Genomic DNA, 63,657 nt, shown 5'->3' with positions numbered 1-63,657 from the left:
TGACCAATCTATAACAATATTCCTTAGTCTTTGGGATGAAGTAAGAGGTACTTGAAGGGAATAGAAAGGAACCATGAACTCTCCCCAATTAAACCTCAGAGCACAACATAGATCCTGAGCCCATCCAACACTAAAAATTTAGGGATTCATGGGGAAGCTCAGTCAGGCACCTGCACTGCCACTTGGCAGTCTCTCTCTCTTCATAGTGCTTTACTTTGTAAGCATTTCTATCCCTGTATTTATATAAAAATCCCTTAACTCTAAATATAAAATGAGACATGCCATTGCTGACGTGTTTGCCTTTGATTGTGGAGAAGTATCTCATGCAGGCAAGTTTTGTAGTTGTCAAGGACACAGACTCTAGTTTCAAATTCTGCAACTGCAACTTATTAGTTGTGTGAACTTTGGTCCAGTTAATTAAATTCTCTAAGCCCCATTTCTCATCTGTAGAATGAGGATAATGCTAATACTGTGACTACCTATTAGCATTATTGTAAGAATTAAATCAGATAATGTGTGTTAAACACCTAGCACGGGATATAGCACATCGTGAACACAAAATGAATTGCAAATCACTCCCCTCCCTCTCCCCCATCATTGTCATAATCATGAACATCATCTCTGGAGGATGCAAGATGGTGGGAGGCAAAGAGGGTTTAAAGGAGCACAGTATGCGGACAAAGAGCGAGCCTACAAAAGATAGCAAATTATGTTGCTGCTGATAATAAATAATAGTAGTTACCATTTATTGAGTACTTTTAGTTACATATAATAGAGATTATATATATATATATATATATATATATATATATACATTATTCCCATTTAATTCTCATAACATGTTATTTCTTCATAGTGGAAATACAGCTCAGAGAAGTTAAACACGTTGCCAAGGACACACAGCAAGAAATGATTTAATGTGTATGTGCTTTCCACTTTTCAACCTTTATTTCCTTTCACCTGACTTCCATGTTTATGCTCTTTTTATTTGTCTATATCAATTTTTTTTGTGGGGGGGAAAAGTAAGCAGAGGAGCAAATGAAGAAGAGAAGAGAGAGATGACACAGGAGGAGAGGAGAAGAAAGGATGTAAAAAGGAAGCGAGCAGGTGAAATTAAAGGATGACAAAATGAACGGCTAGAAGAAGGCTGGTAGAAAGAAGGTTCATTTATGGGATTTCTTCAGTTTTCGTGTTTCTTGGCTGTGAATTCCTGGTTAGTGTGTTCTGGGTCACTGGCTAAATTTTACTGACACAATGAAGCCTGTGGAGTGCTAGAGCTAAACTGGCATCATGGTCCCTTCCTCTTCTTTGCCCTGTGGACTCTGTGGCTGCTGAGTTGGGCCCTGCAGAATGATTAGAAGTGTCGTAATGAAATCAGGCTGACCGCTCACAAGCTTCTATTGACAGTGGAGCGGGATTGCCAAAGGAAGGAATTCAATGCTAGTGTGTATCATAGGGGATGAGGCGAGGGGATGCAGATCAACGCAAGACGGTTAACATCTAGTGAAAATGAATGACCCTGTAAATGGATTTTCAGGGAGAAGGGACAAGGCCAAGATATTACTTTTGAAGGATTTTATTTAAACAAACCAGAAGAGTCGACTATGTTCCTAGTACTGTGCTGAGTGTTTCCCATATCAATTGTTTCACATTTTCAAAGACCTCCCTACACCCCCGCCCCCAAAGCAGGAAGTCTTATGCTGAAGGCAACAGAAATAAGTGGAGATGCCCAGGATGAAAGTTTCCCCTACCTTTCCTTCGTATCCCTCTGAGTTATCTCCTTGGATCCTTGAGGATATTGAGGATTCCCTTAGCATGGTGGGAAGCTCCTGCCCTTAGATAAATCCCAGAAGCTAGGGATGGTAAACTCTATTTTAGTTCATACATGTGAACCTAAAGTAAGTGCTTTACTAGAACGTGGTGCCACAGTTGGGGGACCTTGAACACTTTTACATTTTATTGCCTGTATTTATTAATCAGTTATTGATCAGCCTTAGTATTTCCATGCAGGAATCCTTCCTTGTAGCTCTTGGGACTTGTATGTTCTTTAAAATTCCAGATCCTAAAGGAATTAAAGCTGAGCAATCAATATAGTTATTACTGGTTTGAAGGAATTTACTGAAGTCAAGTTAAAAGCAAGAACAGGAAACCTGACATGTGAAGTCGAAAGTTAAGTTTGACATTTCTGGGAGCTGGAACAGGAGCACATAGGAGGGAAGTGGTCATGATATAATCATTCAGTCTTAGAGCTGATGACATAACTGGGTGTTTGTGGCCTTGTCTGCTTTTCATAGTGAGTCATTTTTATAAATAAAAGAGATATTAATATTAATAAGTTTACATGCATTATATACTATGTGCAAATTATATGAGTGGTGTTCCAAGAAATAAGTTTTGTAGGTAAAATAGTTCTTAAATTGGCAGTTTTGACACATGATTTCTGGTAGTGCTGCTAATTTTTCTAGAAGATCTGAATTTCAGGCTATTAGAATATACCCAAAAATGTTTGCTGGTATTTTCTGGTATCTAAAATTATAAACACCTTAACAGAAAAGATGTGTATATTTATGTGGAATACTCTGACATACAATCACAAATGATCTAAGATCTGTATTAGCAAAAGCAATATCAATTTCAATGTCAAACCCAAAATCAAAGCATGAATGAAAATGAGCTTATCAGAAGCAACGTGTATGCTAACACTCAATAGAAAGCTGTTTTGGGATGCACTCTTCCACAATATCGATGTGCAATGAACAAAAACTTTTCTTTGAAATATTTGTTACAAAACAAAGATCAAGACGGTTGATAGGGCAATTAATGCCTTTTCTGCTTTGAAGTTTCCCTTTAAGAATAATATGTCTAAGATATCAAATGTTTGTGTACAGGGTTCAGAGAGTTTCCAGGTTGAACATATCCACGTACCAGGAGGGTGAGACACCCCAGCTCTGTGGAGGCGGAAGCTCCCGCGGTTGGGACCTTTTCACACCTCGCCCTGTGTACCTGATCTTCATCTGGCTGTTCATCTGTATTCTTCCTCATATCCTTTATTGTACAATAAACCGGTAAGTGTAAGTAAGTGTTTCCTTGAGTTCTGTAGCCAGTTCTGGCAAATAATTGAATCCAAGGTAGAGGAGGTCATGGGAACCTTGGATTTGTAGCCAAGTGGAACAGAAACTGTGGGTAACCTGGGGGCTCACTACTTGTGATTGGCATCTGAAGTGGGTGGTAGTCCTGACTGAGCCTGTAACTGTGGGATCTTACGTTGTCTCCAGGTAGGTAGCGTCAGAATTGAGTTAAACCATAGGACACTCAGTTGGTGTCACAGAGAATTGCTTGGTGTGGGAAAACCCCCACACCCCTGGTGTCAGAAGTGTTGTGTGGTAGTGATGGGAAGAGTAAAGGAGAAACACAGGAGAACTGAGTTTTTCCATCACACAGCTCCTCCCCAGGATCAGCCCTCTTTAATCCCACAACCCACGCTCCAGAGATGAAGAACATATAATCTCATTGAGGTCTTGTTCAGAGGCGCAGATATTTTGAGCTTCCTCCAATGTTCCCTGTGTCTTTTCATGACCCCTGGCTTCTCAAGGCTCTCCACTTTTGCACCCATTCCAGAGGTTGGTACTCTGCTTATTCCCTGCCTATCTGTCCCCTCCTGGTAAAATGGGTTCTCTTCTCTTCGGCCTCTTATTTAAAGGGACAAACTAATTTATACTAAAGCATTAGCACAGTGGTTCCTAGCCCTGGCTGCAACATGAGAAACACCTGGGTAGCTTTTCAAATGTATCCATGCTGAGCTCTGTCCCAACCAATTAAATCATAATCTGTGACACCAAAAAAAAAAAAAAAAAAATTCTATAAGCCTTTCAGGTGATTCTCATACGCAGTCAGGTAATGGCTCAGGTGGACCTGTATAGCACGTTTGAATATGAACTGGGGCTCTCAATGTCTAACTCCAAAGGAGGACGTTGGGCGGGACTTTCAGTCTTCAGGATAAGAATTTATAGGATGAGGGAATGGGCTGGGCGGAGAATGGAGGCTTCCTTAACACACACCAATCAGGGCTTGATCAGGGAGGAGTGTGGTGGGGAAGCTGGAGCTCGACGTCAACTGCTTTTTTCTCTGTAATGAGATGAAGAGAACAGGAGAGCGCAACTGGCCAAGTAAGGAATAAAAATTGCTGTGTTAGGGACACATTTTCTAGAGCCATTTCTGTCTTGTAGCACAATGCAGAGTTAGGTTGCATATATTGCACTTCCTTGTGTTCTCTGAATGTGTCTACATATATGTGTTTTTGTAAAAATAGATTGGATCTCACCCTTTGTCATAGCTAGGGAGGCTTCCAGAACAGCTCAGCTTCCTGAGTGCTTGACACACACGATTATTGTCTCATTTTAATTTGCAACCATAACCAGCATCATTAATGAAATGAGTCTGTGGGGGTCTGGCTGACTCTTGTGAAAAACTGCCCCCCAGTAAGTGAAGACACATGCATAATAATTAGTGACCAGAGAGTCACCGCTTATGTCTCCTCTGGCATGTTCTTGTTTCTGCTAAAACTGCTATAATTATTTGTTTTATGTGCTTCTGTCCAACTTACTATTTTAAAAAAGTATCTACTTATTTATCATCTCTTCTACCAGGATGCAAGCTTCATGAAGATGGGAACATGTTTTTTTCCCCATTGTATCCCTAGCATCTAGCCTACTGCCAGAGCATGGTAGACACTCACATTTTCCATGAATGAATGGTTAAAGCATTGGCTCTGGAGCTGGTTTTCTTGTTCCTTCTACAAATCAAGAAAATCAGTTGCAGAAGTAAAATTGCTCAGCCATCCATTTTCGCTTATTCCTATTTAGTTAAGATAATTACATTTGCGTCATCTTTGTTTACTCCTCTGTAAAACTGCTTCCTTTGTCTCTCAGAAGGATTTTCTATCATGTCTTATTTTAACTGTACCTCTAAGAAGCCAAACTTTAACAACCTTCCCTTGTTTTATTTAGAGTTTTGTGAACCTTCCATGTTTAATTCATGCTGATGTTTTGTAGGCTGCTATCAGCCAAGAGCTGAAATCTAAAGTCCTGGAATAAGACATCCCTTAAAGAATATTATGACAGTCTAGCAGTGACCATGATGTTCACATACTGTGAAAGTAATTTCATACCTTATTCCCCATGCAGGTTTTCCAGTGTTATCTACATATTTGGATGAGACATAAAAATAGGATTACTTCTTCCCCTTTCCTCACTTCTTCAATTCTATGAAATTTTTCCATCAGAAATGAATCTCATTATAATGGAGACCCATGCCTCAGAGTACTTAGTGGCCTCTCCATCACTGACTGGATCTCTCACATTTTCTAAGACGGTGAGTTGTGATGCCTTAAACCAAATCTCGTGTGGCATATCCCATGCAATGTTCAGGATGTCTGCTTTCTTATCCCTTGGATTTTCCTGGATGAATACTTAGTTAAAAATACATATATTACATTTTATTTCAATGTCTTGCCAGTAGAATAGAGGAGCAAATTGTATCACTGAGGTTCTCTTCAATTTACCAATTGTTTTAATCAGGTTACACTTTTGCTAATTGCTTTAATCCCAATACATTTTCAAAGAAGCTTGCCAACAGCTTGCTAGTTATTCTCCTAAGAATTGTTTGTACCTCTTCTAATTAATTGGAGGGAAAGTGGCTCAGTGAGGTTGTGACTGTTGATGGGGTGCAAACATTTCAAAGAGTAAACCAGAGCTTATAAATTGAGATGCCGTTCATTAGTGAGTTAGACTTTAGAAACAGTTTTATAATTCTATGAACCCTGGGTTGAAATCAGCAATTTCATTTACTATGTGATGCTGTTTGATGGGGTGTTGAATATAAAAGATCAATACCTAGTAGGTGGGACCCTGACAGTTTATTTGGAAGAGGATTTAATACAGTTACATATCCTTCCTATAAATGACATTTATTGAATGCAAGTTAAAGCTACCTAACTGTGATCTAGGTCAGAGCTTTAAAAATTGGCATGAAATTGGAAACTGCTGATGAAATATTTGTAAATATCTCTTCTGAACTCTGCATTTAACCTATTCTTCAGGATAGAAGTTGTCATGAAGAGCTAAAGTCACTCTCTTGGGTCTCCTTGTAAAATTGCTCATTTCTAAGTTCTGGAAATTGATAGTGGTAATGGTTGCACAACACTGTGAATGGACTTAATATCGTGGAATTGTACACTTAAAATGGTTAAGATAGTAGATTTTAGCACAGTTAAAAAAAGGACTACAGCCACAAAAAATAATAGTGAAGATTAACAAAACCAAAGCTGGTAGACCTTTGGCAAGCCCAATCCAAAAAAATAGGAAGAAATAACAGAATTATAAAGGAAAAATAACTGTAGATACAATAAAGATTTTAAAAACAATAATAACCTTATTTGGATTCTGGTTTGAAAAAGCCACCTGTTAAAATGTATTTGTGAAACAAGGGGTGGTAACTGAAGACTGAGTGGTATTGAAAACTATCAATAAATTATTGTGAATTCTGCTGAATGTGTTATTGATGTAGTGGTTATGTATATATATATATATATATATATATATATACACTTTTTTTTTTTTTTTTTGCGGTATGCGGGCGGGCCTCTCACTGTTGTGGCCTCTCCCGTTGCGGAGCACAGGCTCTGGACGCGCAGGCTCAGCGGCCATGGCTCACGGGCCCAGCCGCTCCGCGGCATGTGGGATCCTCCCAGACCGGGGCACGAACCCGTGTCCCCTGCATCGGCAGGCGGACTCTCAACCACTGCGCCACCAGGGAAGCCCGGTTATATGTATTTTTAAAAAGGTCTAATTTTTAGTGATAAAAGCTAACATTTAAGGAGAAATTTTTATGATGTCTGGGATATGCTTGAAAATAATCCAGAAAAAAAAATTGGTGGGAAGTATATGGAATGGTAATGTCAGAGTGTTGGAAACTGTGGAAGCTGGTGATGGATACATGGAGTTATATTATTTTTTCTGCTTTTGTATTAATTTGAAACTTTCTAAAATAAAATATAAATAAAATAAAACAATAATAAAAATTAGGAACAACTAAAAACATTGCATATTTCTGTGCTTTTGTGGTACCTTCCCCCACCTCCCTGAAGACAAAGACCAAGGGAGACAGAGAGAGTTCATTCATATTCAGAATGCTTAAAATATTGTTTCTTTGGGTGAAACTTCATGGGCAAATATTTCAAACTGCATTTTAAGGGAAAATATGTTTAGTTTTCACCAACCATTTTCATTTCTATGAGATTTCCCTGGCTCTGTGCATCAACTGGAGATGGAAAAGCTACTTGAGTGAAAGAGGCTGTTGAAAATTAGATGGTAAATTTCAACAAACAATTCTTTTGTGGAAAACAGAAAGAACAGGATGATATTCTCTAAAATGTTTGAAATGCCTTAGCTGGTAGCATTATCTTAACCATGACTAGAAAAATAAATCAACTTTATTCTAACCCTCCCCACACCATTTCTGAATAGGAATGTACTTAGTGCTTGCCTCTGAAGGAGGTAAGTCTCCACTGGTCCCTGTGGTTGGCTGGATAATGGTCCCCAAGCATATCCAGGTTTTAATCTCTGGAACATGGAGCAAAAGGGATTTTGTAGATGTGTTTAAGGATTTTGAGATGGAAGATTATGGGCCTAAAAGTCCACAGGTGTCTTTATAAGAGGAAGGCAGAGGGAGATTTTATGATAGAGGAGGAAGTGATGTGAAAACAGAGCAGAGATTTGACACTGAGGCAGAAGATGATGTGGCGATGGAAGCAGAGAAAGATGTGAAGATACTACTCTGCTGCCTTCGAAGATGGAGAAAGGGGTCATGAACCAAGAAATGCAGCTCTAGAAGCTGGAAAAGGAAAGAATGGATTCTTACATAGAGCCTCTGGAGGGAGCGAGGCCCTGCTTAAAAACACATTGAAACCGATTTTGGACTTCTGTTCTTTTAAGCCACCAAATTTGTGGTAATTTGTTAGGGCAGGCGTAGGAATCTAATCTAACTCTTCCTCTTATGAGAGTGACTGGGGAAGTGAACCGGAGGGCCTGGCACGTCGGGTATGCATCAGAAGCACATGAAGGTAAGTATCCTGGTTTGGCTGATTATTTTGCAAGAACAGATTGTACAACTGAATGAGAGGTGTGTTATGGTAGTTCTCACCTTAACCACAGAGGCTGTTGGCAGGTTGCATTTTGTTATTCTGCCTGCTTCTCTGTTCTCCAAATCCCCTGGTTCTGAAAGCAAGATTTAGGGATTAGAGGTACGGATGAGGACTTCACTCTAAGGCTGGTAGAAGCAACATTAGAGTAGGGGTCTGGTATCCTGGACTGTGCCCACCTACCAATAAGGAACTTGAGAGAAGATTTAAAACTTTTTGTACCCTGTAAAATGGGTTAAAATGACATACCTTGCCTACATCATAGTGTCTTTGAAGGCTCAAATGAAATGGAAGGGTCTTTTCCAATGTAAAAGAACAGCCCTTCCCCCTAAAGTCCCTAGATGGTGCTGAATGAGGTAGGCACGTGTTGGTGAGCCGCGGTGGCCCAGAGCAGCGTGTTGGAGGCAGAGTGGGCTGAGAAGGTTGTCCACGTTGAGGGGAGGTGGGGGTGGCTCAGCCTGGGGTGTTTGAATGGGTAGAGGCGTGTGATTGCACCAGTGTAGGAGTGGTGAAGTTGGTACTGAGAGATTGGTGACATGTAAGGGGATTGATCCGTATATTAAAGTTACTGTCACTCAAATCTGTTAAGGTATAAATATTTTCATTGTCCCAGAAAGTTGCCTTCTGCTCCTTCCTAGTCAATTCCTGTCACCACCCACCAGAGGCAACCAGTGTTCTGATGTTTTCTACCATAAATTAATTTTGCTCATTTTATTAAAAAAATTCATATAAGTTTATAAAATATAAATTATGAGGTCTTTTAGGTCTTCTTTCATTCAGCATACTCCTTTTGGTATTCATCTATTTGTTGCATGTATCACTGTTTTGTTCTTTTTTATTCCATTCCATTGTGTATTATAGTATTCCATTCTGTGATTACACCATAATTTGTTCATCCATTTTTCTGTTGATGGACATTTAGTTTCCTTTTTAATCTCATTTGAATGAAGTTGCTAAGGATAAAATTTGAATAACATTCTTGTTTATTTGGGTAGATACTAAAGACTAGAATTGCTGGGTCATAAATAAGAGGTATAGTTTTATAGGAAGCTGCCAGACCATTTTTCTTTTCTTTCTTTTCTTTTCTTTTCTTTTTTTTTGGCCATGCCAGGCAGCTTGTGGGATCTTAGTTCCCCAACCAAGGATCGAATCTGTGCCCCCTGCAGTGGAAGTGCAGAGTCCTAACCACTGGACTGCCAGGGAACTCCCCCCAGACCATTTTTCAAAGTTTGATTTTTCTGGTGACTAATGATGTTGAACATGTTTTCATTGGGTTGTCTTTTATTTTTGTTTGTAAGAAATTTTTTATATACCCAAGATAACAGTTATCTGATATATGCTCTTGAATCTTTTCTCGTATTCTGTGGTTTGCCTATTCATTTTCTTTAACTGTATCTTTAGATGAGTAGAATTTTTAAATTTTGATAAATTCCAAATTTTCAATTATTTTTCTCTTACACTTATTTCTTCCTGTGTCCTGTCTAAGAAATACTGAGCTATCTTCAAGTCACAATGATATTCCATGATTTCTGTTTCTTATGTTTCTTATCCTTGCCAGTCTGCATGCCATTCTCCCTTCCTTCCTTTCTTTTTCTTTTGCCTTATTATCCCTTATTAGGGCCTCCAGCACAATGTTGAATAACAGTGAGTGAGAACATCCTTGCTTGTTCCTGGATTTAGGAAGAAAAGTTTTGCCTATTTCACTATCAAATATTATGTTAACTGTTGGTTTGTCATAGATTTCCTTATGAGGTTGTGGTAGGTCCCTTTATTCCTAGTTTTCTGAGAATTTTTATTATGAATGAGTACTGACTTTATCAAGTGCTTTTTCTGTGTCTAATAAGATCATATAGCTTTTCGTCTTTATTCTATAAATATTAATTACGTTGCTTTTCAAAAGTAGCTGGAAATATATACTGCACAATTCAGTTTACAATTCAATGGTTTTTATTATATTCACAATGTTGTGCAAACATTACCACTGTCTAATTCTGGAACATTTTCATCATCCCAAGTAGAAACTCTGTACACATTAGGCAGTCATTCCCCAGTTCTCCTTCCCTCCAAGCCCCTGGCAGCTACTAGTCTACTTTCTGTCTCTATAGATTTGCCTATTCTGAACAGTTCATGTAAATGGAATCATGTAATATGTGATCTTTTGTGTCTGGTTTCTTTAACTTAGCATATTTTAAAGGTTCACTCATGCTGTAGCATACTAGTTAATTCCTTTTCATAGTCAAATAATATTCCATTGCATATACCACATTTTCTTTTTAAATCCATTCACTGTTGTTGTCTATTTTGAATTGTTTCCACATTTTGGCTATTATAAATGCTTCTCTTATGAGCATTCATATACAAGCTTTTGTGTGAACTTATGTTTTTATTTCTCTTGGATACCTAGGACTGGAATTGCTGGGTTATATAGTAACTATATGATCAAGTTTTTGAGGAACTGGCGAACTTTTTCATACTGGCTACACCATTTTACATTCCCACCAGCAATGTTCTTTTGGTGATTGCTCTAGAGTTTGCAGTATAATCTAAGTCCACTTTTTTTTTTTTTGGCTTTTGTTTCTGTTTTTTTGGCCACACTATGTGGCTTATGGGATTTTAACTCCCTGACCAGGGATTGAACCTGGGCCCTTGGCAGTGAGAGCATGGAGTCCTAACCACTGGACCACCAGGAGATCCCCTAAGTCAACTTTCAAATAACATTACTTTTAACATTTCTTGCGAGGCAGTTCTGTTGGCAACAACTTCCCTCGGGTTTTGTTTGTCTGAGAAAGTCCTAATTTCTCTTTTCACTTTTGAAGGATAATTTCACCAGATACAGAATTCTGTGGATCTTTTTCTTTCAACACTTTAAATGTTCAATTCCACTCTCTTCTTGCTCGGATAGTTCCTGGAGAGAAGTCTGATGTAATTCATATTCTTGATTCTCTATAGGTAAGGTGATTTTTTTTCCCCATTTGGTTTCTTCCAAGATTTTCTCCTTGTCTTTCATTTTCCATGGTTTGAATATGATATACTTAAATGTAGATTTTGGGGGTATTAATCCTGCTTGGTGTTCTGTGATTCCTGGATCTGTAGTTTGGTATCTGTCATTAATTTTGGAAAATTCTCAGCCATAGTTAATTCAAATATTTCTTCTACTCCGTCTCTCTTTCTTTTCCTTCTTCCCAGTATGTATATGCCACACCTTTTGTAATTGACCCATAGTTCTTGGACATTCTGTTCCACATTAAAATATTTTTTCTCTTTTCATTTAAGTTTGGGAATTTCTACTGGTATTTCTTTAAGTTCACCGACTCTTTCCTCAGCTGTGTCTAGTCTACTGTTGATACCATGGAAGGCATTCTTAATTTCTGTTACAGTGGTTTTGGTTTCTAGCCTTTTGTTTTAATTCTTTCTTATTCATCTTTCTAATTACATTACCCATCTGTTCATGCATGTTGTCCACTTTTTCCATTAGAGCCCTTAGCTTATTAATCATAGTTATTTAAAATTTCTGGTCCAATAATTCCAGAATCTCTACTATATCTGAGTCAGGTTCTGACACCTGCTTTGTCTCTTCAGACTGAGTTTTTTTCTTGCCTTTTAACATGCTTTGTACTTTTTTTTTGAAAGCTTGACATGATGTATTGGGTAATAGGAACTGAGGTAAACATAAGTTTAGTGTGAGATTTTATGTTCTATCTGGCTAGGAGTTAGGCTATGTTTAATGTTTCCTATAGCTGTGCATGGCAGAGGTTCAGTTTCCTCTAGTATCCTTGGTTTTGTCTTCCCTACGGTCTTTGGGTTTCCCTAGAAACCCTTTCTTAAATTGAGTCTCTGCCTTGTACCTCCCTCAGTGGTAATCCACTGTTATTATACTGGAGTCTTGTTAATGTGGTAGTAAGGTACAGGGGAGGGAAACCATTCTATAATCCTATGATTAAATCTTAGTATTTTAGTGGGCCTGAGTCCCTCAAGTATGACCATCAGGAAGGTTTCTTAGCTCTTTTTTTTCTGCTCTTAGGTGAGACAGGAAGGCTAGAGGGGACCGGAGCTGTCTAACTGCCCTTCTGATAGGTCAGATCAGGTTCTGGTAAAATAGCTTTCCTTGAGGGCCACCCTTTGTTATGGAGAACAGAATGCTCCAGGCTTATTTCAAAATGGTTACTTCTTCCCCCTCCCTTCACTCCCTGCCCCACCCACCTGGGAGCAGAGGCTATTTTTCTCAAGTCTTCACTGGGAAATCCTGGTGGGGTGCCTACATGTAAAACTCACAGCAGTGTAGGAGTCCCCCCTAAGACTGTATCTTTAGGGTTTTTTTTTTTAACTCTCAAGCGAGTTCATACTCAGTCTCCAGCAATTTCAATTACTGTTTAAGTGTTCCTTTCACTTTATAACTTTATAGCTCCAGTGGATTTTGATTGTGGTGAACTGTGATCCTCTGTTTTCACATGTCTTGCCAGTTTTCAGGGCAGTGATCTGCCCTGTGACCTCAATTCTCTGATGGATCCAAGAAGAGATGTTGATTTTTAATTCATTCAGCTTTTTTTCTTTTAGAAGAACTGGAGAGATGACTTTCAAGCTCTTTATATATTGGAGCTAAAATCAGAAATTCAGTCCATTGATTTTTGAAAGTCAAATCAACTTTGTATTCCTGGGAAAAAATATCACTTGGTCATGGTTTACTATTATTATTTTTTAGTATTTCTGGATTCAATTTACTAGTATTTTGCTCAGCAGTTTTGTGGTCATGATGCGTATTAGTCTGTAGCTTTCTTGTAAATGTTCTTTACAGGTTTTTGTAATCAAAACTTGGGGTACATTTCTTCCTGCCCTATTTCCTAAAAGGGTTTATGTAAGATTGGTATTATTATTTTTTAATGTCTGGTACAACTCACCAATGGAGTTCTTCATTCCTCTATTACCTCTTTCTGGCCTTCTTTGGGTGAATTCATATTTTATTATTATATTTTATTTCATGTATTGACTTTTAGCTATACATTTTTGAATATTTTATGGGGTGCTCTATCCCAGAGTTTACAATGTGATCTAAGTTATTGCAGTCTACCTTTAAATAATATTATCCTACCTTATGAAGAGTATAAGAACCTTAAAAGCCTCCCCCCACCCATTTGTTTTTGTTGTCTTATATTTAACTTCCAGATATGTGATAATTTTCGCAATACTTTGTTGATATTTTTTAAAGCAATTTATTTAAAAAAATTAAAAATACACACATATACACACACACTTGGCTGTGGCCTTTACATTTTCCTTCAGATTTAAGGTTATATCTGATTATAATTTCTTTTTAACCTGAAAGAACTTTTAGCACTTCTTGTAGTACAGAAGACTAATTCTTGCTGCTGTAGTCACTCCGAAAATGTCTTTATTTCACCTTCTTTTTTTTTTGGTACGCGGGCCTCTCTCACTGTCGTGGCCTCTCCCGTTGCAGAGCACAGGCTCCGGACGCACAGGCTCAGCGACCATGGCTCACAGGCCTAGCCGCTCCGCGGCATGTGGGATCCTCCTGGACTGGGGCACAAACCCGTGTCCCCTGCATTGGCAGGCAGACTCTCAACGACTGTGCCACCAGGGAAGCCCCACCTTCTTTTTAAAGGATATTTTCTCCTGATATAGAATTCTAGGCTGAGTGTTTTTGTTGATTTGTCACTTTAAAGATGTTGTTGTGTTGCCCTATGTTCTTCCTTGTTTCAGGTAACATGTTGGTTGTTATTTATATGGATTTTACTCTGTATATAATGTCGTCTTCTCCTCCTCTTCCTCCTCTTACCCCCCTTATCATCCTTCCTCCCCTTCCTCTTCTTCTTCTTCTTCCTCCCTTCTGCTTAAAAGCAGAAAATCTAATTTTAAAATTTACTACTTATCTTTGTCTTTTATTGTGTTTGAAAAGGTGTGATGTTTGTGTTTATCCTGCCTTGGGGATCCTGGAGCTTAAAAGTTCTGTAGATTGATACTTTTCATCAATTTTGGAAAGTTTTCAATTATGATCTTTTCAAATATATCTTTAAATGTTATTTTGTCATATATATGAAGCTAGTATATTTTTAGGTCATTTGATATTACAACCAAAGGGAATTGAAACAAAAATTGGTATACAGAAATGGGATGTTGTTTTAATAAACACCTGAAATACATAGCATTATTTTTAGGGCTAGTTGATGGTGGGAGTTTGAAAAAATGGTGAAGAAACTATTATAGGAGACTGAAAAAATGGTAACCCATTTGGTGAAATGGTCACTTGTGGTTTCTTGGAAGACAGAAAATGTACTTAAACAAATTTTGGATTTGGGCAAGGAGATCTCCCAGTGAAAATTTGAAAACATCAGCTGCTTCTCTTTAGCTGCATCTAAGGTAGTACAAGAAAGGAAGAACTCAAAAGAACTGGCCATTTGCAAGCAGAATTTATCGGAAAAATCAAGAGCCCAGGACTTAATGAATTGGAACATAAAATTGTTTCTCTTCTCCAGCTTCTATAGTCAGTTACAGATTCTCAGAGTAAGGTAAAGTCTGGGCTGGGGTAAAGCTCAAACTTGGGGTGCTGCTAGTAAGTGATGGTCTCAGAGTAAAGTCCAAGTCAAAGAAGGGGCTATATGATTTTTTGTTGACTTCTGAAAGAATCAGGATGAAATCTAATATGTGCTCTCTGTTGCACACAAGTGTTTATAGGAATCTTAAGGTCAAGGTCCACAACAGTCTGATACAGCAGTTCTTTCAAAGTCTAGGGATAGTGAGACAAATAGAACAATTGTTCTCAAAGAATGGCTTTGGGCACAGGGAGTAAAATGAATGAAATACACTGGAAACCAACAAAATTTTTGAGAAGACTGTACAAGCAGAAGTGCCATCTGCCTGGTCTAGTAGGGAATGAGCAGTACAAAATGTTAAAAGTCTTCTGAGCCCTTAATGTTTTGTATCCAGAAAGCAGGCTAAATTTTTTTCTCAAAGAACATATTTTCTATTGAGCTCTTTAGAAGTGGCCAAAGAGGATGATGGAAAGGAAGGACATCCTAGAAAGTGAAGCCAAGATCCATGAATAAAGTGAACTGGGGAGTTACTTTTGGAAAATATAACCAGGGTCAAATCAAGGACAATTTACGACTCCTAAAGTGGAGGGACCTGGAAACATTTTCCCAGCAGACTTTCAGACTTGCTACATACCAGTAACTGTTATTTGCCTTTCATTTTCCTCCTCCTTGAATTGGAATGTTTATTGTGATTATCCTGTCCTTGTTCCACCATTGTATGCTGTGTGTTTTTGAGGCAGCTATATTGCCTTCTTCATTCATAGGTTTCTGGATCAGGAGGACTTGCATGAACATCTATTATAAGTTATTCAAACCTGATGTTGTGTTAGATAAAACTTTTGGGGGTCTTGGGATGGTGGACCCCCACCATCCCAGGTGGGGGATAGGAGGAGCATGAATAATTCTTGCCTAATGGTGGATTTGTGGTAGATTAAATAGTGACTCCAATCCTTCACTCCTCTTTGTCATGTAAATTTGCAGTACCCTTCTGCTCTGACTCTGGGCTTTGTCATGTGACTTTCTTTGACAATAAATGTGGTTGAAATGCCAGAGTGCCACTTCTGAGCTTAGCCCTTTAAAGATTTTGCTTAATGCGCTTTCACTCTTATTTCTGCCATCACCATGAGGTCATGCCCAGGTTAGTTCAGTGGTCCCATGAGAAGGATGAAGTCACATGGTGCAGAGCCAACCTAAAAACACATGTATGAGTGAGTGGTCCAGCCAAAATCAGCTACGTTTAGCCTAGATCAGCAGAACCCCTCAGAAGCGTGAAAAATATTTGCTGTATGTCATTAAGACTTTGTAGTTGATTGACATACAGCAATTTTGTAGCAATAGCCAGCCAATAAAAGAAGTTTCCCGAAAGATTATAGCAGTCTTTTTGTAAATTCTGAGAAACTAACCAATTGTAATTCTCCAGGCATATAATATAATATAATTACATATATACATACATATGTGTGTGTGTGTGTGTGTGTGTGTGTGTATATAAAATATATCATCTAGTGTAACTCACTTTATAGACAATAAAACAGTACAGTGACCTGTAAAGACTGGTAAGGGACAACCAAACTACTTATGCACTTGGAAGTATGTTTAGGCAGTGGTTTGGATCTGAACATAGCAGCTTTCCCCCTGGTTATCCAGGCTATGGATGCAACATAGATTTGTAGTAGTTTTTTTTTTTTTTCTTTACTGAATTTAACTCTTTTATTATTTTCATGGACACTGGATAGTGCTTTCTTTCTAAACTGTTCAACGACCCATTATCTGGGGTGTTGTCTGCTTACTAGGTCAGATCAGAAATGTTGTTGTACTCAGTTTGCTCATGGTATGGAACATGAGGTGCTCTGACTGGTCCCACCTCACCTGTTTAGTCAGATAAGATGTCCTGAGAACTGTTGACCTTCTGGCGTGGGTCCACTGTCCTGGTCTCCTTCTGCCATCTTTGTCAAAGATCAGGTTAAGGGTATGCATTGTAGTTTTCTAGGTCCTTTATAAGGGTGGCTTCCAAACTCTCTGAGCAGAGGCAAATGACTAAGCTGTGTATAAAACAAGAATCACAAATATTGACAAAATAGGTAGTTTTTCTTTTCCCAACAAATTCTGTTTTATTTTCTATCTAGAATATAATATTAAGGAATCACTGGGTCTTACCCACACTGGGTTTTCACCCACTAGCTGATGACTTCTCTTTCCTTGAATAATTTATACATCAGAATATTGGGGACCACATTCATGGTTCACTCATGGTTAAGCTTCATAGGCATGACCTCAAGATTATTACCTTGGTGGCCAATTGACCTGCCCCCTCTTTTTAAACCAAGATGATGTGAAATGCCAACACTACATGAAAACATTTACTTTCTTATTTGGGCAGAGAGACAGGCTTAAATTTTTTCATGAATAGAATAATTACAGGGCAGCAAACATGCAAAAATTCATGTGATATTAGATAGAATAAGATGTAAGACTGAAGAATTCCTCATGTTTTTGTTTCCTCCATTTCCCATAACTTGTGAGAATAGACCATCCTAAGCCAGTGGCATCATCTCCTACTGAGTGTTTTTCATGTCTATGTGTTCCCAGATGAAGGAAGCCTCATCATACAGCAATGGCCGTGGCCTCAGTAGGTTGAAACAGATTGTCCAAAGGCTCCCAGAAACATTGCTGCTCCGTGGTACCATTATAATCCAATTTAGTTTAACAAGCATTTCTTATTCACTGTTTGAGTCCAATACTTGGCTAGTGTAGGATGAACAATAGTAGCCATGACATAATTTAATAGTCAGGAATAATGTTTAATGGTGTTATAAAGGAAGTATCTTTTTTTTGCACACTTAGGGAATTTGTTTTCAGTTGGAATCCAATTGGAATGTGACTGCCTGCTAAAGTACAGACATGCCAGAGAACACGAGAGAGTGGTGTTGAGTTTAAAGAACTGCAGCCTCAGAGAGACAAACATATGCCGTTCCTATACTAGTAAATAAAGTGAGCAGGTCGCATTTAAAGGTAATGATAAAGGAAGAAAAACTATGTGTAAAGATTCTAAAGAGAACTTTATGTATTTGTAGTTTCAAAGACTCAGAAGAACTACTGGGAACCTGAAATAAGAAAATGGCCTCCCCACATCTAAAATCATTGGAAAAGACTAGGGAAACACAGAGAATGATAAGTAGGATAATGAGAACATGGGGACAAAAAATGCTTGGACTGGACCTGAGCAGACACACAGGTCACATAGATCATTATTGGATCCATAATGAGGAGGCACTTGAAACTGATGTTGTCATTGTCATAGTCATCATCACATTGACTTATTCAGTACTTACTGTGACTCAGGCTCTGTGTTAAGTGATTTATGTGTTTGTTTACGAAATTTTCCAAAGAACTCTATGAGATAGGTCTTCTTATGTTGATGTTATAGATGAGGACCTGGAGAGGTTAACTACTTTGCCCAAGATTACATAACTGGTATGTAGTGGAGCTATTACTCAACTAAATTGTTCTGCTTTGAGATCTTAATCATCATAGTACATGGACTTACCCATTAAATACTGTATACATGATTTCCATTTCACCATTTGGACTTATCCTTCCCCCAAAATCTTTTGTCATCTTCTGTTTCAGAGTTAAATATGCCATCCAGATATATTTATGTATAGATACCTATAACGAATGGACACTTTCTACCCATTGCCCTAAGAATTCTGGTAACCAGAGTTGATACAAACAGCATTTTTTATAGACTGGTCTGTTTGTAAGTCTTAGTTCTCTCTGGACATGCTGCTATTATAGTCTTTACTGCAATAATTTGAAGCCTTTTTCCATTCACAAAAGAAACTATTAAGGCAAGCATGTAAAATCAACCACAAAGGCATCTCTTCTGTTGAAGTAGTAGAAAATGTCTTTTAAGATGAGAATACATTGAAAACCTTCAGCACTTTCTTTTTACTGTTTCTTTTTTACCTGGTTTGAATCATCATTACAGTGTTCTGGGCTCTCTGGAAAGAACTGCCTTGTGTTAAACCATCTTGAGAGCAGGGTTCTTCAGAAAGGACAGCCTGCCAGACTGTTCTGTTCCGTGTAGAATGATGTGGCTAGCTTTTCTATCATCATTTTCTTTTAGAGATTTCTTTCCTCCTCTGAATAAAAAACAGTGAATTCTTTCTATTGGTTTTGCTGGCATGATTGTATTTTGAGTATGGGTTTGAATGTGTCATTTAAATACCATTTTATTAGAGTGACTATGTTTGGGTCTTCATGTTGGAACTAGCGGTGCCTGTCTGATAATCTAGGTCTTCTTGTTATTCCCCTCCCCCTTCTTTTTATGTAATCCTGCATATTTTGGGCAAAAAGCATCAAAAATATTCTTTTTACAGCATATTTTCCCTTTTGAATTTTGCCTTCCACTGAAGGCAAAATTTGTAAAAATGATGAAATTGGCTTTTTCTTTCTTTTTAAACTTTGTTCAACTTTTTCCACCTAGAATTCATCTTGTAGAAACATCTAGGTATCACTGCTTTTCCCTCAGGTAACATTCAGAGTAGTCTTCATTATCTTGAGGGATAAGGAAGAGAAATAAAAAGGGATATGTATATCTATCAGTGGAATTTGAGATCATTATGAACAGTTGTTACCTCTGGGTGAAGCTTATTGTAGCTTTCCCAAAAACAGGAGTTAAGTTTGTCCCATTTAACACCAATGAATCTATAATATTCTATACTGCTTTACATGCAGAGCTATATATGTACATGAATTTTATTTTTTTATTTTATTAAAAAATATTTACTTATTTGGCTGGACTGGGTCTTAGTTGTGGCACACGGGATCTTTAGTTGTGGCACACGGGATCTTTAGTTGTGGCATGTGGGCTCTTAGTTGCTGCATGCAGGATCTATTTCCCTGACCAGGTATCGAACCTGGGCCCCCTGCACTGGGAGTACAGAGTCTTAACCACTGGACCACCAGGGAAGTCCCAAATTTTTTTTTTGGAGTACACTTTTGATAATTTGTTCATAGCATCTGCTCTTTTCCCAGAGTTGTCTTTCTCTCTAGAAGACAGTTCTGCCCACCCAAGGGCCATCTGGTAACAGTAGGAGTATTATTTGAGGAAAAACTTATTGTGCTGCTCTAGCCAAAATCACGTAACTTTGAGAATTTGACAAAATTCGAGACATTTGTCAAAAGAATACAGAAACTTCACTGAGACAAAGTCCTTATAGATATTTCATACAAATTGTGACTTAGGACTGCTATGCCATCAGTTACCAAGGCAGCTACTTTCCCCATCTCTCCCTCTCACTCTTTCTTGGACCACACGCTCTCAGGTGCCTCTTTCTTTATGTTGCTCCAATCTCTTTTTCTGCGGATTGTTATCATCTATTTGCACATCTGTCTCCACCAAAATGGTGAGCTAAGTCAGAGTCACATGTCCCTTCAGTTCAATTATATTCTACCCACTGAGTACAGTTGTATACCTCTTAGTTTAGATTCTTGAGAAAGTATTTTAATTGGGTGCTGGCTAGACAATGAATTGCCTGGTCTTGAATCCTGTGTCTAGTATTGATCCAATCAATCATAGTGATCCTACGATGGGTAACATGTATACTTCAGACTGCTTCAGGGTTGAGAACAGGGCAGGCACATTTACAGACTATAAGAGGTAATAGGAGCTGTGACTGGCTCAGGAGTTAAGTGGTTTTGAGAAAACCTATTTTTTTTAATAGACCAAGTCACCCTTCTTGTTTTTTTGGTTTTTTTGTTTTAATATTTTATTTTATTTATTTGGCTGTGCCGTGTCTTAGTTGCGGCAGTTGGGGTCTTGGTTGCAGCATGTGGACTCTCAGTTGCGGCATGCATGTGGGATCTAGTTCCCTGACCAGGGATGGAGCCTGGGCCCCCTGCATTGGGGGCACGGAGTCTTAACCACTAGACCACCAGGGAAGTCCCTCCCTTCTTGTTTAATTTATAAATAAAGTCAGCAGTGGGTATTAAGAAAAATACCTCATCATGTCTTTAATCTACTTTGACTCACTGGCATTTTAGGCCCTTTCAGTTTTATTAAAAGCCATTGTCAAGGACCCCAATTGCTTTCTCCCAATTGTATTCTTGGCTTTCTTTCTGCCTGGCTCCTGGCCCTAACCTTTTCTCTCATATAGATACCACTGCAATCCCTTTGGCTAGAAGGCAGATCTGCTGGCTTTTCTGGACCCTTGGCATTTCCCAGCATTGCCCTTGACTCTTTCCTCTTCTAGTGCCTTAGGGAGGTTTTCCTGCTTTAACTCAGGGTTTTAGACCCAAACTCTAGTATTAGATTATTTGGTGAGTATTTGGATCTCCTTGGAGGTTGTTGTTTGAATGTTTAGATTACTTATGTGATTCTTCAATTTCTTTCTAAGAAGACTAGATTTACTGGCAGAGAAATTAGTTTCTTATAACTTTTTTGGTTATGTCTCAAAAATAGGAGATATATTATTTTCCAAAACATGGATGACAACTAAATTAACATTTAGGCAGGATGCAAATAGGACTATTATGGTGAGAAATCTAGGTCAGCAAGAGTCATCTTGTTGGAAGGGCATCCTAACCAAGAGGACAATTTTCAGGTTGAAGATATTAGTTAATTGCACTCATAAATTTCTTACGTTCAAATTTCTGACATTTTGTCTTGGCTATACTTGAGGCCTGTATTAGACTTTTATTTGAGGTGCAGAGAACTCACTCTCTTCAAAATTATACTGCAGGCTTCTTGATAAATTCACCATTGGTCTTTCTACCCAATGAGGATTTAATAATAAATCTGAGTCTCTTGATGGCAATATCAAAGCACAGACGCTCTTCCTCTCCTGCATGAGATCTATGCCCTGACACAGGATGTTGTGTCACATCCTAATCCCAGGACGCTGAGCCATTTCTTGGTTTGTACAGCAGCCTGAATACATCACTTTATCAGCCTTCAAAGTCAGAGTTATGATCCTAATTGCTTATGGAAGTTTCAGCATTCAGCCATCGTGCACAAAATGACTTAAACTGGAGTCAGAGGGCAAAGTTTGGGGACTGATGTGAGCAATGATGAGGTATCCTCTACATTCCTCAAGTTGTCTTTTTCTACCTGTGCTCAAGGAACTTGCTAGAACATGGTGGGTATGAGAATAAATACATAGTTAAGCTGGTGAGCTATTTGGCCTCTTGGGAGCTCCATTTCCTCAGTAAAATTAAACTGTTGGGTGGGATTGGCAGTTCCTAGTACAGGCAGTGGATTGGTTGCTTGGGTGTGCTGTGATTGGTTGCAAAATGTGTCATAGGTTGTTTGTTACAGATTACATTGAAAATAATGAGGTTTGGGAAATACTTTTTTTAAAAAAAGAGTGAATTCAAGGCTGTTTCTGTAAGATTGTCCCTCTCATTTGCTTGCATTAAGGTACACTTTCACGAGTAAAAGACTACAGAGGTGTATTGGTTTCCCAGGGCTGCTGTAACAAAATATCACAAACTGGGTGGCTTTAAACAACAGAAATTTATTCTCTCACAGTTCTGGAGGCCAGAAGTCCAAAATCAAGGTGTTGGCAGGGTCAGTGTCCCTCCAGAGCCTCTAAGCTACTGTCTGGTGAATCATGAATCCTAAATAACTGTCAGTAACAGCAACAGCCAGTGGGGAACTCTCCAGGTACTTGAGAAAAAGTAGCCAATGTGAGTATTTGCTTTTATGGAGACACAGATGTGTCTTGGAAAATCAGTAAAATACTCTAGGTAGTTGAGGACATTATTTTCTCACGCTTCTGGATTGTTTTTTGAGAGTCTTTCATTTGGCTTTTGGGGCCCAGCTCTCAGAGCTGTTTAGATGACCTTACTGAAATGACCCAGGTAACGGGTGTCTGTCCCATCCTAGTTTTCCAGAGAGGGCTTTTTTCTTAAAGATCCATTCCAATGCTAAGCACTCCCATTCTCAATAGTTTTTGTTCTGGATTTAATATCTAATACAGGAGACTAAATGGGGTTTCTTCTCTTTGTGCTTAGAAGAGATAGTAAACTGCATTCCAAACTCCTTAAGAAATTTGGAGGAATCACCTAATTATTTATAATGCTCAACAAAATTCAATGCAGACTTCTCGACAGGGGTAGCCGTGAGGCCTGTCGCGATCGTGGATGGGTAACCAGGTGGGCCGGGGCCCAAACAGTGCCGGGTCAGGGAGGCAGAGGCCGGGCTCTCTCCGAAGACCAGGCAGGGCCCATTCAGGCCTGCCATGGAAACCAGAGCAACGCCGGACCAGCGGGAATTGTGGCTCCCACGTCGCGACCTGTCTTTTCTCTCCTGGACCCTTTCCCCGAGATTTCTTGGTGTGGCTGCTCCCTAAAGGAGCCCACCTGCCGACGGTTGAGAGTTTTCAGTGAACTCAGCCCAGGAGAAAGATGCAGCCCTTGCTCCTTGCTGGCCACCGCCCCTCCGCCTTGGTGACCGCACCCGGGGTGCCCTCCTGGTTCAGTTCCGGCAGCCTTCGGCCAGCGGCCTCTCACAGAACACCAGCAGCCTGTACACCAGCAACGGTGTGGCCGCCAGCAACAAGCTCAGGCTGTCCTGCAACCAGATCACCACGGTCATCAACGTCTCGGTGGAGGTAGAGAACACCTTATACCAGGACACCCAGTAGCTGCAGGTGCTTGTGGCCGATGCACCCATCTCGTGCCTCTACGACTTCCTGGGCCCCGTTGCTGAGGGCACCCACGATCCAGAAATGAAGCACGGCCGCCCTCTGCTGCGCAGAGTCGCCGTTTCTGCTCCAGCGCTCGGCCGCCCTCAGCTCTGCTGCCTCGCGAAGGACCAGGCCCGGCCCTGCCAGACACCCATGGCGGGACTAGGCCGCGCCTGCACTTATCCCGCCCAACAACGGTTTTTGGGAGCAGTTTGTCCACTAGGAGTTCCAGCTGTTTGGCAAGAACACTGCACACACCATCAACTCCCTGATGGACGTGATCCCTAACATCTATGAGAAAGAGGTTGGTTTGATGGCAGCCAAACGGTGAGCCATCCTGGCGAGCCCCTGCCCCAGGGGTCAGAGGTGCGGGTCTGCAGTTGATCCTACACCAAGATCTGAACTTGAACATTCTACTTTAGTTGATACAGAAAATCTGATGATGGCTCTTATAAGGCCAAGAAAAAAGGGAGGGTGACTGCAGTTTTTAACCTTATAATCCGTAACTTTGAAGAATAAAACTCCCTAAATATAAGATGGTGAAAATAAGTTTCCTACCCTGTGAGTGCCAGAGCACGACTACTGGGACCAGGCCAGGGAGGAGGTGAGGCAGGTGGTGCCCATTCAGATGGACCTGCCAGCAGTGCTCAGTGCAAGTGGCAGGCCTGGAGTCCTACAGCCCTCCCCCCCGTCCCACTTCTCAGGAGCAAGTCAGCCAGAATCCCACTTCATTCTTTGGAGCGCAGAGCCAGGGCCTTAGGCATCATGGCTCCTGTACCTCTCACAGTAAGTGCCAATTTGCTAGATAAGTGATCAAGTGGTGCTCTGGGAGCCCTGGGAGCCTCAGGCCACCCTTCCCCCGACCTTCAACCATAGCAGTCTAACTCTGGGTTTATAGATTGGACTGAAGCATAAGATAGTTTTTGAAGAAAGCATTTCATTACATAAAATTTAAAAATAATTTTTGAGTGCTGTTCCAGATGGCAAGGTGTCAAGGTGCCTGTGGTGACTTCCCAGCAGCCTTTGATGAAAGGTGGCATTAGTCCCTTTCTCTGGGGGTGAGTGCTGAGAGAGCAGGCTTGATGTCAGGCCTCAAGGTTTTCCCTTGGCTTGGAAGGTTGGAGGTGTGGGCTGGGACCTGGTGCTGTCATCATGTGACCTGTAGCTTCTCAGAGGTTCGGTTTCCTTATCAGTCTCCACAGTGACAGCCCTTCTCTCCCAGAGTTGTGAGGATTAAAGGACTGCTAGCAGTGTGACTGGCACAGGGTACTTGCTTACAGTAAAGGGTGGCTCTTAGTATTAATGCTACTCTCAGGCCCTGCTGGTCCCTGGTCTGTGCCTTCATCCTCATAACAGCATTCCCCCCATCTATGCACAGCCCTTTATTGTTTGCAAAGTGATGTTCCCCAAAATCATCCATCCTGTGGGGGGAGGGGGAAGTTTAAGTTCCTTTCAGATGGTATGTCAGGGGAAGCCTAGATTTAGCAGCCTTTTCAGAATCCCATTGTATGTCCAAAGGTTGTGAAGCAAGGAGCATGATTCCAGCTATTCCTCAAACATCTTGTTTAGAATCATTGACCATTTAAACCAGTGCTTCAGTCTGGCTAACCACCAAGCTCTACGGGGGCACTTGCCCAAGGGACAATGGAGTTGGCCCTACCACTAGGCCCTGGAATGTGGGATTGTTTAAACTCCTCAGGTACCTAACCATGTGGCTTGGGACCAACTATTCTAAATGAAAGTTCTGGAGACAATATATGAAATAAAGCAAAGCACAACTGCTCTGACTGATGCAGAGCTGTGGGTCTGGAGCCCAGTGGAGCTGGGCTGAACATTCTTTCTCTTCAAATGTTCCCCTACCTCACAAAGAAGTGCCCAGGGATGAAACTGGGGAGAGAGATGAATGAAAAATCACTGCTCTGGACTGATCTTGTTTTACAGATGGAAAAACAGTCCCACAGAATATCAGGGCTGTTGTGGCAGAGCCCCCCAAAGCAGCCTCTCTGGCAGAAACTCAGATGGAAAATGTAAAGTACTTTTTAAGAGACATTTATTTGGATATATATCCAAATCTTATTTTCGTTTGAAAAAATTCCAAGTTAACATACCATAAAATTAAAATTTTTTTGGATGTACAAGTTCTGAGGGTTTGACACATGTAAGGTTTTATATAACCATCACCAATCAGAACACAGAGCAGTTCCCTTACTCCTAAATATTCTCTCATGCTTCCGCTCTGTAGTCAAGCCCTCACACCACCCTGACCTCTGGCAAACAGTGATCTGTTTTCCATCCCTGTGGAGTTGCCTTTTCTAAGGTGTCACATAAATGTAGTCATGCATGATTTGACCTCTGGAGGCTGGCTTCTTTCCCTGGGCATGATGTCTTGGAGATTCATCCATGTTGTTGCTTTTTGGTGGTGTTCCATGGTATGGATAATACCGGTTTGTTTTACATTCACCAGGTGAAAGATAAGGGTTTTTTCCATTTTTCCAGTGATTGTGAATAAAGCTTCTATGAACATTTATGTAAAAAAATTCAGTGCATGTCAGCATTTATTTGCAACAGATATATGGCCGGTCATTTCTAAATGGAAGTAAGAATGCTGAAAAAATTTTGAGAATAGTATATTAGGCGCAAGTATCACAATTTCTAATCTGTAGTAGCTAGGTCTGATATCCCATTAATAGGGCTGGATTCATGGGCATGTGACTTATACAGTCTCACAAGACCCGTGTGTAGAAGGGCTCTCACTTGGTTTAATGCTCTGCGGGAACTCTCTTGAGATTTTGCACTGGGCCCCACAAATTATGTAGTCAGATTAATAATCGTAATCAATGGTAAAATTTCAAATCTCCTACTCTTTTCAAGGTCTCTTGGATGTTTACATCTCACAGTTTTTTTTTTTTCCTTTACCCTTTTGTTTCCCAGTTAATAGAACTAGAATATTCTGTAAAACAGGAGCACAACCTCTGGAGGTAAAAAAGGTTATCGCTGAGAAATTTAAGAACATCTGTTCCCCCCACCTGGTAAATAAGCCTTGGCTGTTGGTACGTTTGAGGTTATGTCTGGGTCACCAGGGAGTCTAGCCATGCCTGATCTATAAGGAGTACTGAGATGACATTTTATGGCAGAGAAGAATGCCACCAGGAAGCTGTCTTTCCCTTGAGACCTCACTTGTCTCCTCCACTGTGACTGTACATGGTTATAGTGCTGCATAATTGTCCAAGTTATTAATTTATCGCTTTTAAAGTCTCCAAAGCCTCTTTCTCTGAGCCCAGTTTGACCAAGACTAATTGTCATGGGGTAGTGTATGAGTTTCCTAAGGCTGTCATGATAAATTGCCACAAACTTGGTGGCTTAAAAAAACAGAAATTAATTTTCTCACAGTTCTGGAGGCTAGCCAGCCAAAATCAAGATGTCAGCAGGGTTGGTTCCTTCTGGAGGCTAAGAGGGAGAATTGTTCCATGCCTCTCTCCTAGCTTCTGGTGGCTGCTGGCAGTGCTTGGCATTCCTTGGCTTATAAATGGATCATTCCAGTCTCTGCTTCCTTCTTTACGTGGACGTCCTCCCTGTGTCTCTGTGTGTTCTCTTCTTCTGTCTGTCTGCTCTCATCAGGACATGGGTCATTGGATTTAGGGCCCACCCTGATAATCCAGGATGATCGCATCTTGAGATACTTAATTCCATCAACAAAGGCCTTTTTCCAAATAAGCTCACATTCACAGGATCCAGTTGGACATATATTTTGGGAGCCACAGTTCAACCCACCACAGGTAGTATATGCCTTTTGGCCAGTAAAATCCTTTAAGCTTCTGTGAGCCAAATCATTCCTGTCTTAAATAATGTTACCTAGTCCTCTAGGGGTTGTAGCCAAAGTGAAGGATGGATCCTGGACTCACTCACTGGTGGGCACTGGTACCAGCTTGTGCCAGAATACAGAAACTGATAAATTTCCTGGGATTTTGCAAGCCTGTTGTTTCACACAGCCATTATTAAAAGTTAAATTAGGGGCTTCCCTGGTGGCGCAGTGCCGATGCAGGGGACATGGGTTCGTGCCCCGGTCTGGGAAGATCCCACATGCTGCGGAGCGGCTGGGCCCGTGAGCCATGGCCGCTGAGCCTGCGCGTCCGGAGCCTGTGCTCCGCAACGGGAGAGGCCATAACAGAGAGAGGCCCACGTACCGCAAAACAAAAACAAAAAACCAAACCAAACCAAACAAAAAAAGTTAAATTACACAAACTTACAGTTAAATAAGTTATACTAAAACCCCAAATTATATATACTCAAAACTCATCACTTCCTAATTATCTTACTTCATTTTATTATTATGCTCTCTTGAGGTTATTTACTTCTATTGTATCTTTATGGTGTGTTGCTGAGCATCTCTTTCTCAACTCCAAGTGCAGTCGCATTGATAGCTTCAAATGAGCCATGGTGGGAATATTTACACTGTGGAAATTGGCAAGTGCAACGCATCAGGGCCTACCCTCTCCCCCAGAGCCAGTTTTTAAACATTTTGCAGCACACTGCTGATCCTGGCAACCATGACAGTGTGTACCAGAAACTTCTGAGCAAGAATCAGCAAAAGCACCCTATGACTATAGATACTACATACTCTGGGTGTTTAAAGTTAGCTATGATTTCAGTAAGTAATTCATTAAATATGCATAATTAAATGTGATCTACAATTTTTAACTTATTATGACTTTACCTATTATTAAATGCACTAGCCAAAAATACCCTTTGCCAGTCTACGGTATCCTCACTTTTGTTTGAGAATAATGCCATTGAAACTTTTGTGATAACATAAATAGTTTCAAGGTGCAAAGTTGATAGTTTGTTAACACTAGCAAACTTTTTATTTGGGCCAGTTCAGGGATAAGATGACAAAGATGTTCTGTGAAACTTGGAGTTGGCCAGGCTTTTAACTTGCTGTGACCTAAGGAAATATTTTAGTTTGATCTACTTTTTCTTTTTTCTTTGGTATACATTGGCACCTCAGGCATTAGCTGGAAGTGAATTAAATGGCCTAGAAGCTGTAATTCTGCAGCCAGAGAGATATTAGAATAGAATTGATTATCTGGTGGCGTTTGCATATGGAAGCAGCCCTCCTGCCTATTCATTTCCATTTTAACCTAAGAGGTATGTGGGAAGCTTGTTAACACCCTTAGAGGGTTTGGTCCCTCTGCCTGTGTGACGTCCGAACCAGGCATGAATACGTAAAATCCATAAAAGAGAAATCATAAATAAAAGCAAACTTTGACAGAGGAGAAAAATGCTTCCAAAAATATTAGAAACTCCATCTTTAGGTAGTATCAAATAAAAAACAAATCCAGACTTAGGTAAGGAGGGACTTTATTTGAAAAGACTATTGCAGTTGAGAGAGGGGGGGTGACTATTATAGTAAGAGGAAAGAAACTACTGCAACAGAAGACTCTGACCATAATAATATCTACAAATGTTGTCAAGGCCAGGCAGAAAGGGGTTTCTTTTAAAGGGAGGAGTAAACAAGGTTAGAAAGATCTGAGTGTGGGGAATGGGGGGAGCAGGGGATTGATTGGTGAGTTCAGCAGAAAATGTCTTTTTTTCTGTGGTCAGCTGATTCTCAGGAGAGGCTGTTAAGGGGTTTTGTTCTGTGTCCCAGTGCTTGCTTAAGCCCAAGGGTGGCCCAGAGTTCAGGGTCCTGGGGGAAGGAGAGAAGCCTGATGAAAGTTTGGTCAAGTCACGTTAGTGTCCAGATTGTTCAGTGGGGACAAACAGTTCAACCAATATTTTAGAAGACAAAGAATGGAAATTTCAAGGGTCTGTGTCTGGCCTTGTCATAGATAAACAGTGGGGTCATCCGTGGGTTTTATTGGGTTGGCCAAAAGGTTTCTTTGGGTTTTTCTGTAACATCTTATGTATAAGTTACATGTGAAAGGGTGATTCTTTGCAATAAGCTGTTTTCTGAAATACGAAAGAATGTATTGATCATCCCTGTTTTCCAGGAATACAGGACTCAGGTAAAGTTCTACATTTTCAGCAGCTAATGCAGTTCACTCCATATTTTACATTAGACTTCAGCTCTAATCCTGTGCTCTATTTGAGAGGCTGTATCAGATATTTTTGTTTTGTTTTATGTTACCCCTTAATTTAAAAAAATGCCTCTGGAATTACTTGGTAGAAGTAAAAATTTTGCATGGGGCAGGGCTTGTACCTTCTATTGCTGTCACAAACAATCTGTGTTGTCCTTCAACACAAGTTCCTAATACTACCTGCAAGATTTAAGATGTCACCAAAATCTTTTTGTAATTGGAAACTGCTATAATTCAGAATTTGCAATAACCTCACAGTGCTCTGAAACTTGGATAAACCTCCTTTCTAAAGCCAGCACAGATTCAACCTTCCTTTCTTTCCTCTTTTCAGTTTTTTTCCTTTCCCTTCTCTCCCTCTAACTAATATCATTTTTATGTTGGGAAGCACTATAGACGAATTATATTCTCTATAAAGAGTTACTATATCCAGACTTCCCAATTTCAATTAACACTAGAATGTTATAGAGCATAACATACTGTTGCTTGATTCAGAAAGCAACTTAAGGAATTTTTTGTGTCATTAGAACTATAATCATGAACTATTGATTGCTGTTGAGAGAACACGGTCTTAGGGCCAGACACACAGACCTATATTTGACTGTCAGTCCTCCCACTTATTGCCTATATAAATCCTTGAGCATGTCACTAAAACTTTCTGAGTGCTTTTCCACGTCTTCAAAATGCAGGCAATAAGATGTGCTAATGGCATAATTGTGAGGATTAAACAGAATGAATTTGCATGTGCAAAAGAACGCCAAGACTAGGTACTGAGCACATGCGAGTAGCCTTCTGTAATTTACTGAATGCTAGTACTTGCAGCAAACTAGACCAGCCACTCTAGGGTCCAACTTTTGAGGAGCTTACAATCTGATTGGGCAATCATATAGATACATGTAAGATATGTAAATGCATATCAATTGACATTTTCAGAAAACTCACCTAGGACTTTGCAAACTTTTATTACCGTTTGAAATTTATCTTGTAATTCGATCCTGGTTCTCAATCACAATTTAATTTTAGATGGCTCCTTTTATCACCATCCCTCTGCCTTCTGCATTGGGCACATGGCCCCCTTGGCATCAAAATTTTACTGTTGGAAAAACTGTGCCCCTCCCCGCCTTGCACTATATTAGTAGTCATTTCTGCGGTTTCATTGTGTGCAAGGTGTAGATCTGGACAGGAATCTTTGTCTTCCAGACCTGTCGTTCTCTCTCTCTACCTGCTGGTTTGCATCTCAGTTGCCCAGCACAGACTAGTTTTCACTATGAAGTGGCTGCCAAACACCAAGTCAGCCAAAGAAAACTCCCTGCTTCCCTCCCTCCACGAGTAGGAAATTATGGGTAAAAGAAGAGAAGCATCCATAAATAAATAAATTGTGTAGCAGAGATCGATGATTACAAGCTTCTTTTGGTGTCTGCCAATAGGGCTGACCATAATTAATCTTTTACAGGTTTTGGAGAAACATTCAGAGGCTCATGGATTTTAAAAATGGAGCACAGAATTACCAACAGAAAGTCTAGATAATATAGTTGATGTACAGTGAACAGGTCACAGATAGTTGGGAATAATTAATTTGGTTGGGTACAACCTAACCAAATTAAACCCCCGCACTTTTTAAAACTTCTAATTTGAAATAATTGTAGATTCACAGGAATTTGCAAAAATAATATAGAAAGAGGTCTCATGTATCCTTCACCCAGTTCCTTAAGGGCAACCATAGTATAATATTACAACCAGGCAAATGGCATTTGTAGAATCTACTGAGGTTACACAAATTTTACCAATTGTGTGTGTGTGTGTGTGTGTGTGTGTGTGTGTGTGTGTGTGTAGTTCTATGCAATTTCATCACATTTGTAGATTGGTGTAGTCACCACCACAGTCAGGATATAGAACTGTTCCATCAGTCTTGCCTACAATCCCTTTATAGCCATACCTATCCCCTGTCCCCATTCCTAAACCCAATCTGTTCTCCATCTGCATAATTTTGTTATTTTAAAATTAAATGACAAAATGGAATCATACAGTACCTTTTGAGGCTGGCTTATTTTACTTAGCATGCCTTTGAGGTCCATCCAAGTTGTTGCCTGCAACAATAGTTTGCTTTTTTTTTTTTTTAATTGCTGAGTGGTATTCCATGATATTGATGTACAAGTTTGTTTAGTCACTAATCCGTTTCTATTTTTTGGCTATCAAAAAAAGCTACTGTCATGCTTAATTTTATGTGTCAATTTGGCTAGGTTATGGTACGCAGTTGGATTCCATATGGAGCTAGCTCCACCCTCTGCGCCTTCTCACCTGTCCCAGGCTCTTCACTCTTAGTCCCCATTCCAGGGGCCCTTGCATGAAAAAAATGGCAGCCCCCGTGCCGGGGGAGGTTGTCTTGCTTATCCAGACCATTAGAATGGTGGTCTCTGCAGCCAGTCCTGGTGACTCAGTACATAGCTGTAGTTCTAGTGAGAACTAAAAAACGTTTCATACCCCCTACTTGTGAACCCAAATATGAATCAGAAAAGGAGTTTATAGAATGCCCAGAAGGTGGGACTGGTCATGCCTCTGGAACATTTGGAGCATCTCACACGTCTGACCTGTACAGCTGGTGTCTTCGATGCCTGTGTTCCTCCTGAGGGTGATGCTCTCATGTCATTTCTTTCAAAGGAAGCCTGACACAGAGCACTGAGCAGTGGAAGAAGAATGTTGCCTCGCAATTGTCCGTTCGGAAGATAAAAGAATATGATGCTAATTTTAAAACGAAGGACTTCCCTGAAAAAGCTAAGGATATCTTCATGGCCGCTCACATTTATCTAAACAACTTAGATCACGACTGGCTTCACACCTTGGTGACTAATCACTGTTTTCTGGATGTCGTCTGGGACATCAAACATAAGCCCATCTGCCAGAACTTTGTAGAATCTTTAGAACCACTCCAGTGGTTCAGATTCACTGCTGAAGTCTGTGAAAGCAGAGCAACATGTATGGCCAGGTCACTGTCCTCATGCACATCCAGCAGACTCTGACTGTCTATGATCAGTTTGGCTGTTTGATGTATGGACAGGAAGATGTGGCCAATGATGTCCTGGAGTATGTTGTATTTGAAAAGCACCTGATAAATCCCTTTGGGAGCTGGATTATGCAACAGTACCCCCATGGATACTTCCTAAGCAGCCCAACCCTAAGACAGTAATGATCCCTGGACCCCAGCTGAAACTGTGGGAAGAACCACAAGGAGAAGCCCATAAGCCTCAGCTAACCTGATGGCAAAAATGACTCCTGAGATGAAGCACGGGTGAGGTGGCTGGAAGCAGAGAAGTCTATGAATCGGAGAGCTGGGAAGTCATCCATCTCCATGATGCTGTAGAAGGAACTACCTTGGTTCTCTCCCATCCTGCTTAGGTCTTTTTAGCAGTCTCATCCTCAACAACCATGGCTGATGGCTGGGCTCAGGTGGGTGGCTGGTATGCACAGCCATGCACCTCCGTCTTCTCCTCCCCCTTCCCTTCCTCCTTTTCCTCTTCCTCCCCCTCCTCTACCACCACCTCTTCCTCCTTCTACTAATTGCACATCTAGCTTCTGAGTCTAGATGAAAGGCAGTATGTTTCAGAGAACATCTGATACCAGTTTTCCCCACAGCAGAGGCTGTCAGGAGCAAACTGGCAGAATTTTCTTTCTAATCACAGGGCAGGGACCAGAGTTTGAAATAAAACACTGTCAGGGTGTTGGACAAATTGTGGGTTCTGTACTTCTCCTGGTTCAGGCTAGAAGTAGGCCTGCCTTTAAAATGGCAGAAATGAAAGATAAGCTTCGTTGTGAGTGATGTGACTTCCAGGAAATCCAGACTTGGGAAAAATAATTAGTGTTTATAAAAGATGGTGTCATTAAGAGGGTCTTTTCTCATACATGGACTCACTGAATCATCATATGTATTTCATAGGGGAATGTAAATCCAAAGAAATCATTTATCCCTGAAAAAACCAAACAAAAAACAAACCCCACTCCCCCTCCCTCCACCAAACACCAGTCTGATATTGCTGTGAAGGTATTTTTCTGGATGCGATTAACATTTACACAGTAGACTTTGAGTAAAGCAGATTTCCCTTCATAATGTGGATGGGCTTCATTCAATCAGTTGAAAGTCTTAAAAGAAAAGTCTTAGATTTCCCCAGGGAGGAAGGAATTCTGCCTCTAGATTTACTGCTTTCAGATTCAAGACTGCAAAATCAACTCTTCACTGGTTCTCCAGCCTAGCTTGGCCTGCTCTGCAAGATTTTGAATTTCCTAGCCCCTCACAACTATGTGAACCAATTTTAAAAATTAATCAGTCAATCTCTCTCTCTCTTTCTCTCGCTGTAGGTCTATTTCTGGGTTTTCGGTTCTGTTCCATTGATCTATGTGTCTAGTCCTCTGCCAGATATCACACTCTCTTAATAATTGTAGCTGTGGAGTAAGCCTTGACATTCTAGCCTAAATAGAGTGATTCTTCCAACTTTATTGTTATTTTCCAAAATTGTTTTACCAACTTTAAGTTCTTTGCCTTTCTGTATAAATTTTAAAATAAGCTTGTTTATGCCTACCAAAAAGTCATCATTATAAAAAAGGCTTTATTTAATTCTATTATGAAAGTCATAAGTGTTTATCATTGAAAAATTAGAGACTACAGGTAAACATTAAGAAGAAATGCTGTAATGGGCCCCCATAGAAAGGCCATCAAAATGACCAGAAGGCCTGGAGAACTGCCCTATGGGTTAGATTAAACTAACATTTCCTGATAGCATCTCATTGTACTAGGTGCTATGCTAAGAATTTAACCAAACATTATCACATTAAACCCTCATTGGAACACTGGAAGAAAATATTATCTGTACTTGATTCTTGAGGAAACTGAGACACACAAAGGTTAAACAAATTGTCTAAAGTCACCCATTTAACAAGTAGTAGAGCCACAGTTTTAACTGAAGTCATACAAGGCCCTTTATAATTGAGCTGCTGCCTCATCTCCCATTACCTTCTCATACTTGATGTGCTCCCCATACAGATTACCTGTGATTTTAGATATGAGGTTCCCTCTGCCAGGAATGCTCATTTCCCTTTTGATTGCCTGGGAATTTATTTCTCAAAATGTAGTTCTGGTATCATCTCCTCTAAGGAGCCTTTATACACAGCCTCTACTCACCCCTCCATCCTCCTACCTTTACTTTTCAGTCTCTCCTAGCTATTGGAGCTACCTTGTGTATATCTCTAATTGCACTCACTAGTGTTACAATTTATTTACTTATGTCTGTCTCTAATAGGCTTTGAGCTCCAGCAAAGGCAGGGACTGTGTTTTATTTGCATTGCTCCAGCAAATAGCACACTGTCTGGCCATTAGTGAGTTTATAGATTTATCCATTAAAAAAATGAAGGCTAATCACTGCCCATAGGCAGAAGTCATAACTCTAATGCATATAGAGATCAGGAAGCTAAGAAATATGTGGGCTTGTGCTGAAAATAAGACTGTAGAGAATAGTGGGGCCTGTTGTGAATGGAGGAGACCCACAGCTTTACTTAGAGATATTCAAATTAAATCTTTGAAAAAGCGTCATGCCAGGTAAGCCAAAAACACCTGCAGGCAGAATAGGCATGTGGGTTGCAGAATTCAACCCCATCCTTGACAGTTTATAATCTCATTAGGGGGAAAAATTCCTAAGAGAAACATAAAGGACCAGACTTGAAAAAAATTAGTACATAGATCTCTAGCACTGAGAAGCACTAAGGGGCAGAGCAGATTATCAGGCCACAAGTCATAGCTATTAAGTTGTTTCTCTGATCACAAGCATCTGCATCTACTTTATTTAGTTAAATATTAGTGTATTATATTTCTTCTTATTATAATATATACTATACATAATTTATATATAATGTGTATACTTTTTTTTTTTTTCTTTTTTGCGGTACGCGGGCCTCTCATTGCTGCAGCCTCTCCCGTCGCGGAGCACAGGCTCCGGACGGGCAGGCCCAGTGGCCATGGCTCACAGGCCCAGCCGCTCCGTGGCACGTGGCATCCTCCCGGACCAGGGCACGAACCCGTGTCCCCTGCATCGGCAGGCGGACCCCCAACCACTGAGCCACCAGGGAAGCCCTATAATGTGTATACTTTTAAATTATATTTATTAGAATATGAATATTTATTTCTATTCTTTATTCAGGGTGTGATATGTTATCATTTTATAGATTTCTATGTAAACTAGATACTAATCTGTTTTGGTTATGTGGTCGCAAATAACTTCTCCAAATTGAATTTGTTTCTTTACTCTGTTTATAGTGTCTTTTGTTGTGGCGAAGTTTTAAAATTTTAATGTACTCAAGTTTATCAATTTATTTTTTATGGTTTGAGTTTTGTTGTATTTTATTTAAGAACACTTCTATGCCCTATGGTCAGAAAGGTACCCTTTTATATTTTCTTCTAAAAAATTTTAAAGTTTTTCTTTTTCATATTTAGGTCTAAATTAAATTAAAATCCACTTGTGGCCTGAGGTAGGGATCTAGTTTTATTTATTTTTTTCCATATGTCAACTGAAAATAACTGCACAATGAGAGAACTGTGACTTCAACTTTATTTGGGGACTTACTGTGGACTGTAGCCTGGGAGACAGCCTCTCAGATAGCTCTGAGGAACTGCTCCAAAGAGGTAGGGGCGAAGGTCAGCATACATATGATTTTGGTGAAGGGGTACGTGCAATCCAGCACGCATCTCGGTAGAGGGTTGCTGCTACTCATGAGGAGCAGATGTGTCCATTCATGATTTTAGTGCTTTTTTTGGGTATGAGAAGATGCAAGAAATTAGGTTCGTAAAATTTTCTCCTGAATATATCAAACTATCTGAAGGCTTGTTTTGCCAGTTTTTCCCAGAACGCCTCAGTCCTGATCTCCACCTGAACTCCTTTCGGGTGTGTTGAAGTCAGATACTGCGGTGGCTAATGACCTAATCCTTGTAGAGCTGGATGGCGAGTGATGTTCTTTAGTTGGCACATAGGATAACTGCACTATCAGGATAAGCTAGTTATGTTGCTGTAACAAACTAAGCTCTAAATCTTAATGGCTTAACACAACAAATATTTGTTGCTTTCTTATAAGTGTGCAACATTGGTGGCCATTCTGGGGTGGGGTGAGCACAGTTGGTTCTTTGCTCCACAGGTCTCTCAAAGACCCAGGCGGAAATAGCTCTGCCATTTTTTTCAGAATATACAGCTTCCTCTGTTAGCATTGTAGGAAGGGACTGCAGGGAGCTCCCACTCCTGCTTATATCATTTCTGCACATAGGTCGTTGTCATAGCCTGTCACGTGGCCTGACCAGCAGCAAGGTAGTGTGGAAGTGTTGACTTCAGTGTGTCTAGTAAGAGAGGAAAATTGGACATTGTTGAGCACTTAGTGTTCACCTGGTTAACTCGCTGTTCCAGCATCATTTATTGAAGAGTCCATCCACCCTCCCCCTTGATTCGTGACTTCATCTCTGTTATATTATGTAAATTTAGGTCCATTTACGCAAGAATTAGTTTCTGGGCTCTCTATTTTGTTCTACTCTTCTAATTGTCTGTTCTTGGCAAATACTATAATTTCTTAATTACTATCCTTGCATAACATCTTTATATATGATATAGTAAGTCACCTACATTGTCCTTTTCCCTCAGAATTGTCTTTTTGCTTATAATTGTCTGGTTGCCTCCATATAAATTTTAGAAGCACCTTGTCAAGTTGCATGTAAAAGCCTGTTAGATTTTGTCTGAAATTACATTTAATTTATAGATTAATCTGGTAATACGTGGCATCTTCTTCTTTTTTTTTTTTTTTTTTTTGCGGTACGCGGGCCTCTCACTGTTGTGACCTCTTCCGTTGCGGAGCACAGACTCCGGACGCACAGGCTCAGTGGCCATGGCTCACGGGCCCAGCTGCTCTGCAACATGTGGGATCTTCCTGGACCGGGGCATGAAGCCGCGTCCCCTGCATCGGCAGGCGAACTCTCAACCACTGTGCCACCAGGGAAGCCCAAAACGTGACATCTTTAAGATATTGATTCTTACCATCCATAAATACTTAAATTTTAAGTCCTTCCTTAGAATTTTGTACTTTTCTCAATAAAATTCTGACATCTTTTGCTAGATTTATTTCTAAGTATCTTATAGATTACTTTGTCATTTAAACGGTATCTTTAAAAAATTGAATTTTCTAATTGCTTGTGATTTGTATGCAGGAATGTAATTGACTTTTTTGTATTGATTTTATGTTCAGCAAACATTCTGAACTTGCTCTTTGTCTCTAAGTTTTGGTCTGCAGAGTCTCCTGAATTTTCTGCATAGAAAATTACACACTGTTTGCAAAAAACAATGCTGTTATTTTCCTCCAATCCTTGTATTCTTTCTTTCCTTCTTTCCTTCCTCCTTCCCTTGACCTCTCTTTCTCTCTCTTGCTTTCTTCTTTTTTCCCAATCTTCTTTCCCTCTTTCCCTCTTTCCCTTCCTTTCTTCTTTCTGCACTACCCAGCACCTTCCATTTGAATTTGTTAAGCATGGTAGCAGGCTTCTTACCTTCTTACTGACACAGAAAGGATTCCTCTACATATTACTATTCAGTTTGTAGTAGGTGTTTAGTAGATGGGTACCTTTGCCACATAAAGGAATTCCCTGTGTCTTTATACTTTGCTAAGAGTTTTTACTATCAAAGGTTGATGCTGAGTTTATTCCACCAATATTTCACATGAAAAAAAATTCTCTTTTACATTTCTTCCAAAGCTTCTGCTACCTATCATTTGCTTTTATCTTTCCATTATCCTGGGGTTGACTTCCAGAGAATGTTTCCAGCTGTGCATGGCACTTTTACTAATAAGCAGATGCCTCAATGGTTTGATGACCACAGACCTTTTTTTAGGACTCTGATTCTTTTTGTGTTCTATATTTAAAAATCTGTTTATGTATGTGGATAAAATCCAAGTACCCCCACCAAGTTTTTGGCGGATAAGAATGCTAGGGACCAACTCAGAAAACAGAACAGTACATTTAGACTGATCCTACTTATATCAAACTTATGACAATTCAATAATAGATATTTTCATAACAGTATCAGAAAGTTTTAACTCATCCCCATGAGATAAAGCCTCTCAATATTCAGAATACCACTTTTGCTTAGGTAGTGAAAATTGACAGAGTGAGCCAGAGGGGGAATAAGGGGATAGCCAGGTATTTTCTGTTTCTTTGCAATAGTTGCAAATACCTTTTAGTTCCTCCACCCTGGAAGCTTGCAGATTAATTGTAACCATTCAAAGGCAAGGGCATCCTTTCTAGAATTTTGTTTGTCAGCAAAGATAACAGGGATTCAGTTGTGTCAGTTCCTTCATGGCTACTCTCCCATTGGTGGTTCTATAACTGTCAGTAAGATTTCTTAGTTAGCAAAATAGCTAGTGAAGCTCTTTGGGGGGAAAAAGATCGATTTTCTTTTATAAAAAGAATTAAGGTTAAATCAAACCGGAACTCTAAATCTAAGGTACTGTCTCCTTAGAGTTTATGTTCAGATATTTGGGTCTGAAGGACAGAAGTTTCTAAGACTTCTAGTTCACTGATACGGTGGGATTATGTGGGTGATAAGCTGCTGCTGTCATTTTATGACTGAGAGCAGATTCTATCTATGTAGATAAATAGGTGACTATACTGCACTTAATCCTAAAGATTGCACTTAATCCTAAAGATGGCCTGGGTAATAGAAGTTTTCTATCTGAAAATGTAACCAAATCTCCACTTGTGCACTTCTGAGGTTTCGTGTCAAATTGCTACAGCCTGGAGTATGTTGCAATCTTCCAAATCTGTCATAATAATATTAGTCCTTAATAATTTTCCTGAGAGAAAGGAAAATGACTGTATATCAGCAACTTTTCCTTTTGTGTCAAGTTTAGAAATGAACTCCTGAAAGAAGTGGACCTCCCAGGGAGCTAGGTATGAGTTAAGATACCTCCCTACCAGTAGACGGAGGAACATTGCCTATATGTATTGGCGGTAGTTTCATTATTAATAAATTCACCAGAGATCTTCAGGTTGCCTTCCCAGCTCTATTCTTTTGTAAGTGAACTACTATTTGAAGATTTTGGGAGTGGAGTGTATATCCTGAAGTGGTTATTCAGAATCCCTGCTCCTCAGCAAATGTCAGGATGCACCTCATCTAGAACATGCTTATTCCAGGCCAACAAGACTGTAAATCACCAAGTTTGAGAATTGATGGTGACACCATTCATGATAGAGTCTTATCAAATCCAGAAACCTCAATTACTGCTACACCAATAATTGACCAAGCATGTGATGGGCACTCAGCAATTTTTGAAATGTTTAGGACAAGACTTACTCTGGCAATCCATATGCTTTAGTTTCAAGGAATGTCTATAACATTCCTGATCCTTGAACAGAACAGCAGGAAGAAAGCAGAGTTAATATCCATATATCCATGAATAGTATATATATTTTTAATCCAGTTTCTCAGTCTTCTGGAAAGTCCATTTCTCCAAAATTACTTACTATGTTGATAGTTTGTTTGATTCTACAATTCCTTATAGGCTCTGAACTTCCAGAGCGCAAGCACTTTGTCATATTCATCTCTATATCTCCAGTTCTTGGGCATATGGAATCACACTTAACAAATCTAGGGTGGGAAAATGTTATAAATATTAATGGATGCCTCACCTCTTTTCCCCACCAGTTATTACCTGTGACTGCTACCCTCTCTTCCTTTGGACAGCTGAGCAGTCTGTCTTGATTTGCTCATTGAAGAATGACGAAGCAGATCATGAAAACAAGGGAAAAAACCTTGAGTCTTGAGATTCAATCTCATAGGCCCAGATGCAGAAGACAGAGATTTGGAAGAATACAAAGGAAGTAAGAGTGCACCAGGTGTGATGAAGATTCCCCTGGTTGTGATAGGAGTTGCCAGTACCTCAAAGCCAGGGAGATCCAGAGAAGGAGGCTTGTGCCTTGCCTGTCCTCCCCCTTGTCCAGCCCCGGCTAATCCTCACATATCACAGAGGGGAGGAAACGCAGTTCACAGACTGAGAGAGAGGACATGACGAGGTTTTGCGGGTAGGAATGAAGAGAAATTAGGGGTGACTTTTGGGGCCCAAACACCACTCAACAATGGATGGGTGACAGCATCAAGGACCAGATATCTCTGTACCCTTAGTACTATGGAGCTTCACCCCAGTACCCACAGACACACACCTCAAAATCCTGAGTTGGGGGGCCCGAGTTGATTCAAATAATATACCCACCATCTAGTGGAATTAAGAAAAATTTTAAAGTAATAATTCTTTCACTCTATAATTTGTGGACTAAGGTATATTTACAAGCTACAAATGTCTGTCATGATGTGAATATTTACCTACATACTTTCTAAAAATTTTTCTTTCTTTATTTATTTTTCTTTTCTTTTTTTTTTTATAGAGCAGGTGCTTATTAGTCATCCATTTTTTTTTTTTTTTTGCGGTACGCTAGGCCTCTCACTGCTGTGGCCTCTCCCGTTGCGGAGCACAGGCTCCAGATGCGCAGGCTCAGCAGCCATGGCTCACGGGCCCAGCCGCTCCGCGGCATGTGGGATCTTCCTGGACCAGGGCACGAACCCGCGTCCCCTGCATCGGCAGGCGGACTCTCAACCACTGCGCCACCAGGGAAGCCCAGTCATCCATTTTATACACACCAGTGTATACATGTCAATCCCAACCTCCCAGTTCATCCCACCACCCCCACCCACCACCGCTTTTCCCCCTTGGTGTCCATACGTTTGTTCTCTACATCAGTGTCTCAATTTCTGCTCTGCAAACCGGTTCATCTGTACCATTTTTCTAGATTCCACATATATGCATTAATATACGATATTTGTTTTTCTCTTTCTGACTTTTCACTCTGTATGACAGTCTCTAGATCGATCCATGTCTCTACAAATGACCCAATTTTGTTCCTTTTTATGGCTGAGTAATATTCCATTGTATATATGTATCACATCTTCTTTATCCATTCGTCTGTTGATGGGCATTTAGGTTGCTTCCATGACCTAGCTATTGTAAATAGTGCTGCAATGAACATTGGGGTGCATGTGTCTTTTTGAATTATGGTTTTCTCTGGGTATATGCCCAGTAGTGGGATTGCTGGATCATATGGTAATTCTATTTTTAGTTTTTTAAGGAACCTCCATGCTGTTCTCCATAGTGGCTGTATCAGTTTACATTCCCACCAACAGTGCAAGAGGGCTCCCTTTTCTCCACACCCTCTCCAGCATTTGTCGTTTGTAGATTTTCTGATGATGCCCATTCTTACTGGTGTGAGGTGATACTTCATTGTAGTTTTGATTTGCATTTCTCTAATAATTAGTGATGTTGAGCAGCTTTTCCTGTGCTTCTTGGCTATCTGTATGTCTTCTTTGGAGAAATGTCTATTTAGGTCTTCTGCCCATTTTTGGATTGGGTTGTTTGTTTTTTTTTAATATTGAGCTGCATGAGCTATTTATATATTTTGAACATTAATCGTTTGTCTGTCGATTTGTTTGCAAATATTTTCTCCCATTCTGAGGGTTGTTTATGGTTTCCTTTGCTGTGCAAAAGCTTTGAAGTTTCATTAGGTCCCATTCGTTTATTTTTGTTTTCATTTCCATTACTCTAGGAGGTGGATCAAAAAAGATCTTGCTGTGATTTATGTCAAAGAGTGTTCTTCCTATGTTTTCCTCTAAGAGTTTTATAGTGTCCGGTCTTACATTTAGGTCTCGAATCCATTTTGAGTTTACTTTTGTGTATGGTGTTAGGGAGTGTTCTAATTTCATTCTTTTACATGTAGCTGTCCAGTTTTCCCAGCACCACTTATTGAAGAGACTGTCTTTTCTCCATTGTATATCCTTGCCTCCTTTGTCATAGATTAGTTGACCATAGGTGTGTGGGTTTATCTTTGGGCTTTCTATCTTGTTCCATTGATCTATGTTTCTGATTTTTTCTTTTTGTAATATTGTCTTGATTACTGTAGCTTTGTAGTATAGTTTGAAGTCAGGGAGTCTGACTCCTCCAGCTCTGTTTTTTTCCCTCAAGACTGCTTTGGCTAATTGGGGTCTTTTTTGTCTCCATACAAATTTTAAGATTTTTTGTTCTAGTTCCATAAAAATGCCATTGGTAATTTGATAGGGATTGCATTGAATCTGTAGATTGCTTTGGGTACTATATCACAATATTGATTCTTCCAATCCAAGAACATGGTATATCTCTCCATCTGTTGGTATCATCTTTAATTTCTTTCATCAGTGTCTTATAGTTTTCTGCATACAGGTCTTTTGTCTCCCTAGGTAGGTTTATTCCTAGGTATTTTATTCTTTTTGTTGCAATGGTAAATGGGAGTGTTTCCTGCATTTCTCTTTCAGATTTTTCATCATTAGTGTATAGGAATGCAAGAGATTTCTGTGCATTAATTTTGTATCCTGCCGCTTTACCAAATTCATTGATTAGCTCTAGTAGTTTTCTGGTGACATCTTTAGGCTCTCTATGTATAGTGTCATGTCATCTGCAAACAGTGACAGTTTTACTTTTTCTTTTCCAATTTGTATTCCTTTTATTTTTTTTTCTTCTCTGATTGCCATGGCTAGGACTTCCAAAACTATTTTGAATAATAGTGGTGAGAGTGGACATCCTTGTCTTGCTCCTGATCTTAGAGGAAATGCTTTCAGTTTTCCACCATTGAGAATGATCTTTGCTGTGGGTTTGTCATATATGGCCTTTATTATGTTGAGGTAGGTTCCCTCTATGCCCACTTTCTGGAGAGTTTTTTTTTTTTATCACAAATAGGTGTTGAATTTGTCAAAATATTTTTCTGCATCTGTTGAGAAGATCATATGGTTTTTCTTCTTCAATTTGCTAATATGTTGTATCACACTGATTGATTTGGGTATATTGAAGAATCCTTACGTCACTGGGATAAATCCCACTTGATCATGGTGTATGATCCTTTTAATGTGTTGTTGGATTCTGTTTGCTAGTATTTTGTTGAGGATTTTTGCATCTATATTCATCAGTGATATTGGTCGATAATTTTCTTTTTTTGTAGTATCTTTGTTTGGTTTTGGTATCAGGGTGATGGTGGCCTCATAGACTGAGTTTGGGAGTGTTTCTTCCTCTGCAATTTTTTGGAAGAGTTTGAGAAGGATGGGTGTTAGCTCTTCTCTAAATGTTTGATAGAATTCACCTGTGAAGCCATCTGGTCCTGGACTTCTGTTTGTTGGAAGACTTTAAATCATGGTTTCAATTTCATTACTTGTGATTGGTCTGTTCATATTTTCTATTTCTTCCTGGTTCAGTCTTGGAAGGTTATACCTTTCTAAGAATTTGTCCATTTCTTCCGGGTTGTCCATTTTATTGACATAGTGTTGCTTGTAGCAGTCTCTTAGAATGCTTTGTGTTTCTGTGGTGTCTGTTGTAACTTCTCCTTTTTCATTCCTAGTTTTATTGATTTGAGTCCTCTCCCTCTTTTTCTTGATGAGTGTGGCTAATAGTTTATCAATTTTGTTTATCTTCTCAAAGAACCAGCTTTTAGTTTTATTGATCTTTGCTATTGTTTTCTTTGTTTCTATTTCATTTATTTCTGCTCTGATATTTATGATTTCTTTCCTTCTGCTAACTTTGGGTTTTGTTTGTTCTTCTTTCTCTAGTTCCTTTAGGTGTAAGGTTAGCTTGTTTATTTGAGATTCTTCTTGTTTCTTGAGGTAGGCTTGTATAGCTATAAACTTCCCTCTTAGAACTGCTTTTGCTTCATCCCTGAGGTTTTGGATCCTCATGTTTTCATTGTCATTTGTCTCTAGGTATTTTTTGATTTCCTCTTTGATTTCTTCAGTTATCTCTTGGTTATTTAGTAACATATTGTTTAGCCTCCATGTGTTTGTGTTTTTTATGTTTTTTTGCCTGTAATTCATTTCTAATCTCATAGCATTGTGGTGAGAAAAGATGCTTGATATGATTTCAATTTTCTTAAATTTACTGAGGCTTGATTTGTGACCCAAGATGTGATCTATCCTGGAGAATGTTCCATGTGCACTTGAGAAGAAAGTGTAATCTGCTGTTTTCGGATGCAATGTGCTATAAATATCAATGAAATCTATCTGGTCTATTGTGTCATTTAGAGCTTCTGTTTCCTTATTTATTTTCATTTTGGATGATCTGTCCATTGGTGTAAGTGAGGTGTTAAAGTCCCCCACTATTAAAGTGTTACTGTTGATTTCCTCTTTTATAGCTGTTAGCAGTTGCCTTATGTATTGAGGTGCTCCTGTGTTGGGTGCATATATATTTATAGTTGTAATATCTTCTTCTTGGATTGATCCCTTGATCATTATGTTGTGTCCTTCCTTGTCTCTTGTAACATTCTTTATTTTAAAGTCTATTTTATCTGATATGAGTATTGCTACTCCAGCTGTCTTTTGATTTCCATTTGCATAGAATATCTTTTTCCATCCCGTCACTTTCAGTCTGAATGTGTCCCTAGGTCTGAAGTGGGTCTCTTGTAGACAGCATATATATAGGTCTTATTTTTGTATCCATTCAGCAAGCCTGTGTCTTTTGGTTGGAGCATTTAATCCATTCGCCTTTAGGGTAGTTATCAAAATGTATGTTCCTATGGCCATTTTCTTAATTGTTTTGGGTTTGTTTTTGTAGGTCCTTTTCTTCTCTTGTGTTTCCCACTTAGAGAAGTTCTTTTAGCATTTGTTGTAGAGCTGGTTTGGTGGTACTGAATTCTCTTAGCTTTTGCTTGTCTGTAAAGCTTTTGATTTCTCCATCAAATCTGAATAAGATCCTTGCCGGGTAGAGTAATCTTGGTTGTAGGTTCTACCCTTTCATCACTTTAGGTATATCATGCCACTCCCGTCTGGCTTGTAGAGTTTCTGCTGAGAAATCAGCTGTTAACCTTACGGGAGTTCCCTTGTATGTTATTTGTTGTTTTTCCCTTGCTGCTTTCAATAATTTTTCTTTGTCTTTAATTTTTGCCAATTTGATTACTATGTGTCTTGGTGTGTTTCTCCTTGGGTTTATCCTGTATGGGACTCTCTGTGCTTCCTGGACTTTGGTGGCTATTTCCTTTCGCATGTCAGGTAAGTTTTTGACTATAATCTCTTCAAATATTTTCTCGGGTCCTTTCTCTCTCTCTTCTCCTTCTGGGACCCCTATAATGTGAATGTTGTTGCATTTAATGTTGTTCTAGAGGTCTCTTAGGCTGTCTTCATTTCTTTTCATTCTTTTCTCTTTATTCTGTTCTGCAACAGTGAATTCCACCATTCTGTCATCCAGGTCACTTATTCATTCTTCTGCCTCAGTTATTCTGCTATTGATTCCTTCTAGTGTATTTTTCATTTCAGTTATTGTATAGTTCATCTCTGTTTGATTGTTCTTTAATTCTTCTAGATCTTTGTTAAACATTTCTTGCATCTTCTCAATCTTTGCCTCCAATCTTTTTCCGAGGTCCTGGATCATCTTCACTATCATTATTCTGAATTCTTTTTATGGAAGGTTGCCTATCTCCACTTCATTTAGTTGTTTTTCTGGGGTTTTATCTTGTTCCTTCTTCTGGTACATAGCCCTCTGCCTTTTCATCTTGTCTGTCTTTCTGTGAATATGGGTTTTGTTCCACAGGCTGCAGGATTGTAGTTCTTCTTGCTTCTGCTGTCTGCCCTCTGGTGGATGAGGCTATCTAAGAGGCATTTGAAGGTTTCCTGATGGGAGGGACTGGTGGTGGGTAGAGCTGGCTGTTGCTCTGGTGGGTAGCTCTTTTTTCGTGTAATTTAATTTTTTTTTTGGCTGCGTTGGGTCTTCATTGCTGTGCACAGGCTTTCTCTAGTTGTGGTGACTGGGGCCTACTCTTTGTAGCAGTGAGCCGGCTTCTCATTGCAGTGACTTCTCGTTGCAGAGCACAGGCTCTAGGCACATGGGCTTTAGTGGGCTCAGTAGTTGTGGCTTGCGGGCTCTAGAGCACAGGTTCAGTAGTTGTGGTGCACGGGCTTAGTTGCTCTGAGGTGTGTGGTATCTTCCTGGACCAGGGATCAAACCCTTGTCCCCTGCATTGGCAGGCGGAATTTAATCACTGCGCCACCAGGGAAGTCCCAGTTTTTATTTCTGAAGTCAGAGAGTCAATCTTTTATTTCTTGCTAAGGTAAGGATGTACTTAGCCCTGATTTCTCAATCTGTTAGCTGTGGCCAAGGTGAGTCTCTAGCAAAGGAGATGATGTGACACAGGGGTGCTACAGAGAGGTGGAGTCTCCGGGGACAGATCAGATTCAAGACTCCTTCAAGAAGCGTCCTGTTGACCCCTCTTCAAAGCTTGAGTTAGGTGGCTCGGCTTTGTTCACCTGTGGTAGCTTGTTCACACTCTGCATATGCTCATTATAGTATAAGGCAATGATCTCTTTATGTGTAGGATGAACTTGTGACTGTGACAGTTTATGTTTATTGTCCTCGTGTAAGTATTTATAGCAACTCCTTTTTTTTAAAAAAAATTGTTTTAGCTTGGAGAATAATGTTTGGGACACCCTATTTATGCATCTGTTTGTATCATTAGACCAGGTTCCTTCAGGGCAAAACCATTGTCCTAGTTATCTTTCTATCTTCAGCATTTTGAATAGTGAAGCATAAAGGTTTATTGAACTGCTTGGGCCAAAATACTTCAGGAAATGTCAAAAATAATTCTCTGCACAGGAAAAAGCCATACTGAAGGAGACATTCATAGCACTGTATCAGTCAGAGTCCTTGCAAGAAAAAGATGGCACATTCATAGTGGGTAATTTGAGGGGAGTTCATTAAAGGACTAGTTACAAAGGTGTGGAGATAGTATAATCCCTGCGGCCCTGTAGTGTTACCAGAATCTGGAGTGGGGTGAGGGGGAGAAAGTGGAAGCAGTTAGGGAAAGAGACCTGTGTGGAGAGGGTTGCCTGACAGAAGCTGTGGTCTTCAGTTGAGGAGTTTTGCCACCCCACAATGATGCTGAGAGAGAGAGTTGGTGAAAAATATACAAATCTCACTTTCTCTCTTCTTCTTTTTCAAAATCTGGTTAGTGCTCCCCTTTGGCTAAACCCAACAGGAAGTCAAGGGCAAGGGAGCCTTCTGGTATACTCTACGCTGCCTAAGTGGGTCTGAGTGCAAATGGAAAATTTGCAGTAGTTCTAGAAAAAGAAAATATGAGACATAGGGGGACGATAGAGGAACTTAAAATAACCTCTGAAGTCAAGAATGGTGACAGTAACAACAAGGATAGGATTTGCTGTGGCTCCTGGAATTACTGAAAGCAATGACCACATTTTATACTTCTTCATAATGTTTAAAGTCTTTATCATCCAACAGACTGTAAGCTCCTCAAGGGCAGAGACCGCCACCAGCACTAGCACAGGTCCTGGAAGGTTCTCAGTAATTGCTGACTGAATGAATGAATGGAAATTTCCATGTGTAATTCAGAAGGTGTTTAATTCAGTGTTCAGGGGAGAGAGACACTGAATTCTGTGGATCTATTTTTCTATTCACATTAAAGAAGTGATCTTTAGTTAGGAAGGAATGATTCTCCAGGCCTCATCATAATGTTCCCATTATAGATTGGCTATAATGAATTACTATGTATTATAATTTTCTGTTCATTAAAATTTGTTCCAACATTGTTCCAATAATTTTGTAAGAAATCAGAGGTTTGGACAGGCACATCTGACCCAGAGCTTATATACCCTCAGGAATTCTAGGCAGGTTGGTGGGGGCCAGGGGTGGGGACGTGATAGTGTCTCAGCATAGTTTAGCAAAAGCAAAATTCCGTGAAACTACCAGCAGAGGGATCTCATGGAAGGATGCACTGACACAGGTGTTGCATTGTGTAGTTCTGCACAGTACTCAGTCTACTCACTGATCAGGGCCAGGATTTAATGCAAAATTAACCAGAAATAATGGTAAACAACCAGCACCTGGCAGAGTGGATGTGCTCAGTAAATAGTCCATGACTATTACCAGGAGGAGTCAATGACATTGTCATACACTTTAGCTGATTTTTCATGTTTTTTTCCTGATATCTTTCAGAAGCAGTATGATGTCACAGAGGACAAGGTTCAAATCCCAGCTGTGTGACCCTGGGTGAGTTGCTTAACCTGTCTTTGCTTCAGTTCTCTTGTCAGTAAAATGGAGACGATAGTAGTGTCTACTACCTAGGATTGTTGTGAGGATTTAAAGGATAAATATAAATGTAAGTAAAGCATAGAACATAAATGTCCATTATTAATATTGTCAGTTAACAAGTGTGAATTCCCCATACCCAATTCAATTAATACTGTCAGTTGACAAGTGTGAATTCAGCATAACCAATTCATTCCCAGTCTTGACAGCTGAAAGTCAATCATTTTTAAGGGGCCATCTCGAGCCTGGAAAAACACTTAAGAAAATACTCATCTTTAGTACTTAATGTGAAATAAATATGGAGGTTACATTGGCATATGCCATCTCTCTCTATATATGCTGAGGAAAATGGACAGCCTTAGTAAATCACTGAGGTATATCAGTGCAAATATACACTTAAGTCTATGCTGAAGTTGCCAGTTAAATGGACTTAATGGTGCATGTTGGATGGAACTAGTGGAATACTGACCTATAGGTGACCCAGGAAATGGGTTGGCATCTTTTTTTGGCTGTGGCATATCATAGGCAAATGCTTGTAACATCAGCATCCCTGATTTCTGGCCCTGTGAGGAGTCTATGTTGCTGAGACTACCCAAGAGAGTGGCAACAGCAGAGGTTCTGCCTCAGAGGTATGAGAGGTGGTGTACTCACCCTTTTAATGAAAATAATTTAGAAACAAGAGAAAAATGAGTGTTCTAAAATATGAGAAAAGATAGAGTTGCAACAGTGAATAAAGACCATAAAATTATAGTTATTTATCAATATAAGGGCAATACCATATTGATTATGCATATACATAATCCCATTTAACCCTTACAACAAGCCAGGGGGCGCAGGTATCTCCATTTTATAGATGAGGACATAGAGGGTAAGAGAGGATAAGTAACTAGGTAGTAAAGAAGTACTGCTACCTAAATAACTTAGTTAAATAACAGGCTAGTATTGTATACATAAAACAAACCAGCAATGCTGAACTAAGTTGAGAGTTGCTAAGTTGTAGAATCAGGACTGGATAAAACTCTGTTTGATTCCAAAGCCCAGGATCCCTCTGTAGGGCTTTTCTCCACGCCCCCCACCCCGCCCCGCCAGTGTGGTGCAGGGCTACTCTGTCATTCACTAAGAAATATTTCTGAGCACTTATTACAGGGGTAATTTGCTAAGTGCTGAAGATGAAAGTGTGGATATTGAGATGGTCCAGGTTGTGGTCATTGATTTATTTATAGCAGGATCTTACAGTCTTTGGCTTTGTTTTACTTGGGCCAAACAGAACCCATTTGTGGGATTGAAGTGGGTGATATTTCTGAGCACAGAGCAGGGTCATTGGTGGGCAAAGTCTATCAAGATACAGCAAATAAGTCAAAGCAAAGTGGTAGATGGATGTGCTAGGAACTACTAGCATCTCCACCATGGTGGCTTCCAGTCAAAGGTACCCAAAATATGTGGAGGGAGACATCCCAATAGCCCTTGACCATTCTCCCTTTCTCTAGCTCACCACCATTTAAATCACTGCTGTTAGCCTCCATCTACTCAGTGTCTACTACATACTGGACATTTGTAAGGCAACTTCCATCATTATTTCAAATCTTCACCATAATCTTGTGAAATAGCTAATTTTACTCCCATTGTACAGATGAAGAAACTGATGATGAGAGGAGTTACATGGAAAGTCATTGGCAGATTTGGGATTTGAACAAAGAAATGCCTGACCACAAGACATCGGCATCTCATGTTGGTTCTACTCATTTAATTGGGCGTTTCTAAGACTCCATAATGCAATGAGGTGGGCAAACCTAGGGTCTTCAGGAGTACAGGCTTGAGATTGAAAACTGACTTTTTATTTTTAAAAAATTTTTATTTGAGTGTAGTTTGATTTACAATGTTGTATTAGTTTCTGCTGTACAGCAAAGTGAATCAGTTACACATATACATACACCTACCCTTTTTTAGATTCTTTTTCCATATAGGTCATTACAGAGTATCGAGTAGAGTTCCCTGTGCTATACAGTAGGTTCTTATTAGTTATCTATTTTATATATAGTAGCGTGTATATCGGAATGGGGTAAACTTAAAGACTGTGGCACTGTCATTAGTCAAGTTGGGGCTCCAGGGTTGACCCGGTGATCAAGAGGCCCTGTGTTGGTAGCAGATGGACAAAAGTTGTTTGGATAAATTGCCACGGCTTGGAACACACCAGAAACTTATAAATTCTAACTTATATTTCCTCAGGGAGAGATATTGAAAAAAAAATCCCAAAACATGTGATTTTAAAAATTGAATTTCTGGGGCTTCCCTGGTGGCACAGTGGTTGAGAGTCTGCCTGCCGATGCAGGGGACATGGGTTCGTGCCCCAGTCCGGGAAGATCCCACATGCCACGGAGTGGCTGGGCCCGTGAGCCATGGCCGCTGAGCCTGCGCATCCGGAGCCTGTGCTCCGCAACGGGAGAGGCCACAACAGTGAGAGGCCCGCACACGGCAAAAAAAAAAAAAAAATTGAATTTCTGGGTTTATTGTGTTGTACTTTTCGCTTCCTGTTCCATTAAAAAAATCCTGAGTACTAAGTGATGAGGAGTAATTCCAATTTAAAAGAAGTGCCAGCAGGGAATGGCACAGCAGGTGCAGTTGGTACATTTAGCCTAATGGTGAGAATGCAAGTGGAAAATTACACTGGAAAACTTCCTATTTGGTAAGCACTTAGTTGAGTTACAATGCTAAGGATTTGTGAGTAGAGTTCTTTAACCCCAGCTCTCATGTAATAAATTTATTTTGTGGAGATACAGCCAAGATATTTCAGTTGACTTGCTAAATGTTATCTGTTTCTTTTTGATTATTAATTGTGACTTGGGCAAGGTGCAATTATTTGCTTAATTTTGGTTGTAGTTATTGTAGGAATCACTGGCTTGGAAATACATAGAACCATATTCAAGACAGGTCACAACTGTCCAGAGCCTCAGTTTTCCTACTGCTAAATGAAGAGATGTCATAACAGATAATGCCTAAAATTCCTTCCATTTTAAGATTTTATAAATTGTTGGTATAGGAAATAGTAGCTTCAAATGTTTTTGTTGGAGTGGGGGGATGATGTTTTCTGTTAGTTCAGAAACTTTTCAGAGATATATTTTTTATTTAGTTTGAGCAGGCAAAAGTTTATAGAGGAAACCAGAACTATCTACGATTCTTCTTTGGGGAATGGGTGTCCTTTAGTAGTCTATCAAAATTCAGTCCTTTCCTTTCAAAAGCATGGCTTTAAAAAAATATAATTTATTTATTTGGTTGTGCCAGGTCTTAGTTGCAGCAGGTAGGCTCTTTAGTTGTGGCTCGTGGGCTCCTTAGTTGTGGCTCACCAGCTCCTTAGTTGCAGCACACGGGCTCCTTAGTTGTGGCATACGAACTCTTCATTGCAGCACGCATGTGGGATCTAGTTCCCTGACTAGGGATTGAACCTGGGCCCCCTGCATTGGGAGCACGGAGTCTTAACCACTGCACCACCAGGGAAGTCCCAAGCATGGCTTTCTTGACAGAATGGATGGCCTTTCCCCTCATACAGAGAGTGATGGTATAAACTGGTAGGTTTATGCCCAGGGGTTCCAGATTGTCTCTTTCAAGAATGGATGTCAAATATTCAACGAGCAACAGACCCTGGGCTCCCCCAACCCCACCCAGTCCCTTTTTTTGAAAAAGATTATATGGTACGTCACTGAACAAATATACTTTGGGAGATTATACATACATACGTGTGCTTTAGCAACAGGCATGTGCTAATTCATGCACTTCTTTCTGATACATACATAATTCATAGAAGTCTAGATATTGGAAAATTATAAGGCAAAAGTACTCTTGATGCAAATACACTTTACTATGTACCATAGGGTTAACCAAACAACTCACTACAACTAAATTGATAATGATGATACAAAACTAATACTAATTTATAATTTATTTAATAAAATTTTTTTCCAGCTTTATTGAATGTATTTGAAAAATAACATTGTATAAACTTAAGGTATACAATGCAATGATTTGATATACATATATATTGTGAAATAATTAGCACAATAAGATTAACACCTCACAGTTATTTACCTTTTTTTTTGGTGGTGAGAACATTTAATATCTACTCTCTTAGCAACTTTCAAGTATATAATACAGTATTGTTAACAGTAATTTATAATTAAAAATGAAAGTGGCAACAACTGAAAACAATGAAAAACAACACAATAGTCATTATGTTCTGGTAAGAAACTTCGGAGTTCAAGCTACACTCAGGTGCCTAGTGAGAGACTTGCTTTATGGAGTTATGGTTTTCAGTAAATTTTTGTAAGAGGTGGCATTGGAATACCATACTCTGTAATGGCAACAGACCTGGTGGTGCTCTGCCAGCTCTGCCCAGAACCTCTCGTATCCTCTTATCCTTTGTGCATCCCTTCCCTGGCTTCTGTGTGCTTTCGCTTCTCTTGCCCACACCTGTGATTCTCTTTGGAGACCTGCCTTTGGGTACTGGAGTTGCTGTGCCTGTGCTTGCAGAAATGCCTGGGAATTTACATGCACACATGGTGACCTTTAGCCAACAACTGACTGGTGCCCAGTCAGTACCAAAGCCCAGCAACCTTGCCTTGAATTAGGACAAATTCTGGGGCATAGCTTATAGTTCTGAGTTCCCCACAGCATCAGGCTGAAGTTACCTTCTGGGGGACTTTGTCTGAGATCCCTTCCTTGCTTGGCTTCTGTTTTCCTGTCCTGCTTCTCTCATTCCCTTATTGGTCACTGTTGGAAGAACTTCCTAAATGAATCTTTTGCTCTTGACTTCTTCTCAATGCAGGGCAGGGTCTGCTTCAAGGGAACCTGATTGAAGACATTTTCATAACTGACCTAGCAGGTTACAAGCAAGTGGCCTGTGATTTCCCATAAAAATAAAAGCTTGTTCTTTGCTGTAGAAGTTCTCACAGATATCTACCCATAACATATGCCTTTAGTTGTCTCGATTTAAAAAGCAAAATGAATAGTAAGTGGATCAGTAGTTTTTTCCTTGGGGCTTATGATCTCTAACGTGCACCTCAGGCTATACGAAGCTGAGCATAAATCCTAGGCATTCAATGCTTCATCAGCCCCAATTGAATGTTATAGAGTAATTTGCCCCTTTAGGGTTGTGCACACATTTGCGACATTTGCTTAGCTTTGAGTGTCTGCTTATGATGTTGGTTAAATATAAGACTGTGAAATTAGATGGTTCTATAAAGGCAAATTAAAAAATATTTCAAGGTTTTATTTTCTAGCAAGTGAGTTTTGATAGAACAACATCTTGCCAAACAAAGTTCAATTCCAAATGGTTCTGAAGAACTAAGGGGCAGGACAGGAATAAAGACGCAGACGTAGAGAATGGACTTGAGGACACGGGGAGGGAGAAGGGTAAGCTGGGACGAAGTGAGAGAGTGGCATGGACATATATACACTGCCAAATGTAAAATAGATGCTAGTGGGAAGCAGCTGCATAGCACAGGGAGATCAGCTCGGTGCTTTTTGACCACCTAGAGGGGTGGGATAGGGAGGGTAGGAGGGAGGGGATATGGGGATATATGTATATGTATAGCTGATTCACTTTGTTATAAAACAGAAACTAACACACCATTGTAAAGCAATTATACTCCAATAAAGATGTTAAAAAAAAAAAAGTTCAGTTCCAGAGTTAGGGCACTCTTCCAAACTGTCCTCACATTTCTTTGAAGAGCAATGGACCCAGCATAATGAAGTTTCACGAGGCTCCTAAAATAACCTTTCCCCTGAGCCTTATGCATCCAGGCATCCAAGTAATGTAGTGTTTTCACACTGTGGAGAATCCTCCACCTTTGAGTGATGTTGCCATTTGCTGGAGGTCTCAGCAGTGCAGCTCTTCCACCCAGTTGCACCCAATTTCACTGATCAGTGGCTCTGGCTTAGCTTCATCCTTATGTATTCAATAATTCAGTTGGCGGGGGCAGAGTAGACACATCTAAAAAGGAATTGCAACATCTTGGAAGAATGAGGTAAATACACACTGTTTATTTTCTCTTGGATCCTGACATTTACACAGGATCCAAGGAGGATCAATAGTTCCAGCATATTCTGGCACCAGAAATATTTATTACTATTTTTTAAAAGATGAATTAGATGTTTATTCCTTCTCCTGCAAAATTGTTTCAATCTGTAGATTTCTCTAAAATACCAGGGCTATCAATAAGTTGTTCAGATGTGGCCAGCCACTGGGCCATGGAGTTGGGCTGACAGACCAGAATTTGAAAACACGTGAGCACTTCCCCTTGAAGAAGCATCTTACTGAAGTTGCACTCATGCTTGGCAGCTGATATCATTCAGAGGCTGTTTTTTTTAAAATTTATTTTGAGATTTATTTTGAGAGAAGCTGTAAAGATAGTGCAGACAGTTCCCCTTCACCAGCTTCTCCTAATGTGAGCATCTTACATAACCATGCTACATTTGTCAAAACTAAGAAATTAACATGGGTACAATACTTATAACTAATTATAGACTTTATTTGAATCTCCTCAGTTTTCCTTGACTGTTCCTTTTCTGCTCCAAGATCTAATCCAAGATCCCACACTACATTTGGTCATCCCGTCTCCTTAGTCCATACAGATACTTAAAAATAGGTTTTTCAGATGATGTATATGTAAATCTGTACATTTGTGAAGCCAGACTGCTTGGGTTCCAGCAAGGTTCTGCTACTATTTTAGCAAGTTATTAAAACTTGTGCCTTATCTGTAACTTGGGGATATTAATAATACTCCATCTGTATTTGAGGACAGCCATCCTATTAACCTCATATGATATTGTGGGAATTGATCAAGTGAGTTCATGCAAAAGAGCTTGAAACAGTGCCAAGCCCATGGTAAGTGCTCGGTACACGTTGTTATTTTTATGGTTATTATTCTCATCCTATGTAAACATCTATATTAATGTAATATCCTATGTAAACATCTATATTAATGTAATATCATTATAAAATAATATAATGTAAACATCTATATTAATTATGTAAACATCTAAATTAACTAATTAATATATTAACATCAAAGTTAATATATTCTTTTCTTGTGTGGTCACAGATTGTTCTTTGTAAATATTTTCTTGAATAATACATGCACATAGTAAAAAATATTCCATCAGTACCAAAGAATGTAGAGTAAAAGCACTCTTTCCTTCTCATCCCCGTTTCCATTTTCTCTCCCCCGCTCCCTCCACCCCCGCCCCACCAGATAATAACTGTTACCATTTCTTGTGCACCTTCTAGAGATGTTCTATGTATAGAAATATATTTGTTTAAATGAATCTGGAACTTTGAAAAATGTGGTGAATACTAAAGGCTACATATTATCCAAAGTGAAAAAATTAGGTCTATCTCATTTGTATTTTGACTACAAATTATATTAACTGTACTTTACCAAGCACTTGCTAGGTGGTAGTCATTCTGCTTTTTCCTCACTCTCTATCCATATATTACCTCATTTAAAACCATAAAAATAAAAATAGTACCTATGTAGTAGGTACCATTAGCATCCCCATTTTACAGATAAAGAAACTGAAGGCTGGAGAAGCTAATTAACTTCCTCAAAGTGGCTCAGCTAATAAGTGATAGTGTAGGTAAGAAAGTTTTAGGAAAAAAATCAGAATCTAAGTACATTGAATTTTTTCCTTTGAATTCCTTCTTTTATTTTACCTTTCCTTCCTGTCGCTCTTTCATGCCACCATCTTTGTCTGCTGGAAACAGGTCACAATCTGGACTCCTTGCCCAGACTCCACTTTAGTTCACCCTGTACCCCCTTCTATGTTTTGCTCTTTCTAAAATTCATTTTCATCAAGTCTCTTGCTTGCTCAGAAAGCCTCATTAGCTCTTCGCCTCCTAGAGAATCAAGTACAAATCATGTATCCTGGCTTACGAAGCCTTCCCTTGTCTGGCTTCATCTGAGCCATCTGGTTTTATTGCCCAATGTGAGCCTAGCACATTGCATCACACAGTGTGGCCCTCAATAAACACTTGTAGAATTGAGTAATTGATAAGCCTAACTTATAAAAGCTACTCAGTAATTTCTGTAATGACACATCTGGAAATAAAAACAACTTAAAAAAATTCTCCTTCATAGAGAATGAGGGATTTTAACAACTTCAATTTCCAATTTTGGTGATTTGAATAGTGCAAAATTACATTTTCTGTGGCCTACATTGTTTGGAACTACAGATTAATTATTGACTGAAAATTTGGGAAGGTGAACAGGTAGTTATAATTTTAATTCCTTCTTCTGGGGAGCCAGAGTTTGAGACACAGCAGTATTCCTGGTCTGACAATGCCAAATCTCTGCACTTTTGTTTAAACTGGAGCAGACTCCAACGGCTTGACCTTGCCCTAGAAGAAAGGGCCTGGCATGAAGGTACAATTACTTGAGAGTCTGGAGAATGGAAACCCACCATCATAAAGCCAGTTGTAGGATTCACAAAGAACTCCCTGCTAATACAGAGGAGTTTAAATATTGCCCTACTCTAGAGGAGTCACATCACCACTTGGCTATATGTTTCCTGTTGAGATTTTGGTGAGGGATGTTGGCAGAGTTCTGTGAATTGTTGGAAGAACAGATTGCCTTGGCCTGGTGAATGGTTTCCTGGCCAACAAGTTGGTAGTGCCCTGCCTGATAGCATTAAGTCCCACCCATGCCTTTTCTATAAGAGTGAGTTGAGGCCCTAGAAAGCTGCTGTATGTCTTGCTTATCTCTTTATCCCCAGTGCCAACCACATTACCTGGCACAGAGTAGGCACTGAGAAAATGTTTGTTTGGCGAATATATGGATACAGGCATTATTTTCCCATGGAAGGGGGCTTTGGATATCAGCTTCCTTCAAGTCCAGTGGACTTGGCCCATGGACAGCTTCAAATTTCCTGGCAGTAGAGAGCTATAAAATGTACAATGGGAATTTCTGGTCCAGAAAGCTCCTTAATGACATCCAGAGACCTATAGGATTAGAAAGAATAACTCAGGACATGCTGGTGTTGTACATGAAGGTATGTTTGAACGCCAGCTATTCCCTGGCATGTCATGGATCTGACCTCGGAGGGAACTTCTGAACAGAGGGACCAGTAAACCTCATGCTTGCTTTAATCTCTGAATCATTTTTCTCTTTGTTCTCCTGACCTTCTTGGGGAAACTGAGGCAGTATGGCCACTTCTAAAAAATGTTAGTAACATTTCTTGCTTGCTTTTTTGAGGAGAGGCTTGAATATTCAGGAGCTAGGAGAAGCGATTGACAGTTAATACTGAGAGGACTTCATGAGTAGAGGAATACGTTATTAGAGTGGGGCTACATGGGAGAGGAGGGGAAGTTTGTGTTCAGCTTTGATCTCTGTTTTCTGTGTTCTACTAGCCTCAGTGGTGCCTGTAGTGAACACTGAGGTGTACCTCCAGAACCCCCCTTATGACAGAGGCATTCATGCCCACCACTTGCTGATGGCTTATAGCTGAGCCCTTCTCTAGGAGTTGCCCTTGGCTGAAGAAAGCTGCCTTGCCAAGCTCATAACCCTCCACCCCTAGAGGCAGCCTCATCCAGTGACTGGTCAAAGCTGAATACAAAAGCCTGGCCCCCTATCCTCAGTTGCAAGGCTAATGCTTCTGTTGCAACTGCATTGCATTTCAGCGCTACCCCTGTCCAGTCTTGCCTCTCTCAGCCTGTTCCCCAAGGCAATCCCTTATAAACCTCTTGCATGTCCATCTCAGAGTCGAAGAGGCTGTTTTCTGGAGAACCTGGCATAAATCTTTTCCTTTCCTTTGGTACCCTGAGATGTGATACATTGCTGTTTTTTTCTGTATCAAACTTTGTCCTTAGAAAACAGTACAATAATTCCTTCATGCTAAAATATAAATGTAATAATCCACTCCTTCATTTTAATGGGTGCGAGACCCTTAGGACAAAGCAATAAATATCTCTGTATGGAATTTCAGGCAATTGAGTGGGGGAATATTTCTGGGTGCCCGAAAGGAGGCAACACCCATGTGCCTCTGAAATGCCACCACACAGGTGGTCTCCTGGTGGTGAGGCTGCTTCCTTTGTAGGAGCCAACAGTTCTCTGTGGCCCTGCATCTCAGAGCAATAGCCCTAACTTTGGCACATTAGAAGGGAGAAACTGAGTCTTTCCCACCAGCATTCCCTTGATCTTCACTTGGGCACCATTTGAATTTCCTACCTCCTCTAAATTTGAGTATTTTCAAGGTAGCAAAAGGCAAATAGTTCAAAGTTAGCACATATGTCTTGAGGAGCTCAAACATTCCTTTTGCTGTGTCAGCTCCCCTACTTCCCATCCATTATTCACTTCTTTTTCTCTTTCAGTGGCACTTCGTACATCTCTACAGAGTGCTTCATGCTCTCTATTCTCATTTTTTTTTTTTTTTTTTTTTTGCGGTACGCGGGCCTCTCACTGTTGTGGGCTCTCCCGTTGCGGAACACAGGCTCTGGACGCGCAGGCTCAGCAGCCATGGCTCACGGGCCCAGCTGCTCCGTGGCATGTGGGATCTTCCCGGACTGGGGCACGAACCCGTGTCCCCTGCATCGGCAGGCGGACTCTCAACCACTGTGCCACCAGGGAAGCCCTATTCTCATTTTTAAAATTTATCCATTAGTGATTCATTATCTTTATGTGATAGGGGCCGTTTCATTGTTGCTTCATCCCTGGTTTCTGGCCATTATGCGGGCACATGGCAGTTGCTCCATAACTGTTTGAATGGCTAAGTAAATAAATGAGTACCTCCTAGTGCAAGACACTATAAAGCATAAGGGGGAACAAAATTGATACAAATAGCTGACAGTCCCTGAGTACTTATTGAGCTGTAACCTTGAACAAGCATGACTCATGGGAGGCAATTATAAAGCACCTTGACTTTTGTTTCTCTCTGTTCCTCTAAGTCATTTGTTATGTTCAGGTAAGACAAGTAATTAAAATGTCCATTCCTATATTATCATAAAAATGTTGAACTTGATTTAACATTGAGGCTTCTCTTCTTCCCCCAGCTCAGGCCTGACAGAGAGGTTAGAGAAGGGAGTGTGGGTGCTGCCTCTCGTTCCTCACCTAATGCTTCTCTTTCTCCTTCTCCTTCTCCGTCTTACTAGTCATAGTGTCTGAACCTCCAATGTTGGCATGTCCAGAAGAGAAAAGGAAACAAGAAAGTTGTTACCTGGCCAGAGCGGTCATTAGCAGGAGTTGTGCTCTCTGGGTAAGGCAGGTGTTTAAACTGATTCTTTCTTTTGTAGGTTCTTTGTAGACTTATTCCCTGCAAACCTCTTGCTCCCTGACCACCTCCAATAACTGGGACCTCATGCCTATAGTTCTCTTGTTGTGGGTGATGTGTTCTTTTCAGCTTGTTGCTAACCCTTCCTAGCCCCTGACCATCCCATGGTACTTTCAGCTTCTCTCTGCTGAGGTCTGTTTACCCCTCCAGGTGACCCTCTCAGGTGGCATCTAAGACAATCCAATGTTGGTTGGCTCTCTGGTGTGCTCTCTCTCTCTCTCTCTTTCCCCCCACTTCTCATTCAAGGAAACTCCCTTCTATGCCCTCACAAACTCTGAGACTACAACTGACAGATGCAGCCTCCTCTCCTTTGATTCAGCTCCTGGCAAGTCCAAATGCTGGGCCTCAGAGTTCTCAGATGAGCGACTTACACTGTCTACTGTGTTCTCCAAATGTGGGGGACACAGCGGCTCTCTGCATGGGCTTCCTGAAGCCTCCCACAGTAGACCTGAAGAAAAAAGGCAGGCAGCCCATTTCTTTCCCTTGACATACCAACTATCCATTCCTCAAACTCTCTGTGCTCATTTTCTTCCTTTTAATTTCTTCAGACATCTTAATAGCTGGAGGTGGATGTTCAGCTAAGTGTTTCAGTACTGACTTTCTTCCATTTCCTTTTTGTAAGTCCTGTGTGGTGTTTTTACTTTGGAACATGGCGTCTGTTGTCTTTATGTATCAACCAAAACTGAGAAAGGGAAATCCCATTTTAATAGGCTGTTATTCTATGTGCCAGGTGCTGACCTCAGATTTACATGCATTAATTCTTTCAAATACAGAAGATCTACAGATGAAGAAATGAGGTACAAGGAAGTTAAGTAATCTGCCAGATTTTACCGAGCTAACAAGTAGCAGAGCCAAAATTTAAACCCAGACAATTTGAATCTGAAGCCAATGCTGTTGATCACTGCTCTACCTCTTCTCATAAATGAGGCACAGAACAGACTCCTGGGAAATGTACAAGCTGGTGGGGAGGAGATGAAGAAGAAATAGATATCTGTAGAACATGATATAACAAAGTAGCATATGAAGAAAATTCTAGGCAAGTTCAAAGGAGAAAAATAACACATTCGATTTGGGAAATAAGAAGTTTTCATGGAGGAGACAGGTCTTTAAAAGGGAGTAGAACCTCTACTGGTCAAGATGTCAGGAAAAGGATTCCTGGCCATGGCAAAGTGAGAGTAAAACAGGAGGTAGCTTTGGGACCAGTGAGAACCCAGTTTGACTGAGGATGTAGAGGATGGTTAGGGGAGTTGTGGGCAATGAGACTGAAAAATTTGCAGCTGGACTATGGCCTGGAATGTCAGGGTGATGATTTTATCTGATTTAGAGGGTGATGGGGAGTAAGCAAAGGCAGGTGGGAAGAGATGCAAGAGACACTGTAGAGATAGATGAAAGGACCAGGCAGCAGATGGGATGTATGGGAGACAGGAGCGGAGGATTCAAAACCCTGGGTTACTGGGAGAATGATTTATCCTGAGGGAAACGGAGATGGAAGGAGGAGAGGCCCTCCCTTTCCTCCTCTTTTTAATTTTGATAAATTATGTTGAATTGAGATTTTGGAGGAAGCTAATATTTAATGAGTGTTTATATACTAAGCAGGGTATGAAGCACATATTATTTAATTTAATCACACAAAAAATCTTATCACACAGGTTAAAGATCTGTTTTTCTCTCCTTTTGGCTAGAAGGCCATCAGATTCCCTGAAAGAGGGATTGTCTTAACCGCTCAGCCTGAGAATCTAGCACAGTGTCAGGCACATGGTATGTCCTTAAGAAATATCAGAACAAATGAACATCTGAAGTTATACCCTTTGCAAGTACACTGTGTGCTCTAGTCGCCCCTGGAACACACAGGGGTGAGTGAGTTATTCAGGTAGCAATGCCCCCGCCCCAGGAGAAACATGGTTGACCCACTTCTGGGGGCACCTGTGTTAGTAGGAGCTGCTTCAGACAGAATGATAATCCTTAGAAGGAAAGCTGCTTTTTTTTTTTTTTTTTTTTTTTTGCCATACGCGGGCCTCTCACTGCTGTGGCCTCTCCTGTTGCGGAGCACAGGCTCCAGACACGCAGGCTCAGCGGCCATGGCTCACGGGCCTAGCCACTCCATGGCATGTGGGGTCTTCCCGGACCGGGGCACGAACCTGTGTCCCCTGCATCGGCAGGCGGACTCTCAACCACTGCGCCACCAGGGAAGCCCGGAGAGCATCTTTTGATCTGGCCTGTCATTGCTAGAGCTGCCTCTGCGGCATGGAGATCATAATCACAGGTCAGATGGTGAAGAGGGGGACTCAATTGCCCTGAAATTATCTGGAGTACCCAGGTGTTACTGAGAGTGTCCTGCATGAGAATCTGACAAAAACTGACCCATTGTCCACGAGGCCACCGACAGCTTCATGCATGCTGTCTGTAGTTCATCTGGAGGCTGTGGAAAGTTAGATTATTGGGATTTGCGTGTTTGTTGAATTGAGTTTTCTTTTAATCCTTTACAGTGTAGAGAACTGGGGCTAACCTATCGGGCTGTGGTCTAGGCTGATTTTTCTGGGCACTCCTCTGTAAAAGGGGTCATGTGTGTTTTTCTCAATAGTGGACTATTGTTGCTGTAGAAAAACCTTCTAAGCTCTTGAGCATATTTGATGGTACTGATGGGTTGCCATGGATCCATCTGCAGTCTCACCTGTCTTCCCCACAACCATCAGCCCTTATTGTAGTGAGAGGTGCCTCAGGTTAATGGTGCAATCCAAGCCCATGGGAATAGAATTTATCTGTACAGTTACAGGCTTTCATTAGACTGAGATTCACCCAGGTTGTCCCAACTTAGTAACTGACAATACAATTCTTTAAATTTTTCAGGTTAAAAACTTTGGAGTTGTCCTTGCCCCCCTCTTTCTCTCACCTTATGTCAAGCCCTTAGCAAATTCTGTTAGGTTTTCTTCAAAATATATCCAGAATCTCACTACCTCTAATTTACTGCAACCTATGGTTGGCTCTCGCTTGAATTGTTCCAATATCTTCTCAACTGCTCTCCCATCTTCCCTTTTGTTTTGTTTCGTTAGGGTTGTTTTCCACAGTCTCCAGAGAGATCCTTTTAATATGCAGTTAAATCATTTTATTATTTTATCCTAAAACTCCTAAGGGCTTCCTATCCCGCTTAGTTCAACATGTGGATGTTGTGAACAGCTGATTCCACCACTTTGGGAAGAGAATAAACAAGTGTGTCCCGGCGTCCTGCCTAGCTTTTTGCAGAAAAAACGTCAGTGGAAGAGATCTGGAGGCTGTTGTTTCAACTTTTAGACCCTAGATGGCACTCTGGGACCATGCAAGGTTTTGTCTGGCCTTTTTTTTTTTTTTTTTAAATGGGGCACAGATTTTGCAGTCCTTTACACTGAAACTTTTATGGAGCCTGAACTAAAACTGACTGAGAAGACTGAATTTCAGTAAAAATTTTGAACATATATTTTTTAGGGGGACAAAGTATAGCTTAGAAAAAATAAACTGGAAACGTTCTGGATTCTCTAAGAGAAACACTGAAATTTCTGCTGTTTAAGAATGTAGAATTACCCAGGAAGTTGAGGGGTTTGGGGAGTCAGGGGTGGGTGGGGTGGGAGAAGCATCTGGGTGCTCAGACTCCATGTAGGGGCTGTGTGCACAGCTGAGGGGTGTCTGGGAAGAGGCTTTGGCAT

General features: G+C 40.3%; 2 pseudogenes; both read left to right on the top strand.

Moving 5' to 3' along the window:
* Positions 1–22,890: 22,890 nt before the first annotated feature.
* LOC136136021 (dual specificity protein phosphatase 18-like) lies at positions 22,891–23,766 on the top strand (annotated as a pseudogene).
* A 434-nt stretch (positions 23,767–24,200) lies between these two features.
* LOC136136020 (large ribosomal subunit protein mL45-like) lies at positions 24,201–32,764 on the top strand (annotated as a pseudogene).
* The last annotated feature ends 30,893 nt before the right edge of the window (positions 32,765–63,657 follow it).

The sequence above is a fragment of the Phocoena phocoena genome, chromosome 16 (genome assembly GCF_963924675.1).
Source record: "Phocoena phocoena chromosome 16, mPhoPho1.1, whole genome shotgun sequence".
Taxonomy (NCBI): domain Eukaryota; kingdom Metazoa; phylum Chordata; class Mammalia; order Artiodactyla; family Phocoenidae; genus Phocoena; species Phocoena phocoena.
Note: the sequence above shows the minus strand (reverse complement) of the source record. Positions and strands in the feature narration are given on the sequence as shown.